The sequence below is a fragment of the Hakea prostrata genome, chromosome 5 (assembly GCF_041222555.1).
Source record: "Hakea prostrata isolate BN-2017 chromosome 5, UWA_Hpros_2, whole genome shotgun sequence".
Classification (NCBI taxonomy): domain Eukaryota; kingdom Viridiplantae; phylum Streptophyta; class Magnoliopsida; order Proteales; family Proteaceae; genus Hakea; species Hakea prostrata.
In genome coordinates, this window is record NC_142604.1 from 2793543 (window position 1) to 2862576 (window position 69034).

General features: G+C 37.9%; 8 protein-coding genes and 1 pseudogene across 12 annotated transcripts in view; 3 read left to right on the forward strand and 6 right to left on the reverse strand.

Annotated features, from left to right (window-relative positions):
• Positions 1-5558: 5558 nt before the first annotated feature.
• On the forward strand, positions 5559-11413 carry LOC149014400 (proteasome subunit alpha type-1-B-like). The gene is made up of 2 exons (XM_089155279.1): positions 5559-6115; positions 10633-11413. Exons 1-2 carry the CDS (start codon positions 5765-5767, stop codon positions 11071-11073), a joined length of 792 nt encoding a protein of 263 aa, XP_089011405.1. The 5' UTR covers positions 5559-5764; the 3' UTR covers positions 11074-11413.
• Positions 11414-11564: 151 nt separating this feature from the next.
• Positions 11565-15984, reverse strand: LOC149014401 (pfkB-like carbohydrate kinase family protein). 2 transcript variants are annotated; one of them, XM_089155277.1, is made up of 8 exons: positions 15703-15984; positions 14749-15012; positions 14541-14616; positions 14316-14350; positions 13788-13895; positions 13589-13686; positions 12978-13089; positions 11565-12654 (listed from the first exon to the last, which is right to left on the reverse strand). In XM_089155277.1, the coding sequence occupies exons 1-8, from the start codon at positions 15868-15870 to the stop codon at positions 12403-12405; spliced, it is 1113 nt and encodes a 370-aa protein (XP_089011403.1). In that variant the 5' UTR covers positions 15871-15984; the 3' UTR covers positions 11565-12402. The 2 variants fall into 2 exon arrangements, with proteins under 2 accessions (XP_089011403.1, XP_089011404.1); XM_089155278.1 differs by lacking the exon at positions 14541-14616 and having other exon boundaries at positions 14316-14354.
• Positions 15985-17943: 1959 nt separating this feature from the next.
• On the reverse strand, positions 17944-25856 carry LOC149014402 (gamma carbonic anhydrase 1, mitochondrial-like). The gene is made up of 5 exons (XM_089155657.1): positions 25565-25856; positions 23158-23301; positions 21513-21638; positions 21270-21421; positions 17944-18542 (listed from the first exon to the last, which is right to left on the reverse strand). Exons 1-5 carry the CDS (start codon positions 25677-25679, stop codon positions 18264-18266), a joined length of 816 nt encoding a protein of 271 aa, XP_089011783.1. The 5' UTR covers positions 25680-25856; the 3' UTR covers positions 17944-18263.
• Positions 25857-27294: 1438 nt separating this feature from the next.
• On the reverse strand, positions 27295-32653 carry LOC149014403 (soluble inorganic pyrophosphatase 1-like). 3 transcript variants are annotated; one of them, XM_089155595.1, is made up of 9 exons: positions 32501-32653; positions 31744-31884; positions 31233-31261; positions 30840-30905; positions 28931-29038; positions 28719-28784; positions 28406-28526; positions 28137-28218; positions 27295-27546 (listed from the first exon to the last, which is right to left on the reverse strand). In XM_089155595.1, exons 2-9 carry the CDS (start codon positions 31868-31870, stop codon positions 27504-27506), a joined length of 642 nt encoding a protein of 213 aa, XP_089011721.1. In that variant the 5' UTR covers positions 31871-31884; positions 32501-32653; the 3' UTR covers positions 27295-27503. The 3 variants fall into 3 exon arrangements, with proteins under 3 accessions (XP_089011721.1, XP_089011720.1, XP_089011722.1); XM_089155594.1 differs by having other exon boundaries at positions 32493-32653; XM_089155596.1 differs by lacking the exon at positions 32501-32653 and adding an exon at positions 32203-32462.
• Positions 32654-35217: 2564 nt separating this feature from the next.
• On the forward strand, positions 35218-38186 carry LOC149014404 (protein RER1B-like). The gene is made up of 3 exons (XM_089156945.1): positions 35218-35573; positions 37738-37918; positions 38009-38186. Exons 1-3 carry the CDS (start codon positions 35218-35220, stop codon positions 38027-38029), a joined length of 558 nt encoding a protein of 185 aa, XP_089013071.1. The 3' UTR covers positions 38030-38186.
• A 6400-nt stretch (positions 38187-44586) lies between these two features.
• On the forward strand, positions 44587-48442 carry CSLC12 (Cellulose-synthase-like C12). Its single transcript, XM_089155804.1, has 5 exons — positions 44587-45888; positions 45991-46299; positions 46461-46751; positions 46863-46976; positions 47128-48442. The coding sequence occupies exons 1-5, from the start codon at positions 45124-45126 to the stop codon at positions 47791-47793; spliced, it is 2145 nt and encodes a 714-aa protein (XP_089011930.1). The 5' UTR covers positions 44587-45123; the 3' UTR covers positions 47794-48442.
• Positions 48443-50500: 2058 nt separating this feature from the next.
• Positions 50501-53483, reverse strand: LOC149014406 (receptor-like protein 44 pseudogene; annotated as a pseudogene).
• Positions 53484-55824: 2341 nt separating this feature from the next.
• Positions 55825-64007, reverse strand: LOC149014407 (uncharacterized). 2 transcript variants are annotated; one of them, XM_089156192.1, is made up of 4 exons: positions 63814-64007; positions 63451-63672; positions 60875-60940; positions 55825-56905 (listed from the first exon to the last, which is right to left on the reverse strand). In XM_089156192.1, the coding sequence occupies exons 1-4, from the start codon at positions 63976-63978 to the stop codon at positions 56750-56752; spliced, it is 609 nt and encodes a 202-aa protein (XP_089012318.1). In that variant the 5' UTR covers positions 63979-64007; the 3' UTR covers positions 55825-56749. The 2 variants fall into 2 exon arrangements, 1 of the variants encoding a protein (XP_089012318.1); XR_016173525.1 differs by lacking the exons at positions 55825-56905; positions 63814-64007 and adding an exon at positions 56913-59319 and having other exon boundaries at positions 60875-63533.
• A 2234-nt stretch (positions 64008-66241) lies between these two features.
• LOC149014408 (AP2-like ethylene-responsive transcription factor ANT) overlaps positions 66242-69034 on the reverse strand; it is a 4477-nt gene continuing 1684 nt past the window's right edge. Inside the window, exons 2-9 of the mRNA XM_089156461.1 lie at positions 68641-69034; positions 68478-68560; positions 68325-68333; positions 68145-68233; positions 67977-68050; positions 67850-67900; positions 67686-67762; positions 66242-67320 (exon numbers count right to left, since the gene is read on the reverse strand). The exon at positions 68641-69034 is cut by the window's right edge and continues 270 nt beyond it. Of these exons, the coding sequence (XP_089012587.1) occupies positions 66683-67320; positions 67686-67762; positions 67850-67900; positions 67977-68050; positions 68145-68233; positions 68325-68333; positions 68478-68560; positions 68641-69034 (1415 nt within the window). The 3' untranslated portion in view covers positions 66242-66682. The remainder of the gene's footprint in view (positions 67321-67685; positions 67763-67849; positions 67901-67976; positions 68051-68144; positions 68234-68324; positions 68334-68477; positions 68561-68640) is intronic.

The window sequence follows — 69034 nt, forward strand, 5'->3', positions numbered from 1 at the left end:
AGACATAATCACCCTTCGTTTTTTATTCTCATCTACCTACCTACCCTGGTGGTACGGTGGGGATAAATCTCTGCCTTTTTATGGGTATGAATCCATCTTTACCAGTAAATAAAAAAAATTTACAGGCGTTTTTTTTTTTTAATTAAAAGAGGGGATGCAGTAGCAGCTACTCAGTGCTCCCTATTACGCAATGTTCGGACTTTTTATCGAGTGTAACCTATGCAAGCATTAGTCCTGTGCACTACCAAGTATTAGCACAAGCACTGAACCCGTTAGCAGAACAGAGGCCTATTATAATCTACAAAAGCCGTATTTCAAGCTAAGTTATTTTAGACCATTGAAAAGAAAATTATTACTGTAACTTTAGTCTTTTGGAGAATAATATATCATGCATTATTTTTTAATACAAAATAATATATCATACGTTATTTTAATATCAATCAATTTCATGGATGTACTCCTGGTACAATGATGGTAACTTTCTATATAAAAACAATAGTTCAAAAGTCGAAAAAAAATTGAATTCAAACATTCGTCCTCCCCTGCCCATCCACTCCTAAATATTCATATTGTTTGATAAGAAATAATCATTTTGAGAATTCATATAAATGAACTCTAATCTATTTAATACATTAATTGGACCACTTATATGTATTGTTTTTGTAAAAAATTAAAGACTTCGTTCATAAACTAAGAAAATACAGACGCACAAAATAAATGAAAAATACAAAAGATAAATGCATGAATACAATGTTAAGTCCGAACCAAGGAACAAAAATTAACCAAATTATCGTACATACAATAAACAAGGTCATTCAAACTAAGGAATGGACAAAGCCCAATAAACCTTTAGAACTAGAGCTGTAACAATCACAGCAACATTTAAGCACCTTATTAAAGACAAAACTCTTGTATTTCCATACATGTGAAGATGGTAGGTAACCTTGTGTTGCACGAGGACCACATTTGTGATTTGATAAAAATAATTTAATTTCTGGTTTTTTTTAAAAAATTTCAGGGATTTGATAGGTTAAATTCCGCTAGAAGAGACAAAAGCTACATGGATTCCATCTCCCCCTTCAATGCACTTACATATTATGGTGTGAATAAGAAAATAATTGAAAGCCTATGAATGGTTATGTACACATTTTCCTGGTATCAATGATTTTCTTGGGTTTAAGTAGGTGACATGGACCACATGAACATTTGTCATATCGTGCCAACCATTAAAACTGTCAACTCTATCACAAACCCGATAGAGATTGATGATACTCTTTTAAAAATGCAAGTGACATTGTTAATGGGCATAGAATAGTATATTCCCTTGTATATCAATTATGGTGAACATTTATAAATACAATATATTTTTTAAAACATGCTCATTGAAATGTCACATAAAAAAAATGTATATAGAAATAAATAAATATCGAATTTAAAATGAAAAGGCCAACCTAACAAGATGAGTTGAACCTAAATTCCGACAGAAACCTTCTATAGTTGGTTAAGTTGGAACTTGACAGCACAATATAATTGATACGTTTATTCAAAGAATCATTGATAAGTTTTTGTACATAGCAAATAAGCATATTTTGTGATCGAATCTAACCTTTTGGTTGAACCAGTATTGAGTCTTAACTAGTTATGTTGAACTTGTCAACAAGAGTAATCAATTAGAGCAGGCGGACAAAGGTGGTCGAAAAGCCATTTCCAATGTCTAAGTCATATTCAACAACATCACATCAAGATTGTGGCTTTAGAAGTCTATGCGAATAACTAGTATGAATGGGAAGAGCAATTGAGCATTACCATTAAACAAGATAAGCAAGGGATATTTATGCTTGATATCATACTATGAGGCGTCGATCTTTTGCTTTCTAAGCAAACCCCTCCCCTCGATTTTTTTTTTTTTTTTTTTGAAATTAACATGGCACCAATTTATAAAGGAAATGATTGTTTTTAATATAAATTTCTCATACTCTTTTTTTTTTCTTTCTTTTCTTCCAATAAATATTATTATTATGTCAAAATGTCTAAACTATAATTAGTATAAGAGATGAACACTTGCACCATTCCCAACACTATCATTGTTGTTAATTATGAGCAAAATTTTTGTACTCAGTGTAATTTTCATCATCAACTTCATCCTCCAACTACATTTCATGATTCATGGTAAAGCATGCAAACATCCTTTTATGTGTATTCGAGTGCATTAAATAAAGCAACCATAGATTTGTAATGCTCTTTGAGGGTTACTGTCATTTTTCTTCAAAATCTTTCTCCTTGCACTACAAGAATTTTATAATGTTTCGAATAATCAACATTTACTTTAGAAAGAAAGCTAGAGGTTTTTCAATTTAAATGATTTTACATGCATTCTATGAAATTCATTCAACTCCTATTATCCTATCTATTATCATATAAAATATAAATAGATACAGAGTCGGGAGGGAAATCATGGCAGCATCTTCTTTTGTTTTTTAAGCTCCTCTTTCCTTTTAAGCCAAAAGAAGGGAAAGAAAAGTGATGAATTAATGGCTTTTATTCCCTTCTAATCCCACAATCATGGTCACATATACCCTACATCTAATCCTTTTTATTTTTATAATAAGATGAATAAAAAATATAAATATGACCCTACTACCTATATGGACATCTCTGAATGTTCAAACTGATAAGGGGTTGGATATTTAGGAAATAGCTTAGATACTCACATTTCATAATTCATATGCATTTTAATTAATTATTATTTGTTTGGTTACAGACTTTGTTTATTCATGTCGGTCCACTTAAAATTCTAGTTGTCTATTCAAATTCTATGATTACTGCCCAATTAACAATTGAATAATCGACTCTCTCGAGGCATGGAGCCCAGTTCTCATGCACCTGAATTTAAAATTTTAAGCTTTTTATTATTATTATTTTCTTTCTTTTTTAATATCCAGAAAGAAAGAAAGAGAAACGAATGCTTAAGAATTACTCTAGTTCCCAACAGTATATGTCGGGTTACCTTTGCTTTGTTGCTTAAATCCATCTGCAGTGTTTGGTTCGAGTGTGATTAATTTCCAGAATCATTCAAGTCCTGCAACCAGTGAACACGAAATTTTATTGCGATTTGGTGGGACATGCTGTTGCTGCATGCATCATATATAAATACTGTTTTGAATCTGATTCAATTAAAACTCTCTTTTCCTTTTAAAAGTTAAAAAATTAGATTCCTAACTCCATATTTATTATCCCATTTAAGGAATAATTTTAAATATATATATACATAGGACAGATACCATTTGAATCGCATAAAGCATTACTAAAGCTAAATTACCCTTTCACTGTGTAAGTGTTTGTTATCATAATCTGATTTGAAAAATGAGTTTCACGACGGCCCCATCAAGATTTGAAGCGATTGTTTGGATATTTCCTTTTCATGTTCTTTTGACTATTCTGTGATGATGTGCGTTGGATTTGTTAACCTAATTTTTTTTTATTTTAAAAAATAATTGTTAACGTAATTATTATAATAATAAAATCAAAAGTTGCCTAACATATATATATATATATAGCTGATTACTATTTTTTATCATTTGATTTGAGTAATTTTCTTTTTAAATGATCTTGTTTTCATAATTGGATGCTTGATATGACCTTAGGGCATTTGATCTTATACCATGGGATGAGTAATTGAAATCCCAATATGATAGGTGAGTGGTTATTTATAACTTAAAGGCTTACATTAAATGATACTTTGCTTCTTGCATTGATTCCTTCACTTGCATTTATTGAAATTTGTACATTCCATGGTCTTAGATTTTCATTCATTTAATTTTTCCTTCATCTACATAAATATTTTTTCCAGAGGAAAAAAAAATGATACAAATTGATTTTCATATAACTTATGCCAACTGAAATATTTTGGCACAAAAATGGCTAGCCAATTGTTTATTTTCACTCCTTCCTCCTTTTTTTTTTGCTAACTAACCAATATTGACTCTTATTGCTCTCTTCAAATCATGTTGTTTTAGTTCAAAGTACAGTCAGCAAGACATCATAATAAAATAAAATTTGATAAATGTACATGATTGAACATTTCCATGCAAAAGTGTAGAAAATAAGCTGAAATGGGAGCACTCGTCCACATCATCCACATCGTCATCAACGTAAAACCTAGATCCACACAAGATCATAATGACATAGCCATTTGATAGCTAAAGCCAATCAATGATAAACTAAATTTGGATATTTTCTTTAAAATTGCAACTTCAGGTCCAAGATGCCCCAAAGAGGCTAGTTCGTCACCATTTTGTGTCGGCCAAAGATGAGAGGTCCCTCAGCCCAATATGTAATATCAAATTATAAATTATTTATTTATTTTTTATTTGGGAGTTCAATGTATGCTAACAATATTGTATGTTTATCTCTCTTTTCCTCAAAACAAGGAGATAAATGTCCTGTTTTCACATAAAGAGAAAAGATGTAGGTTCATGATATTGATCCAGGGGTATTTAGCCTTGCAATTTTATAATGGTTTTGAATGTTTTCAAAAATCTAAGAATCCATTTCAACATAAACTCAATGAGTGAAAACATTTATAGATAAATGGAGAAAGCCCCACATAGCGAGTCACATAAACAAAGAGATAGAGTGATAGAGGTTTTCTTTTTTTTTTGGTCAAAGTGATAGAGGTTTTCGTTTTTGGCAAAAGTGGTGCCCAAGAGAGATCATGAGTCTTTGTTATGTTGCTAAAACTATGCATAATAAATCTAAGGGGTTGGCTCACTTGGCAAACACCAACTTTTCAAAGTATAAATTCCATCATTTGAATCTCCCTGAGACTACCACCACCTCCCTATATATATATATTATATATTTTTTTTTTTGGTAATAAAGCCCTTCATCCATAAGGGGTGGCCGAGCAAAGCTCGAATAACCACTCAATGGAACACAGCCATTCCTTTGGTTCAGTAACCAAGAGGGCTTTCCGTGCTAGAAAATCCGCAATAGTATTGGAATTTCTAGGAATACAAGAGGGAACAAAGCTTAGCAACTTAGAAGCTAGATAGTTGATGTCAGCAACAATGGGTTGGACCTCGCAGTGTGCATGAGCTTTCCCCTTGAGAATATTAACAAGCTGCTGATTGTCAGTTTCCACCTCAAGATGTTCATACCCTTCGCCCATCGCATATATTAACCCAGCTAGAAAGGCATATGCTTCTCCTTCCAAAACCGAATTAGGTACAAAGGGGATAGAAGCAGCACCTCCCTATAGAAAGCTATCAATTCCCAAAACGAAAAATGAAAACCATACACAGAAGGTGCGTGAACTTAGAAGGCCCATTTATTTGGGTGAGGATAAGGCCCATATATTCTTTTAACCCATGATCTGTTATATCTGGTAGGCTGGGCTGGAGCTTGGCCCACTACTACATCAGCTTTCGCCCCACTCTTATTGTTTGGATTTCGATTTCATTATTGAAATTGTTGAATCAAATCTCTGTGGATTAATGTAACCAAACAGGCCCTAAAATGTCCGATCGAACCCATTTCAATTTTATGAAGCCCGGTCCGCATTTCTGCAACTCGAAAGTCACATTCTTCTCATCGAGGAAACCTTGGGGAGAAAGAAAACTATAAAAAAGAGCTTCTGTAATATACATGTAGAGTTCGAAAAGAAAAGGAGCAACAGAACCAGAAAGACGCTCGATTGGATTTTATTGGATTTGAGCAGAAGGTCAAGGTTAAGATTAAGAAGCTCTTCTTCACTACTTACAGGATGTTCAGGAACCAGTACGATACAGACGTCACCACATGGAGTCCGGCGGGGCGGCTCTTCCAGGTGGAGTACGCAATGGAGGCCGTGAAGCAAGGCTCCGCCGCCATTGGTTTGCGATCCAAAACACACGTGGTGATGGCCAGCGTGAACAAGGCAAATTCAGAGCTCTCGTCTCACCAGAAGAAGATCTTCAAGGTCGACGATCACATCGGTGTTGCTATCGCTGGCCTCACCGCCGACGGTAGAGTCCTCTCCAGGTACCTTAGATCCGAGTGCATCAATTACAGCTTCGCTTATGAGTCTCCTCTTCCCGTCGGTAGACTTGTTGTTCAACTCGCCGACAAGGCTCAGGTGCCAAGTTATCCCCATCTTCCTTTTTCTTCTTTTCGTTCTAAAGCTGTTTCAATTTTTCTATTTTCATTGCGTCTGCAGTGTGAGCAAAGAGTTTAGGGTTGGTACTTGAACTGAAAATGTGGGCTTTTTTTAGGTTTCTTTTTTTATTGATGTTATCCGGGATTGGATCAAATTTGCCCCCTCCAAAATATTACTTTCTGGAGGGCTTTTGATTGTTTTTCTTATTTTCCCAGTTAGCTCATGAGATAACTTAATGTTGGTCTTGCACATGCTACGACATTTTCTTATATCTGCTTCTTTTTCTGGTGTTCTGATTTGATTAATTCTTATAGTTTCTGTTGATAATTCTCCCAAGTCCCAATTATATAAAGGCGGTTTCCCCATTAGAAGTCCCTGCAGTTCTCTTGCATTAATGATTTATTGAGTATTTATCCTTTTGTTTGTTCCAGAGACTTCATTAGTAATTACTGACAGGTTACTGTCACATAGCACATTTTATTTGAGGACAAGTTCTCTATCATTGTTGTAAAGTAGTGAGGCCAGAGGGGGTAGCTATATATACAAAATCTTTCCACATTGTTTGGAGTATATGAGTATTTATTTTTTATTAAACAAGCTCCCATTTTCTGCTGCCATCCATGTTTTTTTCTTAGGCAAATTTCCCAGAGATGCTAATGTTTTCTTGATTGGTAGGGGGCCAACTTGAAGCCAAAATCTAGGACCTGAGATGACTTGGTAAGCTCGGGTGGGTCAAAAAAGCACTTTAGGTCAAAGCTAGGGTTTGGATTTGGAAGAACCTAGTGTTTGATGGTTTTGTGTAATGTTTATGTAGGGGAGTTTGTAATGAAGTGTTGGTGTTCCATTGATGGTGGATTATTGCTGAATTTGGAATATAGCAAATCAAGGTTTGGTTTTAGGCAGGAAAGAAGAAGAGGAGGGATTCTGGGGTTTCTGATGGCCAAATGGGAGGCTACTCAAGTTGAGTTCTCCTATGGCACATGGGACAATTTGAACCAGATATGAAGGCAAACTGATGGCTGGTCTGGTCTAGGTGGAATAGGGTTACCTGGGATGGAGCTGAAATGGGATTTTAGGGGTTTGGCTTGTTGGCGGCAACCAGCTTGGGGTCGAATGTCGAAGGGATGGAAAAAGATGTTTGAAGTTGAACCTGATTTGGGGCTGTTTTGATGGTCAAGTTGGCTTTAGAAGATTATAAGAAGAAGAAAGAAGAAGGGAATGATGACGGGTTTGGGATGATTCAACTTACTGTTGGTAGAAGAATAGCAAACTGAAGAGACAAAGATATCCTTGCACTAGCTGCAATTCCAAAAAACTTGAAGGAGTCTCCAGTGAAGATTGAAATTGCCTGCCTGGCGAATAATGGAGAATTCAGACTTCGGTGCTATTTTTTTTTGGGGGGGGGATCTCTAATTCAAAGGCAGAAATGCTGCAAACAAAATCTTCTATTAATCAAATCAATGGATCCACTGAGCAAATACATCTGTAATTACAGCCACTAGCTGACATAACTTTCAAACTGTAACTAAGACTCATAAATAACTAGGATTACTGTTCACATGAACAGTACTTTAGGAGTCCTATTGCATCTCTATGCTATTGTAGGAATGTGAAGTGGAAATTCTCAAGTTCTTTGGTAGCCCAAATTAGACTTCTTGTGCCACCTTAAAACTAAGGGTTCTAGCTATTATTAATTCTTGGCATATGGAAACTTGCTAATTGCTATAGGTTTATAAGCTGCTGTTGGTGAACTATGTTACTGTATGAGCATTTACTGTTAGTTTCAAGAAGGATGTTCCTGCCTTAATTTGCAGTTATTTTAAAAAATCTGGGACCATATATATTTTCATTTGCGTCAATCATACATTGTTTAGCATCCATGTTGATATCCAGATGGTCCCATCATTTTCTTAACACCTTAGCCTTTTCTTCCATTTTGTTGATAATAGTTATTATTGGACCACAGTGATCAAGCTTTGGCCATTGCAAACTGTTTGTTGCTGGTTCAAAACTTGGAAACAACCTCTCATGTGAAGCAGGGATTAAGGCTTCTCTTTTGCTCCTTTGAGACCCTGCTGTAGTAGGAGCCTTGTTTAATGGGCTATAGAATTCTTGCTGCTATGTTGAAACGAACTCAATTTATTTCGGTCAGAAATAAATCCAAAAACTTTACAACATTTGGTCTAAATACAACAACCACTGTGATTGTAGAATTTAGTGTTTTGTTTGAAGTCTAATCTTGAACGTTTCAGTTAGCTCATCCATGTATAGTGTAAATAAATTCAAGCTTAGAGTTTACCCTTGATGTAATTCCACTTGTAATTGAGGGATTGATCACCTTAAACACACATTCACACAGCACACAACACACACACAAGCACACATATACATATACATGTAGGTGCAGGGTTCTTACACTGTTCATCACACTATTGTTCATTTCTGTAATTATGTTGACATACTTCCCCAATTACCTCCAGAAACAATATCTGAATTTTTTTTTTAATTCACTAAAGAACAGTTGGAGATGTTGCATTCTCTACATCTTTTGATTAGTATCCCAAGTGAGTAATTAGTTTCTGCGTAAAATATTAATTTCTTATCTCAAGTGGGGGGCTATTCTCACTCTTGTAATTTTATTGTGTGGCTCGTAAGTTTTATGCCGGCCTGGTGCCCAAAAAAGAAGAAGCAGAAGAAAAAAAAAAACACACACTCCCACATGATAAAAAGCAATACTGTGTCTTTCCCTGTGATGCGGAAGAAGTTCCTTCCAAGTTGCATCCAATTGCAATAGCGCAACATAACTGTTGCATTAAGAACCCATTAGTTATTATGATTTTGAATATCACCATAAAATGCTTATCCTCATCCATCTGGCCTTTTTCTTGCACTCAAATAGTTAAGGATAAGTTATCTCAACTTATTATGTCTTTCAAGTTTCAATGTTCTTGTGCTTGTGCAAAAATGGTTGCAAACAAATAAGGCTTCTCCCTCCTTTTGCAACTTCCTTTTTAATTTATTTGTTTGTTTTATGGATATTGTATGTTGTCTTTGTTGAAGTTCTTGCTGAGATTTATACTCTACAATCAGAATTGATTGCTCAACTATTTTTCGTTTTCTGATTTCTATTCATGTTGAGGTTATACCCACTTCCCAAATTGCTGCTATTTAAAATCTCCCATGTCTTAACTTATTCTCTAGTCAAAGATTGTTTATTGGTTACTGTTTTGACCACTCAGTACATTACTACGATATCCCATCTACCTTATCTCTCATAGTTTTTTCTAATATGTTTAATTTATGGTGTTTGTTTTCTCCCTTTTTCCTTTTTTTTTTTTTGGGGTTGGGGGGGGGGGGGGTTACAAATCTAAATTCTAGTAACAGATTTGTGAGGTTTCTGTTGCTTAGACTTATTTTATTTATTGTGGAAGTCTGAGGCAAGACACCAAGACCAAAACTAACAATTTCAGTCAGTTTATTTGACTCTTACTTTGATGTGTATGCGGAATCATCTGTGCGTTGTTTTTGAACCTTTTTTTTCTTGTCATTTTTCAAATTTTCCTTCTTTGGAATTTGATTTGGTTGTCACTGTTCATTGTATTGTATTGCTAACATTCCAGATAAGAGATACGTCCTCTTGGAACAGCAGGATGCTAAATCTTTGTAGTAGTCCAAGAGGGATTCTGTATATTTTTGTTTTGACTATTATCTAATTTACTTTTCCCTTTTAAAAGAAAAAGCCTCCCCTGTCCTAGTGGACTCTTGGTCAATGCATCATTGCTTCCATGGGAAAAGACTTCACATGGTCCTCCTATCAAAGGGGCTGCTCCTTTCAACTAATGGGAGGTTCAATGATGGTAAACATATCAATTTCTACACCCCATTTCCCTGTTTTCTGCCATTGGGCCTCCCAGTAACTGGATTTGCCATGGATTTGTATAGTATGATCCCAGAGGTTTTTGTTCATCAATGCTCATTACAAAATAGTGATATATGAGACAGGGAGGACATGACAACTTCGCAGCTCTTGCTGACTTTTTATCTACTTCTAGTTCCTAAGGTAGGTTTGTCATCAGCTCACATTTTCAATTTGGTTTATTGATTATGGTGGGCTTAATGACAGCTACTTTACTCCAGTAATGCTTTGTCATTGAACCTTTTTGAGGTATGAAAAGAAGCATCCTATTGAAAATGGAACGTTCCTTCATGAGTTCATGGCTCCCCTGTCAATGATAAACATTCATGGAGTTCTTTGGTGATAAATATTTTTAGAACTTCTTGGCATGAACATTTGGATTGAATGACGTACATCTAGTTTATTGGGTCTTCAAACTCCACTTATCCTTTCCCAAGTGTGGAGTTTGTGGGACGAAAATTACCACTGGTCGACTTAGTTGTATACATAGTTACCTTGACCTTTTTGCCCCCATTCACCACCTGCTCACTAGACCAATAAGAGAAGAGAAAAATAAAGCTTATGCATATTTTTGTTGCAGGTTTGCACACAACGCTCGTGGAAGAGGCCTTATGGTGTGGGTTTGCTTGTTGGTGGTTTGGATGAAAGTGGAGCTCACCTATACTACAACTGTCCAAGTGGAAACTATTTTGAATATCAGGCTTTTGCCATTGGGTCTCGCTCTCAAGCTGCGAAGACTTATTTGGAGCGCAAGTTTGAGACATTCATGAGTTCATCTCGGGAAGATCTGATCAAGGATGCACTATTTGCAATCAAGGAAACATTACAAGGTGAGAAGCTTACGAGCTCTATTTGCACTGTTTCTGTTGTTGGAGTAGGGGAGCCTTTCCATATTATGGATCAGAAGACCATACAAGAGTTGATTGAGTCGTTGGAAGTGAAGGAGGATGTGGCTGTTGGTGACCAGGGTGCAGCAATGCAGGAAGACCAGAGCCCAGAAGCTGCCCCAATGGATATTTGATAATGCAATTTAGTAGAATTGTGGCCTGGCTATTTCCTTTCTCTAGCAAGGGGTAGTCCAAACTCAATGGTTATGAAATGCTATGACGTGTTTGTGGTAGCCAGTACTTTGTTTCATTCCTTGGTACTCTTGGTGTCGAAATCTTGAGCCACCAGCTGTAAAAACATCATTCTGCATTTTTATTTCATCGGTGACAGAAAGGTATATTTTTCGTTGGTTGGATCCTTGTACCATGTCATTTTGCGTTTTGCTCTGTTGTGGCAGTTTCATATCAATCTGGTAAGTTGGTTTGACCATTGAGAAACATTAGCAATGCCATCTTATGTGCATGGTCGTTTGGGTCCAACTTTGCCGATTTTCTTGGATAGAGAGCTGCACATTAAGGGCCTTGTCAAAACTGAACTTCCAGATACCTCTCAATTGTATACTTTAGATGCTACGCATGATCAGATATCAAAGGTATCGATTCTGCTTGAATACGTGAAGGAGAGTGCCCTAGGTTTTGGGATTCATCAGGTTTTCCTTTATTCTGTTGGTTTATAGGTTGTCATCTAGAGTGTCTGTTATGATCATTCTTTAAGCTGCCTCCTCCATAAACTGAATCGGAAAGTTCATGGCTTAAGAAAGCTTTACTCCAACAGCCAGTGCTGTGTGAAACCTCGTTTGAGTATTGTAAATCCTTGAAGCGAGTCAATTAGTTGTGGTTTGAGTTCTTCGTGCACGCCTGTGGGAATAGCCAAGACCTGCATTGGGTCTTCTGTAGACTTACAAGCTTACTTACACAAAGGTGTGGATTCAGGCAGCATTAAATGGTAACCTCGCCTTAAATTTGATGATGCGGATTTAACATTGCGTACGCAGACCTTGGAAGTTAATTTACTATTAACTGAAAAAAAAAGCACCTCGTGAAGTACATTATGAGCTACATCCCTCGTGGCGGATCCTGATTACCGGATACAAATGGATTTTGACGCAAATGCACATCGGTTTTCCAATTACATTCCTGTGTAAAGGGAAACTAGAAATATCCAAATAACTCGCATCCGAATATCCCAGATGTAATCAAAAGCCGAGTGGTACCATGTTAGTCTTCCTCAAAACTCAGTGATGAGATTTAGTGGAAACAAAATATTGCAAGTAAAGATCTCCCAATAGGGAGTGGTCACCTCTATAGCATTCCATCATTCCACCTAACTGTCTGCTTGCAGATTCTGAAGCCTAGATGGTTTCTCTCATGCTGTCAAATGGGCAACATGTCTCACTTTCAGTAAGAACTCAAAACAGAAAGGAGAATCAACCTTCTGATAGAACCAGAACCGCCTCATATAACTAGTGCTTGCACAAATCAGGAAGGGGAAGGCCTTTAAGTTCCATTTGCTTATACATCCATTGCCAGTTATCTGGTGTAACTTCACCCCCAAGTGAACGGATCACAGACCCACCACTGCAGGAACCCACTCGGCAGCAATCCTCAAGAGACAGCCCTTTCTCTAATCCATACATGAACCCACTTGCAAAGAGGTCACCTGCTCCAGTTGCATCAGTTGGTTGAGCTCCCCCTATGGCTGGAACTCTTACAATCTGAAAGTAAGAGACTCTCTTTAAAAAGGTCTTGTCATGCACTTTTCCATAGATGAGAGCAAATAGCACAAGCATGAACCACAAATGTAATATAAAATAAGTGAAAATCCATAGTTTAACTAGGGAAGAAAATTGTGGCTGCCATATGGTGAAGATCCACCAAGCAATCCTAGGGATCATATAAGGGTTATATTATGTTTTCCCAGATAACCTCCCATGTGCATCTGAAAGCCCTGGATCCCATCCACCGTGGCTGAAGGAAAATTCGGTCCAACTAAAGATGTATGTGATAATGGGATGTCAAAAAATTACAACTTGCTGACCTCTTTCCCATGCTTTGCTATGCATCCGTTGGGGCCTAATGTAACCACAGCCCATCGGCAATGTTTGCCCAGGAACTCCAAAGCAGCCTCAGGATCAGCATTTTGCTCACCCCTAAAACCATTAGAAGAACAACCAGATTGGGTAAGTACATACTGATCCAAATCATAAATCAGTCAGAACACGATCCTAAATACTCTGATTAATTTTATATCTCTAAGACCATAACCTCCGTTAAGCTTTCCCACCAACAAGACATCCAGGTGCAAAATGTGTTACTACTTCCCCTTTCTTTTCTGCTTTCTCCTCTAACCATAAGCAGTCTCCTGGTATACTTTAAGTTAAGCCCTTCTCCATGACTTTAGATCTTGGAAACCATAGGTTTTTCAAAGCAAACTTTTGTGTACATGGACTCCAAGCGTTCCAAGTGGAACCTTTGAATCCACGTCCAACATAAGCAGACTCTCCAAGTTAGTCATATAACTCTCGCAATTTTGAGTGACACAAGTAATCAAGAAAGCAAATGCATATTTATTTAATTGTCTCTCTTCAGATGGAAATGATATAATTGGTTTACATCTGTATAAATTAAAGCATAAGGAGGTTTGATCACCTTAGCAGCTCTGTTGCTTCATCCTCATTGGCAAAACACAAGTCAACATCCCCAGATTCAAGTAATTCAAGAAGGGGTGACTTGAAGTTTCGTACCATCTGCTCAAATTATAAATTTTCAACAGAGATCAGATAAGACACACATACCATGGTTTGAGGATTAAAGTTTTCCTAAGGAGTGTACAACATACAAATTATACCTCAAAACTGGCCAAATCCAGGGAGACAGATAGACCCTCTTGTTTAGCAATCCTAATTGCCAGACGAATAACTTCCAGATTGGAAATCGCATATCTCACAACCAACCACTGTTAAATAAATACAATTATATAAATAATTAAATAAATAAAATTTCAAAAGAACCTCCAAATCATTTGGGTTATTCTAATTTCTACCATCTATAAATGTACCATCTGAAGATCTATTGACATCTGCCCGTTGTTCATGTATTAGAATTCACTATACAAATTAAATGACAAGCAGCATAAATAGCAGGCATCCCATGGACATACAGACATCTATTACCATCCAAAAGAATCAATGGTTGGGTGGATCTCATTGGTAACAACCACAAACTTGGCAGGTCCAAGCCGTGTGAAATCCTACATGGCTATACTCATAAATGATAGCCAGGCCAGATTACCCTGACAAATATTTTGATAAATTTTAGTTATGTTATCATAGGTAAGAAATAGATTGGGTCGACTGTATACTAAGAAATGCATTACCTTGGAACCTGCAAAATCCTCTCTGGTTAATTCATCTGCCTGAAACATAAAACGAATGATAAGAAAATGTATCCTTAAAGGATCAGCAACTGTCTGTTTTCTACTTATTGCTGAATTATCTTTTTGTATGTTAGTTAATTATAGTACTTTTTATTTATTTAAAACCGGTCATAAATAAAAATTATTCAAGAATCTGAGAATTAAATGAAGCAAGAGAACCATCACTTGCCTGAAGCCTAACAGCATTTGAGAGACAGGGTCGCATAGTCCGATTGCCTATTGCATCAACCAAGCAAACACACTGGTGTGTGTGTGTGTGATAAATTAGCATAGGGTTAACCGTTACTAACACCAAGTGTAATGAATAAAGCAGGACGCGCCACGTGCACGAACAGGGGGTGGGGTTTTGTAAGAATTAACACGTACAACTGACCTGCCCTGTAGGTCCATTCTTCAATCTTAATCTTGAAAGGTCAACTCCATTAGAACTCATATTATGGAGAAACAAGCGGCCTTGCTCATCATCTGCAACGCCCCCAATTATCCCAGATGTGATATGGAAGCCTGCAGTTAGACCTCGGATGGTATTAGCCACGCTACCACCAGCTATTGTCTTCAATGGAGATGGATCATCAGGGGTCGGAAGAATGTGGATTTTCAGCTCACTTAATATATGCTCCAGCTCTTCAATAGCAACCTAATCAAGATCAAAACAAGGCTTCAGCTCCATATTTTAACCAATGTTTTTACTTACTCATAATGGTGCAACCACAGACCCCACTTTAAAATGGCAATCATGATGATATGTAGAGTGTAGACCTGCTAATTTTTGCCATCTCCCGACCTTGGGTCGAAGCATAAGAAGGGCGACCAATCAAACAAGGACAGCATAAAATGTGTATAATTCAGCATCAACGACCGATCATATGATCAGTGGATGATGAATTAGTAAAATAGCTTCAGGTACTCAGATGTATCCGGTGAGGACAATAAATTATGACCTAAAAAGAGACCTCACAATGCTGAAAGCCTGAAACTCAACATCCCAAAAAATTACCTAACGTGGGAGCTGAGGAAATGATAGTAGCATAAATTATTGTCGAAAAAACTGGCTAGGGCAGTGACCAAATTATGCAGCAGAAATACTAGAAATTTCAGAAAATTAGGGCGGAAAGAAGGGAAGGCAAGACCAGAGGCGAGACTGCAAGAGACATAAATTCCAGACTCCAGAGTGGAGTATCAGCAGGCGTAGAGATGACAAACAAATAGAATGAGAGTGACGTCAACAACAACAACAATGAAAACTATGAAGGGAAGAAGACAAAAGGGCGGCGAAGCTATGAAGCAAATCATTCTGGTAGAGATTAGAGAAAAGGCGTGTACATACCGGCTGAGAGCCACCTCTCTCACCGGAAATCTGGTCGAGTAAAGACCAATCAACCCTAGCGACATGATCAACAAGAGCAGATGATTGAAGTCCAAGAATGAGGGGCGCCTTCAAAATGTCCTTCTTCAGCAGCAGATGAACCTCCTCCTGTACTTCTTCTGCCCCCATGAATTACTATTATGTTATGTTACCTCCAATCTCCCAATTCCCAATTCCCAACTCCCAACTCCCACTGCACTTATTGTTAGTTCCCTTCCCAGACCAAACACGATTTATTTATAGACGGATGGAGAAGAATCATGGAGCCAAGCTTCGCATTCCACCATATCAGTTCCCAATTCCCATTTCTGTCAATTCTCATACTAACGTTTTGCTTGCCAAATTTGCCCTTCCTTTCTTTACATATTTACACCCCAACCTTTCCCCTAAGTCTTAACCTACCCTTGATAATGTATGTTGATATTATTTTCTTAATCTTTTTATTATCACAAAAGAAAAGGTTTAATTTTCCACCTCTGATTCGTACATCATTTCCACCAAACAAAATGCTGAGGTTGTTTTGATTCTTATGACTCTCATCAGTAGTATCCGTGGAGGACTCCAGCAATCATCATTTGACTGAATTATTTTATAATCATGTTCTCATATGCTTATTAGTTGTTAATCATGTTTAAATTCCAAATAATAATAAAAAAAATAGTAAAATCAATTTATACATAATTAATTAATCCACAACTTTGTCTGTAACGAGTAAACGGTTCACATCACCTATGATCGGCAGTTCAACCGTAGATAGGTCAAATGGTTCGACCACTTCCAATTCAAGAATATTTGACCCAAACGTCTGGTAGATATAAAAGGAGAGTCATTCTCAAACTCTTCAAAATCGAAAGATAAAGAAGCCATCCTAATAAAATAGAGATATATAACTTAGAGTTCCAACTATATAGGCAACTATTTAGGCACAATCTAAAGAGTATTCTACTAAAGCATCAACATTAATACTAGGGTTCGAGCCTAGTACTTGAGAGAAAAATACTCTGGCGTCCAAGAGCTGAAGATAAGTATTTTAAAGTAAGAAGTTCAGGTTTTTGGAGTATTATAAATTTTTTTTGCTTTTGAGATTTGATTCTTTGTTGACTAGTTCGTCCGATATGCCAAGCTAGTCCAGATGAATCTCAAATCCTAAAAAAATTAAATAATTTCACTAACCCTCTTGTCTAGAAAAATTGAGAACATATCCAAGAATATTTATACAGGAACTCCAACAATTATTTGTTTTTGCATGGTAGTGAAAGAAAATTGAGGCTGTAAGCTATACTCGGAAGTATTGGATCCAGTGGAAGTGTTTTTTTTTTTCTTCTCTTTTTCAGGGGAGAAGTTAGATATGTTTTCTTGGATGGGCGGCAGATATACAAAACATATTTAGCGAGGTAGGGCTACCACCAATTTAGTGGAATCAGACAACATTATTGGCAATCATAGGAGACAACGGAATCAGCTTTGATTAGTGAGTGACACAACCAGATAAACTAATCCGTAAAGCCAAAAAAGAGCTACAGGGAGGAATAACAGGGCACTGGTGGATCTCTACTTTTTTTAGATTTCTTTGAACGAGCCGAAAGCAGCATCGGCCGAAATGTTTGTTTCTTTCTTGTTGGCCATTGCTGAAGATTCGCAACACCCCACTCTCTCTCTCTCTCTCTGGAATAGGAGAGTGTCTCTCTTTTATTTTCTTCATATCCATCAAGACCTCGTTTCAGATCTCCTCTCCAATCAACCTGAAAATTTTGATGAAACATATTATTGGCTCTGGACCATTGAAACGTACAGGTGCCATGTACTAAGGATTAAGATGAAATAAACATGCTAACCCAACAAAAAAGAGTGTCCTGGGCAAGCTAAAAACAAACCATGACACAAATGAAAAGCGATCACACCTCGTGACTCTCACGAGAAGGACTCAACTCCCACGCTTAGCAAGGTATAGATAAAACTGTTCCAAGCTTTGAATTGTGAATTTTCCCTTCTTTTTTTTTTTCTTCTTTCTATAGGATCAAAAGTCTTGGAACTGTGAATAAGAGCTAAAGAATAACCATCGGACGGATAACCCAATATGCACAGTTATGCCATAATGAATAGGGGTGTAATAACATCAATTTCCGAAGAGTCTGCTTCTCTCCTGATACTAAAAGTATTGGTTTCTACTTTCTATTCTAACAGAGAAAAAAGAGAGTAAAAGAGAGTATCCGTTTCTAGAGCATTAATTATTCCAAATTCGCAAACGCTCATATAAATTGAAGTACCAAGTCAAGAAGATCTCCTGAAAAAAAAAAGTATCTTGGTACAGAGTGCAGAAACATCTATTTCCAGCTATAGCATTAGTTCTCTGGAAGAACTCCTGATGAACCACAGAGAACAAGTAAAAGAGAAAGACACCGTGATTGATCCAAAAACATGGCCGGTTCCAAGAATTATTCAAGAAACAAAAGACATTTTCCATAAAGACAAATATCCCTTCATATAAAAGTTAAGATATCACTCTTATGCTGAATCTCACTTTATGAAGACTTGGGAGCTTTATCTGGCAAGATGTTATCAGGAAGGATAAGCTGTGGAGGCACCTCACGAACAACTCCAAGCATGGAATCATACTCCTCATCTCTACGAGCAAATTTCTTGCGTAGCACCTTCTCAACCTCAATCTCATCAAAACTCTTAGCATTCTCAGCGGCATGGACCTGTGCTAAATTTGAATAATTGGTGGCTGACTCAGAGATGAACTTGATCTCTTCCTCTGTGAGCTTCCTAAGGAACTTTGCTGGATTACCACCCCATACCTGTGGAATACAAATCACAGCAGATTGGAGTTCATCATTCCAGTTAATTAAAGCAGCATGACAATAGTGATAAGAACTCAATCAAGGAAACAGTGATTGCCACAAAAGGAATCCCTTCCAAGAATGTCTCGAGTCTCCTAAGGAGGCGCATTAACTGAGTATATGAAAAGAAGGAATCAGTCATGAGCCTATGATTGCACTCGAAGGAATTCTTCCGAGAATGTCTCCGATGACAAAACAAACCAAAATACAACACCAAGATTACTTGGTTATTCACATTCAGATACAAAATAAAATTTGACATGCATTACACACAAAGCAGATGGCAATATTCACCCAATAGGGCCAACTTGCCCAAAAACATGGACCTTTTCCCAACTCTTCTTTAACAATGCCCTCTTCCAAAAACCTGCTGCACACTGCCCAAGGCAAAAAAAAGTGCGGGGGAAGAAAAACCCAAAACACCCAATGAGGAAAAAGGGTAACAGCAACAGGCATGCATGCTTGCCTGCCATATTTTTAGGAAAGAAGGGTTACATCATCAGTATACAGGTTCTATAAAGGCTGTAGCACATGATTGGATGTAAATGTCACATATGTGCATTACTCACATGAAGAAAAACCAATAGCGTAGAAGAAACTAGTTAGATTTAGTTAGCAGCTTAAAGTGAAGCTGAGAATATCTTTGAATAATTCTTTAAAAAAAAAATCAAATAATTGTAGCAAAGAATATAATTAATATAATCAGCAAGGTAGCATGTTGGACTGTTAGTCAAAAATCTTGATATTTGCAGGAGGTTATTCATTTTCCAATTAGTTTACTGTTATCTATTCTAAACTTCACATCAACTCGCTCTACCTTATCCCAACTAAATTAGGGCAGCTGCATAGATCTTATTCATCCAATCAACACTATTAAAGCTATACAAGATTCCAATCCTAACTCATAAGCTCTACATGTCTTTCTTCACTACTACTCTTGTGGTAAATTTAGACCTATCTCTAGCTATTTTAGTTCCCTCAATTTGAAATAAATGACATCCCCATATTAAAGCATCCAAAGCTTCTGTACTTCCATGTCAGTTCAGCCAAGTTTCTTGAAACTTATCATGAATGAGAGCAACACCCAGGTCAGCTCTAATTTATTATTAGGGGCAGCCCTTGGCACAAGCTGTAGCCTGAGGTCAAGGTATCGAAACAGCCTCTCAGCAAAAATTGCTGGGTAAGGCTGCATAGGAAAATTGTCCACCTAGACTCTGCTTGTGTGGAAGCCTTAGGCACCGAGTTCACCCTTTTCTAGTTTCACCGATCATCCACTCCAACATCCTCATTTCAGCCACGTCAAGTTTGTAATTTTTTTTGTTTCTTTACTGGCCAACATTCAGCTCCATGCACCATTGCTGGTCATATACCTGTTCCACAAAATATCAGAATTTGGAAGGGGCACACTGATCAGACAACACTATGGATGCATCCTTCATTTCATCCTCCCTATTCTAATTATTTATGTAACAGCATCACACCTATTTCTACTCCTTTATTCAAGATGAACCTAAACATCAAAAGTCATCAATTTGTGGAAACTCCCTCTTCATCAATTTTCACCCATCAATCCTCAATCATATTGTTACTAAGGTATGTCACATACCATCATTTTGTCTACTTATCATAAAACCTTCTGATCCAGGCCCAAATAGGGTATACCCAGAGTATGAGGCTCCTGCCAGTTGCCACTGTGGGGTTTGTGAAGCACAATGTATGCAGCTATACCCACCACTTTGTAGTAAGATTTGAATCCATGAACTTGGTCACAATGGAGCAACCTTACTGAAACACCAAGATTGATTTCTATAAATCCAACTTTCCATTTTTCCCAGCATTTTTTTTTAACACTCACCAAAACAATATCATCTGCAAAAAGAAAGTACCATTAGGTCTGATTCTGGACATCTTGACTCAACTTCGATAAGCGCAATTAAGAAATACAGGCTTAGAAATGAACCTTCATGCAATCTAATGTTATGGGAATCCACTGTCCCCTCAGATTCACAGTTCTTAATGCTGACCACTATGTCAGAACACATATCTTTAATCATGTCCACCCATTTAATTGAAGCATTTTTCTTCTCTATAACTTGCCAAATCAGCTTAGTAGATACTCTATCATAAGCTTTTTTTCTAAATGAATAAAAGAGCATACGGCAATCAATCTTATATGCTGAATTTCTCCATTAGTTTCCTAATAAAATAAATAGCTTCGATGAATGGTCTCCAAGGCATAAATCAAATTGGTAGTCTGAATTACTTGATTCTTCGTTTCTTAAGTGAACTTCAAGTACTTGCTCCAATAACTGCATAGAATGGCTCATGAGTTAAATTTTTATATAATTATCAGTTTATCACAGCTTAGAATACCGCCTTATATTGTTTTCTGTTTCTTTTTCTTTTAATATTTTAAAAACCATTTTACAATCCAACCAGATGGAGCCCCAGTAGAACTTGAAAACTCAGTCTTCAGCTAGTGCCAGTCCAAGTCCAAAATGCAGTATTAAAAATAGAAAAAGAAAAGAGAGTTATTGTTTAAGGAAGAAAACATGATAAGAATATTTTGACCACTAAGACACTAACTTGTTAAAATCTTCAAAGATCCAAAGCAATCATATAAGATGAATTCTGGGAAGGTAAGTAACAATAAGATTCTAAGCAGAGAAGTTCTTGCAGACAGACCTCCCCACATGGGATCCTTGTATTTTGTCTTACAAGGGCTCCACCAGCAACCATGGCATTTTTCTCAACAATCACCCCATCAAGCAGGGTTGCACCCATACCAACAAAAGCCTCATCCTCAACAGTACAGCCATGTAACACAGCACTGTGACCTGCCAATTCAAGCTTCAAATCATTACATGAAACCCGATCAACTGGACACATACATAACATATTACCAAAGGCATATAGAGAAATACACACCCACAGTAACATTGTCTCCAATAATTGTTGGTAAGACCTTCCCACTGAGATTAGATTTTGCTACATGCACAAGCGAGTTGTCTTGTATATTAGTTCCAGATCCAACACTGATGCTGTTAACATCACCTACACAAAGAGGCAAATTTCCTTACAAGAATAAGCAACTGCCATGAAGATAACTGTATGAACAAATAACAGCCCAAATCCACTGGAAATAATCCAAATGTGGATAAAACTATGAACAGCATAACATCCGCTGAAAAAAAAGGCTAAAACCAAAAGAGAACAAAAAACAGAATAGCTACAAAATTGGCAATAGAATTTAGGATGTTAATGGGCACACCTTGACAACTATGCTAAAATCTGAATTTGCATCCAGCTATTTGGATATCTATCCATCCAAGATAATCAGTTATGATTTTTTAAGGTTCATCAAGCTATCAGACATGAAGTCAGATACCCATATATCAACTCCACTTATATTTGTCTTTACTAATAACACCCACAATAGTATTTATGTTTTGCAGTTAAGAATTGTGCATAAATTTTGCACCCATAAAAAAAGTGATGACGTACTAGTTTTGCATGATATTGGGGCAGATTAAAATACTATCAAGTATCCATCCTATGAGAAACAAAAGTTGCAAATGCAAGTTGTATTGGAAAAACTATGATTCTTTTACTGATAGGGTGACGACCAGTGACAGTATTCTATTTTAGAAAGTCTAAATAGATGAGGAGTTCCTTAACCAGTTTTCTTGTTCAATTATTGGTTTATTTGTCTAAAGGGGTAAGCACTCACACGAATTGCTGACTTGTAATAGAAACCAGTTATTTCACAATTTAATCAGTAGTTTTTAAGCAGGAGTGAACTTCACCTTCTACCTTCTAATTTGTGAGGTGTTGGTCCCTACAAACTGAGCTAAACCCTTCCGGTTGGAACAAATTTGTTGGGTGTGTTGAATCCATGAGATTGAGCCTTACAATGATATTTTAGTAATGGAGTAAGAATCATGAGTACCATTTCCTTTCTCGTTACTGAATTCCAAAGGCAGAAGCCTGGTGACTTGGTATGCTATTGCTGATTTGGATTTCTAGCCCTCCTCCCTCCCCCTCCTTCTCTTGCATTAGTTCTGATGTTTGTATGTTTCTCCGCATCAACTACATGTTGTCACTTTGAGTCAACTTTCAGGATTTTCTCTTTCAAATTCCCTTAGGCCCATTACTAAAGTTAATGATAGAAGTTTTCATTCCCTTCTCTGCATCACTCAGATTACAACCATCCATCCGTTCCATATGCCAATTAACCCTGGCAAGGAGGAGAAATGAGCTCTTTCATGGCAAATCTGCAGTCTTATGTTGCTCCAATGTAAACATATTGTAAAAATTGTGAAGTCAACAAGCATGGGTACAAACAGACAACTAAATTCTAAGTCTTCTAACACCAATTGATGGAAATATGAACACCACTTTAAATAGTGTTAGTTTCCTAACCAACCGAAAACAACTTCTATATCATCAAATAGCCTTTTAGTTTGTTCAGATTCTTGAGGGTGTAAAGACAGACCAAATGAACTAAATTAGCGACATGACATTGGAAAAAGTTCAGAAACAGATTAAAACAAATGAGATCCTAATGTCTTACCTCTCAAGACACATCCGTACCAAATTGAGGATCCTCTTCCCACTTGTACATCCCCAATGATAGATGCACTTGGGGCCACAAATGCATCTTTATCAACAGCAGGAGCTTTATCAAATACATTCATTAATGTCCGATGCCTTGATACTGTGACAACCAGGAGAAGAGAGATTGTTAGCTCATAACAATGAGCACATTTATCAAAAAGAATATGAGCCACATAAAGAGTTACAGAACATGCAAAAAGATATACCATATTGTGCTTGAAGAAACACCAGGCAACCATTCTCACACATATAAACGGATAAAAACAACTGAGACTATTGGTTTTGTGAGTCCGTGACCACTACAAAGCTAAGCATTTCAAATTAATGTTTGAACTTAAAAAGCAGAATCAATGCACTGATTATGGAGCTGAACTTATTTTTCCTCTTTTTAAATGGAGCTCTCATGTCACTGACATATGAAGGCTATCAACTGGTTTTAAATCCAAAGCAAGTATGAAATGTTGAATCATGAGCAAGAACATGATATAAAAAACGATATTGATTAGCTTTTCTGCATATGATGCATATCCATGTCTAAACACGTCTGTAGACAATGATGAATCTAAAGTCCCAAAAATATTGTGGAGCCCTTATTTATATATCTAGAGATTCCCATGCCCCAACAGTGTCTCAAATCTGCTGGACTATAAATAGACTAAAAATATTCGTTGAAATTATTGTAAAATGGCTGCTAAATACGTAAGACCTGACACAAACCTGGCCCAGTCTTCTTTTCAAAGTCATACTTAAACCAGGCCAGACCGCATGTACCAGCCCAAGTCACCAGCTTGGGATGCTACTCAATGAATCACCAAAACAGTTGATACATGTTCTTTTGCGCTAACAGGTTCTTGACCCTTCATTTCCTCTGATCTGATCTGATGATTTAGAATTTTTCAGACTTGCTGATTCTCAAGCCCATGACTTCCAGCTTGGGCAATGGCCTTCTCTCTTTTTTTGCCAACTTAAGGACTCATCTAGATGTACCCACTAGAGGATGTGATAAAATAAAAGTAGTTGGAACTTACCACATCTTGGATTTAGGTTTTCTCATAGAGTCAATCTTCATTCTTAGCCTGTGACTGCATCTTGGAATCGGACCCAGATAATTTATGTAAGACTAATCTCTTATTCCTTGGGTATTATTTTATTATTCTATCTTTTCCAGGATCCATATGGTCAATCCTGTTCAGTTGTGAAAAGGCTGAATTGGGAGTTGTTATTGGCTATAGCAAGAGATCTATTTCAGATCAGGTAATTGCAATATTGTCTGATTGCCCAAAATCAATATAAAACTGAGCAACCTCAACAAGTCATACAATTAAACCATTGAACTACACACATAAACAATCCCCTATAAGTAGAGAGTATAGCAATTTATGAAGAAACCATGATGTCACTACTATATTCCATCTCTGCATGCCACTGAAATACTTGCCAGAAGGCTTTAGAAAAAAAAGGAAATTAAACCAACGAGAGTTGACACTCCCAATTCATCGATTAATAAAAAGCCAACAGTCTTTTTCAATAACTTCTAAATTCAGCATTTGTAAGCTCAGAAGCAAGGCACTCAATTAAGCAAATACAGAAGGGATGCACTTACAAAGCAAGTTCAAAATATATGCATTTCTATTAACAATCAAGCATGTAACAAAGATCATTTAGATGGGATGAACAACAATTTCCATGAAGAATATCACCACTTAGAAGTGGAAGGAGCGGCTGGAAGTAACTAGTAAGGATCCCAAAAGCTGCCCAATTATAACATGTTAAATAATGCATACTAGTCAGTTATGAATAAAGCAAAACTTAAAACTTAAATACGTACAAAGATAAACAGAAACATACACATATCCACATAGGCATTTGATACAAAAGTTAGCTGGTGTTTAGCAGCGAAATGGTATTTAAATAACATTTTCAGAGTGAACTTCCGTTTAGTCATCAAACTATCTACGTCGGTTGAGAAAAATTTTAAGAACAAATACATTTCCTGGACAGGCGTGAAATAACTAGAACCCATCCACCCAGTCGAGAATAACAAGATGTCAATATCAGGGTGAATAAAAAAGCCCTAAGCCATCCAAAAATCGAACCACCCTAAAACAACATGAGTTTATAACAAGATCAGAATTGGACAATACTAGAAGCACAAGCACAATTTACTAGGCTAAATTCAAGAAAGCCGTTAACCCTGCCATTGATTTATCAAAATAGAAGAGAAAACTATGAATTTGAAGCATCATAAAAACTACTATATGCTATATGCTGTACAACTAAACATGTGAGAAATGAACCCTAAACGCGAGAAACCAAAACAAACCGAAGGAGATGAATGGGACGATAGAGAATGGGAAGCTCACGTTGCTCTTGGAAATAGTAGTTGCCTTGGAGGCGGCAACCAAGACGATCTACAGCTTGGCCAGTCTCGCGAATCCAGAAGCCGACAGTGTAGATCGCTTTCCCAAGTGTTCCCATCTTCGATTCCTTCTGTGCAGGTGATCTGATCGCTCTATCCTTCCTTACACTATCCTGTCCTGTCTGGACTCAAGGTAAGGTTTCCCAGACAAAATGAGACGGGAAATTCAGCTGTGACTCAAAGAAAGGCTCAGAGCGAACGAGGTAGCAAACCAAGAGAAAGAAAGGTCAAGGGCAGGCGAGAGGGGCAAACTCGGTAGAAAACACGAAATTTTATAAACTATAATCCTAGCATTTTATCGTAATTACGGAAAGACCGCATCAAAATTAAAATTCACTGCTTAACTGGGCTATTGCTGTATTTTACAAGCAATACATCTAATTATCTAAACAATATTTTCGTCTCTTGGAATAGCATAATAAAAACAAATAAAATAAAAAGAATATTTCATGCATACGAGGACAAAAAAAACCCTTTCAATTGATCAATTTTTTTCCCTTCAAGAATCGTTAAAAGACGATTTTTGAGAATGGCATGACAATTCAGAGCTACGGTTTTTACTGTCCGAAATTAGGTACTTCTTAAAAAGGAATATTGTTCAATTTCTTTCCTTGTGAGCTGCCTTAGATGCAAGAGGTAGTTTTGCATAATGAATACTCTCGATAAGCCAATGGCCACTACGAGAGCAAGGCAAGTACATAAATCTATTAATAGGGAAGCAAATTTTCTTGCTAGTGGTGTTCTCATGCTCTTGTTCTAGATCTCTCGTGTGTGGTTGGTTCCTTCACCAGAATGTACTCTAAACTCGGTGGAACAATTTCCTCCTTGTTCAGATATTAAGTTTATATTCTGAAAAGGGTTCTAAATACACTTATACAGGTGTGATTCAAACACTCCTGTATAATTCAGTGATTTCAATCATTATGTTTTGAACATTTTAAGATACTGACAAACCTCACAAAGCCACACGATCACCACTGATTAAGAGGTTAAAACGAACAAGGTACACAGTTGGATTATTTCAGTTGGAATATTTATTTAATTGATGATTGACAAGAGACTGATATCTGTCATATAACGGCTGCATTCAATAGAACAAGAGGAATCTGGGTCGGGGAAGAACTGAAGAAGCTCCCTTGCTCCTCTTCACCACAAAATTGCGTTAAACTCATGCAAGACCCACTAGAAATTTCACATCTAATCTTTCGTTATTACTTCAATGTAAAGTCCTACACCAATTTTATAGTGAAAAAGCGTCAGCAATCCCTTGATGGGAATGTGATCCTGACTCAAAATCAAAAAGGATGAGAAGCCTCTGTCGAGTCTTTATTCAGGTCAGCACGGATTGAGTCCTCAAAAACAAGTTGGAATTGAGCTATTCTGGTGAAGTACCCACAACGGACGATTTGGTAGAGCTTGAGCTATTCTGGTGAGGTGCTCATACCAGTCCACTTGATAAGCTTTCTTTCAATCGATTTTTTTTTTTTTTTGTGAGAGAGTGTGAGCTCCCACGCCTACAAATTCACCAACTGCTCAGACAAGCATTCCAAGTTCAAAGCTGTGAGCTTCTGCGCTTGTGTTTTAGTTTCTGTATTCTATATGATAAAATGCTCAAAATAGTGTCCTACAATTGTGATGGGTGGATTTGCATTTGAAGCCCAAATTCCATGATCATGACAATGAAAAACCAAGACAATTATAAGTTGTTTTGACCCTAAGATCCGAACTGAATTTCAATATAACTTAACGAAACATACAACACAAGATCAAACAAACGTCTTTATAAACATAGGCCTGTTGCAAGAACTCCATTACTGAAACACAGATGTAATGAGCTGCCAAATTTTTTTATTTTTTACTGAAGATCAAACGGAGAAAAGACCTCACTGCCTCAAGCTTTCAACTATGTAGGATGCATAGAGATCCCTGCACCAAAAACATCCCCCATAAGCAAATAAATGCCAAGAATACGTTTTAAAACATTCATGGTTGAAAGCTCCACACAAACTGAGTTTCAAGTTATCAATAATGTTGAGGTGACTCAAGTGAAACCATACTAAGTACATCTATGACATACATATAATGCCTATCAAAATTATGCACACGATGCTTGAATGAAGCTAATAAACATAATTTAACAGGGTACACTATACTTGAGTACGGCAATCTATGAAGAACCAAGAAAATAGGCAATCAACCACAGGTAAAAAGAGAGGGGGGGGGTGGTGTGCTGACCTTTGACCATCAGGATGATCTTACACAAAGGAGGGGGAGAGTTCAGACTATACTAATGATATAGCAAATTATTTAATGCAGTATTTTTTTTCAGATAAAATAAAGTTAATAACAAACCAAACCATACCAAATCCTCTATATTACACAAAGGAAAGGGGGGGGTTCAGACTATATTAATGATATAGCAAATTATTTAATGCAGTCTTTTTTTCAGATAAAATAAAGTTAAAAACAAACCATACCAAATCCTCTATATTTCTTAAAATATTTCGAAAACTCACATGGAGTACTTGATTGCTTTAACCGCCTCTTCAGCAGGAAGGAAGTCATTCACTGCAACAGTTTTATTCTCGTTCTTCTTGTCTTCATTGTACATAACAAGTGAAGGTCATACAAAGCAATGAAGATTTGTTGGGTGGTGGGGGGGGGGGATATAACACACAACATTAGATGGTGTAAATAATCTCATGGCGTAGATAGCCCAGGAGACCTGGTTAACCATAACTAGCAAACAAGTAAAGAACAAAAATTGGATGAATGGGGTGGATACAGTCCTCAAAGAAGCGGCGGATCTCTGCCAGTCGATGTGGAGCAAGCTCTTTGATATCCCGATAGTGACGAAACTCAGGGTCATCTGCACATACTGCTATAATCTTATCATCGGATTCACCCTGCAAGGATACAATTGTGTGTATCAGTATGAAGCCTTTTTAACAAATATATAATCTATGTCCAAAACAGGGGAAAATTATCGTTAGCATAATTTTGACGGATCTACAAATACATTAAGGCAACAACAACTTCCCAGTGAAAATCGAACACTAGGGAAATAACTCAGTTATAGGGTGATGGGAGCATTTTACCTGATCAATCATAGGCATCAGCCCAATAGCCCGGGCACGGAGAAAACAACCAGGAAGAACGGGTTCCTGTGGAGGAAGAAAACCATCAAGTGCATATAGAACAATGTCCTAAAAACCAACACTCCCCCCCCCCCCGGCGGGCGGGCAGGAGAGTAAGATTGAAAAACACTAGTTCTCTGCCTTAGGGAAAAGATGGGAACCAACTTAAGTACCTGCATTATTACCAAGACATCCATGGGATCGCTGTCTTCACAGATGGTTCTTGGGATGAATCCATAGTTGTGCGGATACACAACAGATGAGTAAAGAACACGATCAACCTAATGTCAATACCACCATTCATTAGTTATCTTTGCATATTGACATTTATCATGGTCCTAATTGTTAGCACAGCATGTAATACTTCAGCAAAGAAAACAGTAACATGGACAGAAATTTATAATAATTTAAAAAAAAAAAAGGTACGAAAAACAGTTCTTGTTTTGTAGAGTCCAAACTAATGATTGTTAAGCTAATACATGCGGTGTTTGTGCCAGGCAATTATTGTATCTATAGTGAAAAGAATTATAAAATGTAAGGGGTATACCCCCCACCACCAATATTTTGGATTGTAAAATATAGGGAATGTCCAACCAGTAATTTTGAGCCATGCTGCAGATTGTGAAAAATTCTCAACATTGGATAGGTAAACCTCCCCCCCTTGATATACCCATGTGTCAAATTTGGCATTCAACATGACCATTAAACCTTGTATTAGACCATCCCCATGTCCTGCTTAGCACCACATGGCGTTTAAACATTTGTGTCAAATTTGTTTTCAGATAGCTACATTGTGTCATTTTATTTTACCACGTTTACATATTTCTTTACCACAAGTGAATTAAGCCGCAACAGACTTAATTGAGAATATGGGGAATGTCTAACCAGTAATTTTGAGCCATGTTGCAGACTTAGTTGATATGTTATTCCTCCAACTGGGCATGCCTCTTTTTGAAAGGTTCACAATCTTCCAAAATCAGCTACATGTTACCAGTTCATAATTTAATAATTCCACCAAACAGCAAAATTTTGGAACTGCACACTAAGTTTATGATGTGTCTGATCTGAGTTGTAAGAACTTTCCCCATCCAATGGCCCAAAAAGAGTCTTATACATATTCTTGAGAAACACTGTAACAGACATGATACTTTGAATTGAACAATCTGGGAGTTGTTTGGTCACAGTCAGTGATCACAGATTTCTCTCCCTAGCATGGGCATAGAAAGTAGAAGCAACACGGTCTAAAGAGAGTTATTATCGTTTATAAATCAATGATTATGGTGTTTAACATACTGATTTAACTTCAACGGTTAACAATTATTAAGGGGAAAATGTGTATTATAATTATATACAACCTCAATTGAGATGTATGCATGCCAACATGTCAGGACCCTGAAATTAGGGGTCTATAAAGGGCCAATTCCAGCAGTATTAGTTAAGTTTTGAACAAGCTTACTTTGTATATATCAAAAGACAGCTGGTGGTAGAGCCCAACATATTTAAATCTGGACTACCTCATGGGTGTATGCATTGACATCTATTTGATACCCAACCTAACAAACAGAATTTCGTATCTCTTGTATCTCCAAAAGTACTGTGAATGTGGAATTCAATAAAGACCTTGACATTGACAAACTAAACCTGAAACAACAAGCTACATATGATTCCCTTTGTCGACACTTTTCAGGGTGGTAACTAAAATGAGAAGTGTTCACAATAGCAAGTTGGCTCTTTGCCTATTCTCATAAGTTAATGCAAGCCTTTTCCAGTCCTTTTAATTATTTGAATTGCAATAACATTATATAATCGTATTTAGGTTGTTCTATCTTAAAATTTTGAATAGTTGATTCAACAAGAACATCATACACAATAATTGATCTTAGTTTTTTAGACAACAGAGAAATTATGTGGTTCAATAATGCTTTATTGTTTTTACTAAAGACCTCCATCCGCAACCAGCAACCCATTCATTAACTACTTTTCCAAAACAAGTCTAACATATTTCAAATTGAAAAGTATGGATGGAAATTTATACGAACACCAAAGTAAGGACAAAAAAGTAATTGAGTAAAAAGAGCATACTTTTATAAGGCCACTTTTCTTGTCAAGCTCATACTTAACTTTGCTACCCTTGCTAATCTCAACTACCTGTTGCAGAACTTTGTTAGTGTCAACAAAATCCAAAATTTATGGGACACATACTTCTAACCAAGAGCCAGACAACCACTTCCCCCTTTTTTTCTTCAATTATACAATGACATGCCAAATGAAATGAAGCCAGCTATCCCCAGTTCTCACTTTCTCTTCATAATAATGAGAATCTTACAAACTGGAGCTACCAAACTCGGTTAACTCTTCTGAGTTCATCATGCAATATCCCATCAACCGTATCAATTCAAAATGGATTGAATGGAATTCATTTCCCAAATGCACCAATAAGAAGGCTCAACAAAATAAGAGGGAGAGAAAGCATACACAGTTGAAAACAGCTGGTGCGCCAGGTCCTGCATAGAAATAATGCAACATCGATACTTAAAAAATTGGAAACTTGGAAGTAAAATGAAGAAAGTTCACAAAAACACTACAAATCTGCCTTCTTGAATACAAGCACTTTCGAAAGCAAAACTATAGTACCAGGCAGAGATCCACTAGTAGTAAACTCGATAAAATGAGTAATTTTCTTGCTTACTACAGAATGGGGAAGTAGAAAAAGCTAGGAAAGACATCATAATACATTTGAACAGAAAAAACTGAATGAATATATTAAATTTAATGGACATGAGCCAGATCATCTGGATGGCCCAAGGTACATAGCCAGATAAAGGTCAGGAGAATCCCTGTTGCACCTCATGAATCACGATGATACTTCATGTCTTATGCAGAATCACAGAAAAGGAAAAGAAAAGAAAAGAAAAAAAAGAAACGTTTTCCAGTTGACATGGTAAAATAATAGAATAAAAAAACATGGGGCTCATATAATCCATACCAATCTCAAGGTCATGCCACGGATGAGCAGCAATAGATCTTCGGGACATGGAAGAAAGAATCCTCTCATTAAGCGCAGGAGTAACATTTGAATTCTTTTCGTTCCCTTCTTCATGATTGTTAGCCATATTTACCTTCAAACCTAACAATCATTAAATAAATGAACCCAACCCATTAATCTTCAAGCCTAACACCATGAGAAATAATCGGAACTCAAGGACATATTTGAACTCCCCCAGGAGTAGGACCGGGGGTGAAGGAATTGAAAAATAAATTGCAATCGAAAAAAACATATCATATTAATCAGCGAGGAATAGGGAGACATTCAAAAAATGAAAACAGACACCAGATAATAGTCCACCCAGAGAACAGTAATAACAACGTATAAGTAAAGACGACGTGTTTAAGAAAGATTAAGAAACAAGATGAGTAGTCGAGGGAAAATGATTCAGAACATCACCGTGTCTGCAAAGTAATTTTCACAAGTAGAGGAAAATAAGGGAATCGATTGATCAATATTGATCTGCTAAAACTACGATATGTATTTCAAGTTTTGCAGCTGATGTAAGCAGATGCTCTTCTTCTTTATCTATTCTTTTGAAGAATCAAACAACTTTTCTACTTGTAAGTGATTTTCAAATAAGGGTGAAGTGCCAAGAAGAGTGAGCTGCCGAGTTTTCTTCTCCACCTTGAAAAAGGAAAAGAAAAACAAAAAAGAGAAAAGGAAGGATGGGAGCGGAGCGAGCTTACAGTCTTACAGAGTTACAGACAGCCACAGGGATCCAGGGGTGCCGATGATTGATGCCGAGATGAACTAACTCTACTGCTGCGAGCGACCCGGCGACGATCAGGTTTTATTGGAGACCACCACTCCCTAAATTGTAAATTTGTAATCTCGAATGCACCGTTCATCTGTCAGTCTTGGGTTTGACTCTTTGTGTAGAAATCACTAGCGTTGATCAGAGATTCAGAATAACCCACTTGGGAGGGTTTGACTCTTTGTGTGCAAAATCACTAGCGTTGATCAGAATAACCCACTTGGGAGGCTGGGACCACGTGCACACGCAAAAGTAAAGTAAATTCACGAATCACGACCGGTTTTAATTGGAAAAAAGAAAATTCATTGACCGGTCTAGATGTCGGATTTTATTTGCGACAACTGACGGCTTAGATTTAGTTACGTGATCAATATTTGAATTAATGGCTGGGATTCAAACATGTGGATTTATGTATAAATATTAGTTTTTCTTTTTACATTTTAAAAAATTAAATTTTATTAATTTATAAAACTATTCCCTCCTTCACTCGATTCCCAAAAACCCTCTTTCTTTTCTCATTTTCTTATGATCGACGGCCCCGTGAGTTCGAACCTCCTAGCTCCACCTACCAGACAGATCGCGATTTTTTATCGGTTCAACTCCTCTTTCCCTCTTTCTTCTGTTCTCAGAATGGGACTCAACTCCTCTTTCTTCTGTTCTCAGAATGGGAATGTAGTCGGAGAGACTGTGAAGGATTGACAAAAGAGAAGAGATTGAAGGGATAGGTAACAGAGGAAAAAAGAGAAATCAACATGAGGAGAGAAAGAGGGATGAGGATCAAGCAGAGGAGACGTCCAGATCGAAAGCCCATCTCTTCAGAAAAAACATGATTTTCTTGAAAATCTTCAGCATCTTTTTCTCCACTTAGTCTTGTTGGTCGCGAAGAACCCTTCTGACTTCTGTTTCGCTTTCTCCCATTAAAAACCTAGCCGACCAAAACTTGAACAAGTAAAGAAAGGATAGGTGTTTCTTTCACTGCTTTTTTCCCCCTGTTTCAACTAAGAAGAAAAAGAGTGACAAAGCTTATCTTCGAGTAGCTTGAAAAGTAATCAAGCACCGCCATTTCCATGCTTCCCAGATCACGGCTTTGTGATAAATTGATAATGGTGTGAGAAGAAAACGAGAGGGAGGGTAAATTTAATTCTTTAAAATGTAAAAAAATAAAAAACTAATACGTACACATAAATCCCAACCGCCCATTCAAATATTGATGACTAGGCTAAATCTAAGCCGTCGGCAAGGCAGCTGCTTTCAAATAAAATTTCCTAGATCTCCGCCTGATTACTTGTTAGATTTCCTTCTGGTTCGAGGGTTCAAACCCACTTGCAGTTTATTTAAAAAAGAAAAAAAACGGAGAAAAAAAAAAAAAAAGAAGAAGAAGGAAAAAGGTTTATTCTTCAGAATAATCCAATTTCAAGAAACGTTCTACAAGTTAACAGAAGAAAAAAAAAGTAGGCAAATTTCAAGAAACGGAGATGAACTCAAGAAAGATCTTTGGTAAGTAGCGGGGTCTCTCCGTTATACTTTTTCTATGCAGCAATTGAGAGTCTGAACTCAGCTTCATTTTGTAGCAATAGGTATTCTCAAAGCGAACTCAGTTCCTTATCCATCGAGTCCCATTTCTGTACGCCAAAAAAAATTTCGTTCTTTCTCTGGATAGCAAAATTGTTCTTGGAATTGAATGTGTTGTTTGAAAATTTTGGATATTTTTTTTGTATTTGGGTTATTATTAGGAATACATTTAAAAAATTACCACCCCTTCATCTCAAATATATGTGATTAGAATTACTTTCAAAAAGTTTCACTGTTAGAAGTTATACAGGTGATCAAACACCAGTTATTATATATAAGTAGAACTATATAATTGATATGACACTAGACAATCCAAAAAAGTGTTTGATGCTGATTGTACAAATTCCTAGTCAATATTTGATGTAATCTAAAATATTAGAGTCCTAGCACTATAATCACAATATTCTTATAATTATATAGGAAACGTCTTCAAGAACACTACGAAGAACTCTGTTTTTATATAAAACTATGAAATAATTCATTGTAAATTATGATAATTATTATTTTTCGTGTTCTTCATGCGTACACTCGTTGATCAGAAAAGAAAAAAAAAACGTACACTCAGTCTCTCTCTCTCACGTCTCTCTGTTATTCTTGCTCTCTCTTCTTCCCTCTTGGTATGGCATTTTAACTTATTGATTCTCTTTGGAACAGGAGCTGTTAGGGTTAGCTAGTTTAGTTGAATTCGATATTGTTACCTGCATTTTCTTGGAGTTTTTCTAGGGTCCTTCGGGTATTTGCGTTAACCCAAGATCTGCCACTCAAGATTTGGTATTGCTTTACGAGGAGCACGTAAAAAATACTTTGAGCTCTTTCATGCTACTTTGATATCGTTGGATAAATCTGCTCTTTGAACTTAAGTTCAATGGTTGGAAGTGATGATTCTTTCCCAACTGCTTGACTCTGATGAACTTACGATCAATGGCTGTGGTTCATATTGTTATTGTTTTCGGTGAATCATTTTTAGATTTCCCTGAGTAAAATCTTTTTGGCTGAACCATTTAAACCGATTTTTTTTAAAAAAATTTCTGATTCAATTTTCCAGTCTTCTTCTGTTAGGTCGAGGCGGGTAACGCCTGATTTTCATGGAGGGAATTCGGGGCGGTGCTGCCTCTGCCACGGCATCGATAGCCAAATGGAGAAGTGACTTCTCGAGGGCTTTTCAGTACTATTTGGATAGATCTACTCCTCATCCAGTCAAAAGGTGGCTGGGAACTCTCTGTGTCGCTGCCATTTATGCTTTGCGTGTTTACCATGTTGAAGGGTTTTACGTAGTATCCTACTGTCTGGGGATGTATTTTTTGATTCTCTTGATTGGGTTTCTGTCGCCAAAGTTTGTTCAAAAAGGGAAGCTGGGGGCTTCGGATGGGGCTTCATTGCCAACAAAAGCTTCAGATGAATTCAAGCCATTTATTCGCCGACTTCCTGAGTTTAAGTTCTGGTAAATGAAGATACTTCTTCGGACTCTTTTCAGTTTGATAGTCGTTTCTAATATTTATTAAGCTGTTCTAGTGATTACAATCTTTTTATATCATATGATATTATTGTATATAGAGCTTTCTTGATCTTTATCTACTTGCTTCACTTGATTGGGAATTGAGATGTGGATTTTTAGTATAAAAAATTGTTTTCATGTTTACTCTTATATTTCCCATGTGGTTCTAATATTTATTAAGCTGTTCTGGTGTTCCAATCTGTTTTACCGTGATCGCATATAGAACTCTCTTGATCTTTATTATCTCCCTGCTTCACTTATTGGAGAGTTGAGATATGGATTTTCAGTTTGGAAGATTGTTTTTAATTCTTCTGCTAGTGTTTTATGATTTCTCTTGGTGTATGTAACATAGGTAGGGGACCAACTACAAGCCAACTCCAGGATCTGCTATGAATAATTAAATTCGGCTAGGTCAAAACCAGAGTTAGGGTTTTGTTGGCCCTAGAGCCTAATAATTGAATTATACCTAGTGATTGTAGGGGAATATAACAATGAGGGTCTGATGATGTTTTCATCGTGAAGATTGCTGAAGCTTAAGAGAGGCAATTAGGGTTTGGTTTCCCGGATTTGGAAAGAGAATAATGGTAGATTTCAGGGTTTAGGATGAGAGTCTTGGATGGGGGTTTGAATCAAGTACTCCTAGGATTACGAGGGTGATTGTATCCAATTATGGTGTATTTCTGATAGCTGCATAGGTCTGTGCAGATTTTTAGGTTGTGATGAATTTCAGAGCTGGGGGAAAAGTAGGGCTTATGATTTAGAGGGATTGGGGGAGTGGTAATTCTGCTTATTGTTTGCTGAAGATACTCATCTTAAATGGAAGTTGGAATGGTTAAAGAAGTTTTTGAACTTGTAGAGAATATCCAGCAATTTAAAGGAGACTGAAGAGATCAAATAGATGGTATTGGGGGCTGTTTAACAAATTTGATGACAGGGGAAGGGGGATATTAGAATGGCTGTTTCAAGGATTCAGCAATGCTCAAAAAATAATCTTATTCAACATATCGTGAGCTCAATTGAGCAATTAGAGTTATTATATTTATAGCTAACTCAAATTAAGACCAAAACTAGAACTAGGGCTTGAACTTAAACTAGGATCCAGTGTCAAGTCCTGATTAGGATTACAACTTCAAATAAGGCTACAAAGTAAAAAATCGATAATGCTTAGCTACTCCCACGTTTTACTGCTGGTATATAGAAGAATCATTACACCCATGGCTGGTTTTAGACAGCCCAACTACATCACTATGAGGACTAGGTCATCTATCTTCGGTATCATACAGCATTCTTATGGTTGCATCAAGAAGTTCCATGTCAAATGTGTTTGGCAAATCCCATTGGAGAGAACATCTATTTAATGGAATAAACCGGGTACACAAAAGGGGTTGGAAAAGTGTACCTTTTCCTGTAATTTATCAAAATGTGACTTGGCTTTTTTATATGCATGTATATATATGGTGCAAATTAAGTTCTGCTACTGTGCTCCCTCTTCCATCGTTGAACTAGTAAGTTGAAGGTTTGTGAATTACACCCGAGTTGGTAACTCGTATACAGAAAGGTCTAAAATCTTTGGGCAGGCCAAAAATGACCTTGGGAAGGCAGTGAGGAAAGACATGCATAACCCAACCCTGCTGTATTAGAGCTGGATTTGGAGGTAGCATTGCTTCGTGATATACTAAGAGAAACTCTCATGAGGTTGTATGGCCATGTTTAATGAAATTCCCTTGGATGCCTCAGTTTGGAGTTCTGATTCAATTCAAATGGAAAGATCTAAAAGAGCTAGAGGCAGGCTTAAAATAAGCTGCAGGAAGGTATGAGGAAAGACATGGACAGTGTAGGCCTAATCTCATGTATGCTTTCACATAACCATAAAATTGATTGAAAAGCAAGAATCCATGTTGGCAATCCCATTTAGTTGGGATTAGTGCGAGGAGTAGGCCTATTAATATTATGTATGCTTTCAAATGGGAAATGCACATTGCTTCTTTTGAATATTGATGATGGCAAGGCATCTAATTTTTCACCTAATGTCTATTGGCATACATGTGTCTTCTAGTGATGAATGGTACAGCACAGACTTGAGATTAACCTTCTCTCTTATGGTTCATAGGTATTCTATGGCAAAAGCTTTCTTTATAGCCTTTGGGATGACTTTCTTCTCGATGCTTGATGTCGACGTCTATTGGCCGACTTTGGTGTTATTTTGGGTGATTATATTTGTCCACACGATGGGGCAACGAATCCAACACATGATGAGATATAAATATATTCCGTTTAGCATTGGCAAACAGGTGAGTCTCCAGTATCTAAAATGGGCGTTGCTGTTGTACATTGAATACAGTTCCATATTTGTCATCTAATTTATGTCCTAATTTTGACAGAGGTACAATGGAAAGAAGTAAATCCCCTATGGGCAGTGGTTTACCCAGGATTGAAAGAAGTTGAATTCAACACATGGAACTGGCAACAATGAGAAGGAAGATGCGTGAATTGTGTTGGAATTCTTGATTCTGGGTTATCCGTATGGGAATTAGAACATATATTTTAGGTCATTTTGTATGCTTAGGAGGTCGAGTTCATTCATGCGTTCTCCTGTGCGCGCATACATGATAAATATTCTTTGTTTCATTTTTTTTTTTTTTTATTTTTGTAAGCAATATTCTTTGTTTCATGTTGCCTCATTCAAGTGGCAGGCAAAATAATTTGCTCGACATGAAAGTATCTCACTTTTGGATTAGTCTTTTGACTCGTAAATTGGAAAGAGCAGAAAGTTTTATTATTATTTTTTCTTCTGAAGTAGGAAATGCGTCATATTATCGATTCCTATCTTCTAATTCAAACAGCAATTAGACTCCTTAACTTGTATTCAAAATCAAATATGATACGTTTCCAATTTTCTTCTTTTTTCAATTTCAATAATCCTGGCGAGATGCGGCCGAAGTTTCCAGCCAACCATAATGGCGGGGGGTGAAGGGTTATTTCGGGTTTCCAGTTTTCTTCCGCAGCATGAGTTGCTGTGAGGATTTCAATATATCCAGTGGCGCAGGTGTTAAAGCGGTAAAAACTCAACTTCCCTAGGGGAGTTTCCCAGCCAACCATAATGGTGGTGGGTGAAGAGTTATTTCAGGGTGTGGAGTTAAAGTTCCTGGAAAAGTAAATCGCAGCATGAGTTGCTGTGAGAACCTCATTTCAAAAAAATATATAATAATAAAAAAAATATACGACGTGTAAATCTTTGCAAGTCTTGGAATAGTAGATAGAAAATGAAACTTTTTGATGAAACGAGCGGCCAGGCCAGTTACAAGGATAAGAAGACACACAGAAGCTGCTTTTCTCCTGCGCTCTGTGGTTTAATTATTATTATAAATAATAAATTAAGTAGAATAAATAAAAATAAAAATAAAAAGACGTAAAACTAAAGTCTTAAGAAGACTCTGAAAAGCATCTCAGGTAGATCTGTTTTTTTCTCTCTGGTAGGCCTTCATGTGAATAAAAAGTATATCATATATTATTGGTCGATTGAATTAAGGAGGGCACTGAACTCGAACATGATTGGTGCTAAAATTTTAAATGTTAACAATAAACTACCAAAATAAAACTAGTTTTCAATTTCTTTTTTAAAATACAATGGCCGGATATTTGGCCGGGGATGGGGGAGTTTACATCTTTTGATGCTCGCAACAACTACTCTATCATATATTATTATCGATGAACTTTATTTTAATATTTATGAATAAGTGTGGCAGCTGTGTCTACACCACACGAAGACTAGAACTCCACTCATCTCTCTCACAGTCGCAGAATTTAGCTTATTCTTGCTTAAAAACAACAATGGAAACTTGAAATTAAGAGAGTACCCCAGCTGTAAAGATATCCTCAAAAACGTTTCGACAAGTAGCATAAAATTAGAACGTAGCCGGAAATAATAATATGGCAAATCACAAGGAATGGGAACCAATTGGGGTTGACATATGAAGCAATGCCTAAAAGTTGCTACTGTTGGGCATCGTTTAAATAGAGAAGCGACTTTGTAACTCCAAATTTCAATCCATAACTTTTTTAGGTTATGAATTACAATAAACAATCATCATTTAGAGACCCTAAATGCACCATGATGGAACCCTATCCATCTCCTTCCTTTTAATCCAAGCAATGCATATATTTGGTAAACGTGTTTTTGCATGAAATTTTTTATGTATATAAAATTGATTCTAAATCAGTCAAACATATAAGGTAAGAATTACAGACGTTTAAGCAAGTTGAAGTAGTCTTTAGAAATGAATAAGAGCGGAGTTTGTTGAGGATATTTGGGAATTTTCTTTTAGATTTCGGTAGGTTTGCTCATGTGGTTCAGGAATCCCCACGCTGATTTTCTAGCAACTTTTTTGCATTATCTGGAGGGAACAGAATTAGACTGTAACAATTTTCCTAATGCTCTCGGCGACTTTGTGTAGGAAAATGCTAATGAAAAATGATACCAATGTTTGTAATCTTTATAATTTTTTTGTACATTATTTATATTAATAAAAAAATTATTTTATATAAAAAATGAATAAGATCTATTAAAGTACTAACTCTAAAAGATTGTACAAAGATCGTACAAGATGGGAAAAATGATTGAGAATAAAATAAAGTCTAACAATAAAAACCGGCTGGGCATAATAAAATTAATATTTAAAAAATTCAAAAGAAAACAATTGACGAGGCAAGCATCTTTTGTGGACATAAGGAAAGTTGGCAAATTATGCACATGGAGAACAAGTATTAGTTGGCAAATTATATAAAAGGAGAAGAAATATTTCAGCCCACATGGTTTGAAAAGTCAATATTTCCTCCGAGTACTGTTTAATCTACCTCAAATCTCGATGGATTTCAAACCAACTAACCAACCTATATCCAAGTCGTTATTCTTTTTCTTTATACATACATGATTTATAAGAGTTAAGAGGATTTTTGGGAATTTAATCATCCGATGCTATATGAGTGTTAATGATGGATTATCTAACCGAACTAACCATAGTTCAATCCAATGAGCTGGACGGGTTCAAGTAATGAACGGTTTGACCGTGATGTGAATAAAAATTAAAATTCCAAAACGAACGGTGTTTCACCCGCAATTAACTTCTCAAATCCGTTAAGATAAAAATCTCAACTCGGAGCTCCATTTGCTGGAGTCCGGATTAAACTCTTCAATAGGAGCGTGAGCGGGACTCTATTATCATCATACAGGTAAAAATCTAGATAAAGGAGATGAAGGGCCGAGGAAGGTAGAAGGTGAGATTTCATTCCTTGGCTTTGGGCTTATCTTATTCCAATTGATCTCTCACTAACTTGTTCGTTGGAGGCGTAACTCGACCTACTCGTTGGAGCAGGTTTGTGTAGGACAGCGTATTAAGATGATTGAGAAGAATTTTTTGCAACTAACAATGGGAATGAGCTGGAATCTAGCTCACAAGAGCAAGGGGAAAGGGAAAGGGAAAGGGAAAGGGTGTTAGAAACGGTTACCGGGTTGGGCCTACCTGGTGGAGCGGTGGCGGAGAGTGGAAACAGCTTGAGTCCAGAGTCCAGAGTCCAGAGTCCACACGGTAGTAGTAGTAGTAGTAGGCAGCAGCAATATTAGGTGATCCGGTGGGTTGTGGCTGGCGGTAGGGTCTGGGTCCATCCGTGGACTCCTTGGTGTGGGAAGAAAGATTTACGGCGCAAATGGTGCAGATCAGATCATCAATCACATGTATGATGTAATCATCTAATTAAATAACTAACATTAACATGCATGCATGCATTCCCAGTTGGTAATGTTATTACTTATTCTATGGTTCCTTGTTTTCAGAATTTAAGAATAATAAACCGAAATGTTGGGTCTGATCTGATGATGGATGCCTATTCTATGCCTTGCTCGAGAGTCGAGTCATCGTTTTCCACTTTTCCCCCCTCCGCGGCTGTTGCTTGCTGCTAATTGCCAGCTTGCGAGCATTGCTGAAATCTGTTTCGTTTTCTTGTTTTGGAATTTGGGTAGAGATAGATCATAGATGTCTATTTTCTTGGTTTTATTTTAGGACTTAGCTTGTTGGGGTCTCCCATTGATGTCATTTATCCTCCATTTGATGTTACATATATACTTTCTACCTAAAAACTATTGACGTTACAGGGAGAGGGAGTCCATCACTGTGATGAGATTTTTTTTTTCTTTTTCCTTTTTCTTTTAGTAGAAGACGTGGATGTTGTTCACGAACTACAAATACACAGCCACAGGTGGTGGTACTGTTAGTTGAAGGAGAGGTACATCTTGTGACTAAAATCGACAATTTCCTTCATAAAATCACGATGATAATAATATTATGGGATATTCATTTTTTTCTTCTTCTTCTTTTGTCTTATTATTCAATTCTCTTTTTTCGCATTCTTCTATTTATACCAAACTTCTGCCACGTGTTATGCTTACAAGACGTTATAATTTTTAATCTCAAAATTAATGTTTCAGTTTTTATTGATTGGACATCCCCATGAATTTCTGAAATTTAAAAGTCAAACCTCAATTTGTTTTGATATGAAACTAATTTAAATTTCTCATTTAACAAATATAGACTTTATTTTTTTCATGAAAATGTAATCACTAAAATTGGTCTACTTAAGCATAGAATAATCACTAAAATTTCTCATTAAGAGTTCTTGGTTGTTAAGAGGTCAGTGCATGCATAGAGGGATATGATTCATATCGGTTTGAATAACTATTAAATGGTATAAGAGAAACTTCCAATACGAACCTCATTGTTTATTATAAAATTAGAGGTGTATGTATTAGAAAATTTGCTTGAAAATTGAGACATACGTGCTTTGTATTTTTTATTATTGGCTTATACATTAGGATTATTATTTGCAATGCGATTGAGTGACGAAGAAAGCTAATAAAGTATTTTTCTTGTACATTGTGTGTGGTGCTTTAGATTAATTTAGCATTGACCTTTGGATTAGTTGTGAAGTCAAAGATCGACCTTACTTCAACCAAGTGATCGATCAATTGCATGTATGTCAAGTTTGTAGTTAGTATGATCAATTTTAGAAATAAAACATATTCTAATATTACTATTAATTCATAAAGCTATGCTCGTTGGTGTTGTTTGTATTTTTAATATTCCTAGCTACAATTGTATGCATCCATTTCATCCAAGGCAATTTGAAATTCTACTGTGAAATTCTTTTGCAAATTGGGAATGACTAACGATTAATCAAGAAGGGCTCTTGGTTGTAAAACCCATTAGTATTTTTCTCCTATTTCCTCCTTCTCATTCTCTATACTGTTTTTAGGGGTTTCTTAAGGTTCAGGTTGGACTCTCTCTCATCTAATTGTACTCTTTCATACATGAAAACATGACATTGTCTGTGACAACATGAATGAAAGACTGTTGCTAGATCAAATATGAAGCCATAGAGATTGGATTCCGTTGCAACAGTATTGAAGGATGATTTTGCTTTAGTGTTACCTACAGTTTGGATGAATTCTAGTGGTTGGAATTGAATCTTGACCACTCGTTTTGATTTTTCTTTTTTAATTATACCACTGAAACCCAAAGAAAAAAAAAACAAAAAAAAAAAAAAGGTGGTTCAATCTCAACCATCAGAATTCATCCATAGAGAGCTCAATTGCACAGCACGGAAGCAAAACGTATTGAAGGACCTTACCCTTCTACCTAGTAAAGAAAACAAAAAAAAAATAGAACCTTATCCACTAATAATATTATATAGTTAAGTAAAGAAGGGAAGAAAAGAATAAAAGAAAGGCAGACGGCTATGTTTTATTTTATATCCGATATATTATATATTAATTAAATTTAGAGACCTGGAACTGGAAGTAGCAAGTTCTGTCACCGTCGTCCTCGTCCTCCGAAGCAGTATGCACTATGCACGACCCAGACGGCAGAGTAAGTAAGACCCCCTACCAAGTACCAGACTACCAGGCACCAACCACAACACAACAGATGGCCAACTCTCCTTTTTTGACTCAACAAACCCCTTATTATTTATTGACTCATTATTGTATAATAGAGCCGAACCGGACACCACGTTAAAGTTCAAAAACGTACCTGCAAAAGATATAATTACATGAATTAATTAATAAGCTGATATATTAAACTAAACGCACATTGGATTCTATGATCTTCATAATATTGACGTACGATAGTGATACAACTGGCGTGGTTAAAGTGTATTAACGCCTTAAGAAAACATTTTTCGGTTTCTTTATTGTTATTTTGTTGGTAAATTTCTGTTTTATTACTATTACTGTTCCCTATTTTCTTTTGTAAATCATACGCGTTTAGTTTAAATCGATCGCATAACCCTTAACCCTTGGGAGTAACTGTGTAAACTAAACGCGTTTAGGGTTTAGAAAGTACACACACTGTGTAACTGTTACCACTGTGGCCTGTGGGTTTGATACAAATTTTTTTTTTCTTTTTCAGAAAAGTAAAGCAAAAGCTCACTTTACCTTTTGTTCCTTGTGTCTCAATTCACACGTGGGAAATTTTCCTTATTTTATTCCCGTAGGAAGGACGAAGGAAGATGGAAAGAAGGATCGCAACCAACAGGCTGTTACTTGACCAAATAATCATATTGAGTTACAACTTAAATCTTTTCTCCGATTCGTTCAGATCTGACGTTGATTTAGCTGATTAATCTCAAAGGCCAAGTGAGTAGTACGAGAAAGAAAGAGGATTCATTTTTTATTGTATCACCAACAACAGGTATGAATGAAGGAAATGTATGATTCTTTTCCCTTCCATCCACACTTTAAGAACGCAATTAATTGATTCAAAGCCAATTGACAAATCTTCATTAGGACTTGGGAGGAGGAAGAATCCCTGGAAACCAACCATATCGATTTGGACCTACAACGTGCTGTTCCGTTCTGGACTCAATGAATGAATTAACAAATTCCGCTTTTCCTTTCTATTCGAATAGAAAATCTTGAAGACGTGTTGAGCTGTTCTTTTCTTTCTCTGTCAGTCTCTGTGTGCTCTTCTCTCTCTCTCTCTCTCTCTCTCGCACTCTCTCGCACTCTCTGTTGCAAGCTGGAACCGAATAAGAGAATTTTGGAGTCATCCACCCAAGTCTTATTGGGACCCTTCCCCTTATAAAGTTCAGCGTAACCTCCAAATGCCCCTCATCAGACGCTTTGCTCCACCATCTCTTCCTCACATCCACCACGCGTCTCTTGATTCAAACCTCTCTCTCCCCCCATCCTCACTCTTCTTGTTTTTGGTAAATTCCACGCTCACCTCACTCTCTGGGTTCTGCATTTCTTCTGTTTTGTTTGCTTTTGAAGGTAGATTGTCATGTGGCTTCGGACATCTCCGGGAGTTAATCAGTCCCTCGAACAAGGGGCTCCTCTTTGAGAGATCGTTACTGTGATTTCTGATTTGTAATTTGTGTGTGAGTTGGGTTTCTCGTATCACATTGCACAGGGGAAAATATTTAAAGTAAAGGGAAGAAGGGGTAAATGGCTCCGTCGTTTGGTTTCTGGGCGAAAAAGAACCACCGTGGAACGCCGGTGGTCGTGAAGATGGAGAACCCTAATTGGTCCATGGTTGAGGTAGAAGGTCCATTGGAAGGAGACTTCATCATTGAAGAAGGAGGAGGAGGAGGAAGAGGCGGGAACGATAAAGTTAGAGGGAAGAACGCGAAACAACTCACTCTGGTTCTTCTACTCAGAGCTCACAGGGCTGCTGGTTGTCTCACCTCAATCGCTTCCGCAATGTTGGGTATCGCCGCCGCTATAAGGCGTCGGTTGGCTTCGGGAAAGACGGATTCCGACATTGGGAGCGAGATCGAGAACGAGAATCCTAGAGTTAAGAGGCGAATCTATGCTTTTATCAAGGCTTTCTTGTGGTTCTCCCTATTATTGTTGAGTTTTGAGATTGCAGCTTACTTTAAAGGTTGGCATTTTGGGGCTTCTGATTTGCATCTGCAACGCCTATTGTCGACGCCGTTCGGGATTTTCGATTGGTTATATTCGAAATGGGTGATGGTCAGGGTGGAGTACCTCGCTCCCCCACTCCAATCCCTCACCAGTGTCTGTATTGTCCTCTTCCTTATTCAGAGCCTTGACCGCTTAGTGCTGTGCTTGGGCTTCTTCTGGATCCGATTGAAGAAGATCAAACCAGTCCCTAAACAAATGGTTGGTGATATCGAATCCACCGACGGCAATGCACAGGATTACTTCCCCATGGTTCTTGTTCAGATTCCCATGTGCAACGAGAAGGAGGTAATTTTCTAGACTCCTTTTCCCACTTTATCGATTGATTGATTGTTTGTTTGTTTGTTCAAGTGGAATTTTGGTCTGATTTATCAATTGCTTATATTTTAGGTTTACCAACAATCAATCGGTGCCGTCTGCAACTTGGATTGGCCGAGGTCGAACCTGCTTATTCAAGTGCTGGACGACTCTGATGATCCCACAACCCAATTGTTGATCAACGAAGAGGTTCAGAAATGGCAGCAGGAGGGTGTCCCTATCGTCTACAGGCATCGGGTCATCAGAGATGGTTACAAAGCAGGAAACCTCAAGTCGGCAATGAATTGCAGCTACGTCAAGGACTACGAGTTCGTTACCATATTTGATGCTGATTTCCAGCCCACCCCTGACTTCCTCAAGAGGACAGTTCCTCATTTCAGGGTATGCACCGTTTCTTTCTTTAAGTGTTTGATTGTGTGTTTCATTGAAACTAGAACGGAAAATAAAATTGCTATCTTTCTGTCGGTTGCCTTGTTCATGGGTACCCCATAAATTTTAGTTAGTAATTGATTATTAAAAGCTTTCACGGTTTTCGCGTGCAGGGTAACGAAGAACTGGCACTGGTTCAGGCCAGGTGGTCGTTCGTAAACAGGGACGAAAACCTGCTTACGAGGTTGCAGAACGTAAACTTGGCTTTCCATTTCGAGGTGGAGCAGCAGGTGAATGGGGTTTTTCTTAATTTCTTCGGCTTCAATGGGACTGCTGGTGTGTGGAGGATAAAGGCTCTGGAGGAGTCAGGTGGATGGATGGAAAGGACCACCGTTGAGGACATGGACATTGCCGTCCGGGCTCATCTCCATGGCTGGAAATTCATCTATCTCAATGACGTTGAGGTATATATATATATATATGCTACCTGATGCTAAACATGGCAATGAACGTAATGATTCTTCGGCTCTGGTTCATCTATTAATAGCCTTTGTTTTTTGTTCTCCATTGTTCAGTGTCAGTGTGAATTACCAGAATCTTATGAGGCTTACCGGAAACAGCAACATCGGTGGCATTCAGGGCCCATGCAATTGTTTCGCCTCTGCTTACCGGACATTATCCGATCAAAGGTGACTTAATGAGTAAAAAATTGCAGCTTTCTTCCTTTTTTTCTTTTTGGGGTCGATTGTTGTCATAAATTCTTAATTAGGTCAACTTACGTTCATGAGTTTGGATTGCTCACGGTTGTTCTGTTTTGTGGTTTCCAATTTGGGATTGCAGATCAGCATGTGGAAGAAAGCCAACCTCATCTTCCTCTTCTTCCTCCTCAGGAAACTGATTCTACCCTTCTATTCTTTCACCCTCTTCTGCATAATCCTCCCGATGACGATGTTCGTACCAGAAGCAGAGCTCCCGGCTTGGGTGGTTTGCTACATCCCAGCAACAATGTCTTTCCTCAATATTATGCCGGCTCCGAAATCCTTCCCCTTCATCGTACCGTACCTTCTGTTCGAGAACACCATGTCAGTAACCAAGTTCAACGCCATGGTGTCTGGACTCTTCCAACTTGGGAGTGCTTACGAGTGGGTGGTCACCAAGAAGTCTGGGCGTTCCTCCGAGGGCGATCTTGCGTCTCTGGTTGAGAAGGAGCCCAAGAAGCAACAGCTACTACACAAAGGTGGTGCTTCAGTGCCTAATCTGGATGCAATGGGAAAGGGGGACGAAACTCTAGGCAGACAAGAGCAGCAAGAAGAAAAGAATGATACGAAGAAAAAGAAGAAGAAGCACAACAGGATATATACAAAGGAGTTGGCTCTGGCGTTCCTTCTGCTGACCGCCTCTGCAAGAAGCTTGCTTTCGGCGCAGGGTATACATTTCTACTTTTTGCTATTCCAGGGAATATCTTTTCTCTTGGTGGGTCTCGACCTGATTGGCGAACAAGTCTGAGCAACTTACTCGGGGATATACCGGACCTTGGTAACTGGTGCCGAGGGACGTGGGCAGCAGCAGCAGGCCGTGGAGTTGGAGTGACAGAGAGAGAGATAAGAGGCTACTTAGAAGATTTTAATGGAGCTGAGTCTCGGAGAGAGGACTGAAAGTGGCTGTTGTTAGGAAGTTCGTTCTTGGTCCCTCGTCTCTGCTCCGAGAAATTTACATAGGCAAGGAAGGCAGAAGAAAAGCGCAACAGAAGAGAGAATTATGGATGGAGTACAGATACCAACTGTAAGGCTGTAGAATGTTGATAAGATAGAACTCATGATAAAACGGCAAGGAAAAAGCCAGTGGGATGTGTGGTTGTTCTGGAAGAATTTGATACGTTTGATTCTTTTTTGTATTTTGCGGGATTGGCTACCCATTCTTTTGTAAGAATTTTTTTGTTTTTTAGTTTAGTTATTCAAAGTATAAAACAGGGGATTCTTAACAAAACAGCAAATTTGAAGATTTTCTTGAGTGGTCTTGATAATGAGGCCCTCTTTTGTTATGTTGACATTATTAATCCCTAACAGGATCAATGTGAAGAATGCTAGGGGTTAACTTGGTAAGGAACTCAGCTAGTACTAAATAACTTGATTGTGGTCATCTCCATTTGAGTCAATATTCATTCAATATATATATCATGACATGTATGGACTTGAAAAGCAGAAGAAAAATGAGCTAGTTTAAGAGATATAGGGGGTGTGTTCTTTCGTATTGGTCTTTGTTCTAGCCATTAGATATTTTGACTCTTAGGTCAGTACAAAAGATTGACTCTTAGGTCAGTACCAGAACTGATTATAAATAGTTATAAGGGTTTTTCCTTTTAGTATACTCATTTATGCAGTTGGTGGGGGGGGGTTTCCGGAGTAAAGAAAGAAAATGAGGTGAAGGAGGGATTTCCTTCGCCCACCTCTATAGTTGCTAATAATAGGGTAATGAGGGTATATTAGTAATTTTATTCTTTTTAATGTAATACTGTAATACACCAATATTTGATCATTCCACATGTAATTTAAGCAACTAAATGGACCTATCTTGTTTTTAACCTTGAATAAAAGGACCAGGTCAAAAATTATACAAAAAAAAAAAAAAAAAAAAAGGGTCTGGCTTTATAATTGAACGATGCTTTTGCTTCTTTTTCCTCCCCTAAGCAGATTTCGATGTATTCTTAAAAATTGTTTCAGTTTAATGCATAAGACAGTCAAGCGAAATTTCAGTCGAGATTTTGATCTTGACAGATGAATATTGATCCGACAGATTGTCGAGAGCGCAAGACTGAAGCAAGTTTCATGTATTCTATGTGAGCCAAATTTTGCGTGTGAATTTAGCTGGCCAAATTGTCAAGCCTGAGGCTTGGCTGGAGCGAGCGGGCCTGGGTTGAGGTCTCAAGATGAGCTTGGCCCAACCCAAGATATAGGTCATCATTTTAGAGTAAATAATGGGTCATCATTTGAATCAAATATATAATTTTTTTGGCGTAGAAATTGAATCAAATATATAATTGGATAGCAAAATATAGCTATAAACCAAGATTCTAAAAAAAATTCTGACGAAAAATTGCATGTTAACAACCTTCTCAAGACTTTTACTATTGTAGCATCACCAACAAGGGTATTATTAAGGGAACAATTACTGTTGGTTGGGACTTGAGATGTTTCTGTATTGCTTCTGATGCCAACAGTGTTCTAAAGGTTCTAACTACTCAAATTCTCAAACAATTAAATATATATTATTAATATCTTAAATATAAAAAAATATATATATTTTTCTCTCGTAAAAGTAAATTTTCCATCATTAACGAATGACTAACCCCTCTTAGTAAAGAGATAAAAATTCAATTCTTCCTACTGATATATAAAGTCTCCTCTTGTAAGCTATGTGAAACATCCTTCAAAAAAAAGAAAAACAAAGTATTTCTGTGGCAAACCATAGTAATCATAATGTAATTGGACCTTTGGAGTCTATTAAGTAAGAATGAGCCGCTGCCCATGTCTTAGGCTCTTTTTGGTATCAATTATCATTGTCAATTATGAGAAATTTTCATTATTTTAAATTGTTTGGCATCTATTCTGAATTTTAGTTTTATTTAAAATAATAGAAAAACCTCCAAAATCCATATGACTTTTGTCCATTATGGATTATGATGATTTCATTATCTTCATTTGTGTGTTTCTTAAGTTCTATAGTAAGATGAGGGTAAATAGTCAATCACTTCTTTTATAACACCATCTTTTTCCTTCTTTTCTCCTTGTTTACTATCATTTTTAACAATCTTTTATCTTGACACCAAACTTATTTTCCATTTCTTTTATTTTCGATAAATTCACCAAACCATTTTTCATTATTGACCAAAATGAATTCTTGTACTTTTTATTTTATGGCATAATGAGATGGTTGATACCAAAGAGCCTTAGTATCTTCGTAATCCTTTATGGTCAAAAAAGGTAACCTAATAAATATTAAAGATAACAGATAAAATTTAGTTTTTTATTTTGTGAGTCACAAAGTTCCTTCTAGGGTCTTCTTGTTTGGTATCTCTCCACACATGATCAGTTTGTTGATTTACTCACTAAGGGGCTCTATGCGTCTCGATTTCAACAGTTTCAATCCAAAACTCAAGCTCAGCAACTGGTTTTGATTTTCTTTTCATTTTGAGAAACTAATCGAAAGACTGATCAATACTGGGGAAATTTAAACTTGAGATACATAGAAAAAGGCTAATCCACAAAATTGATGTTATCATCATTACTTCTCTATCGGTTCCATGCCCACCACAATGATGATGCTCTCAAAGTCTAAGATGAAATAATTCCTCATCTCAACAAAGCTTAAGGAATACTGTGATCAACAACACACAAAAAGAAAAAGAAGGCATTTTGTTGGCAAATTAATTGCTGAGCGCATGGGTTGATATAGATCGAGTTGGTCAAAAAGGTTTTCCAACTCTGCTTTCCAAGTGAAAACCAGGAACACTATCATCATTCATCCAAAGCACAAAAAAAGGATAGAATTCTCAATTCTATATCTTCTCCCAGTTCAATCCCAGTTCCCACAGCTAAAAAGCTCTTCTTTCTTCCTTCCTTCCTTCCTTCCTTCCTTCCTTCCTTCCTTCCTTCCTTCAGTCCTACGGTAGCCTTCGGATAGCGTGATAATCAATCCGATAGATTTCCTTTGTGACTGGTACTCTCTATTTTATCATGAAAATCAAAATCTTTTTTTTTTTTTTTTGGAAATAAAAATAAAGTCAGCTCAAGAATTAAAAAAAGAAGAAAAAAAAAAAAGACTAAGAATCAACAATTTACGATCCGATTCCTCATCTTTTAAACAATGAATCTGGCTTAGTTGCATGACATCATGAGCAGTAGGAATCAGGAAAGGATAACAATCTCTCCTCAGTTCATGTGAACTCTCCCTGCTGCAGCTGCGTCCAGTAATGCAGAAGTTTTTATAATAACGGGGAACAAGGCGCCGATTCAATTACTTATTAATTCAGTACGATACAAAATTCGTCCACGAGTCGCCATCTTTGCCCTTCAATTATCGGAAAACACGGGGATCGCCTCAGAGCTCCGGTTATCTTCCCCATGGATCCGTGAAGTGAAAATTATGAAGGGCTACTCCTTTGGGTTGCTGCCAATTTCATTCTCACAAGAAAAGAAAAGTGAGAAAGAACTCGTCTTCCAGTCTCCAATTTCAATTCTGTAACAGTACTGTAGTATGCGTAATCATAAGAAATTTTTACAAATCCATAGGCTGTAGTAAACAACTGCAACGGAAACAGCTCCAGAATGAAATGGCATCATCCTTCGGGTTCATTAGTTAAAATTTCCAAAACAGAAAAGAGGATTATCAGTAATGAAACTTCTAACTGCTCCCATTAACGGAATTAGTTTACAATGTTCACAATTACTAAGGTAACAAGGCCAAAAGAAATTACATATATACTGCCCATATTTGTGTGGTTGACTCTTCCCACAGAATCCCATCACAGAGAGAGAGAGAGACAGGAACAAGAAAAAGAAAGAAAAAAAAAAATACACTTTCCCGTAGAAGGAACGAGAAAAATGCCTTGGCAACAACCAAACAAGACCAAGATACCACTAAAATCGAAAGAAAGAAGAAGAAGAACCCAGATAACCTATATACTGCTTTGCCCAACTTACATCGATTCTATCAAACTCTGAAGCCTGGGACTTGTTTAACAGTTCATTAAGTGCCAAAAATGAGGGTAGACCATAGAGATCATACCTGAAACGAACGAAATGATCACATCTTCGCTACGAATAATGTAGACTCTCATTTTCAGTAGTCGGGCATAAGCTGAGTGATCTTCCCCTCTTCTGCGGCCATTCCTTGCTCCGTAACCCGTAACCATATACAGACGGCGGTGAAACTAAACACTAAACTCAGAAGCCCACTTCCCAAACCGATCCCAACGATGGCCATCACCGACAAATTCCTAGTCTTCAATGGGGGCAAAGGGTAGCCATAGAGGTCCTTGTTCCCCACAAAGGAACTGGCATTGAATCTGGGCAAGTTCCCAGTACGGTTTCCAAGGGAGGCCGGTATCGGACCAGAGAGGCGATTGTAAGAGACATCGAAAGCAGAGAGCCTTACAAGAAGCCCCAACTGTTGAGGAACGGGACCTGTGAGTTGATTGTCGTGAAGATCTATGACGTTGAGGTAGGCGCAATAGGCGAGCTGTGGGGGTATGGTCCCAGTGAGAGCGTTGGATGAGAAGTTAAGAACGGCGAGGTTGACTAGCAATTGAAGATCAGGAGGGATTGGGCCGGAAAGGGAGTTGGAGGAGAGGTCGAGTGCCTGGAGATTGGTGCAGTTGGAGAGGTAAGGGGAGATGGAACCCCTGAGGGAGAGGTTTGAGAGGGAGAGCTTGTAGATGCGTCCGTTGTTGCAGGTAGCTCCCAGGAGGTAGGAGGTGAAGCCGTTACAAGCGTTGGCAAAGTTGGTCTTAGTCCAGTTCCTGAGGTTGTTGTTGGGGTCTTGCAGAGAAGCTTTCAGATTGGAAAGACAGGCTTCGTCTTCTGGATCCGATGAGGACGGTGGTAAACTGGCGCAATTTAGCAACAACATCAGGAGGAACGGAATCCAACTTCCCATCCTGTAATTTTAACTAGTATTTTTTTTTTCTTTCTTTTTTTTTAACTGATGATGTCTTCTCTCTTATCAGAGACTCGTCAGAGAGAAATAAAAGAAAAGATGTATGTGTTGCTCTCTGCTTCCATCTACTATTTGTTTATCTTTATTGGTTCGCCGTCCTATGCGACGAATCCTCCCTCGCCTGATGAGTGGTTCAGCTTCTTCGTTGTCCTCTCTCGCTCTGTGCCTCTTCCTCCCCCTCCTGCTGTTGCTGCTGCTGCTGCTTTCTCTGCTACTCTGAGCAGGCGCACGTCAGTTAGTAGCAGAGGGTCGCAGGGGCAGAGATGTGGGGCTGAGTGAAGGGAAGACTGTTTTAGGAGTTTGATTTGTAAAGTGAGAGGAAATTAAACAGGCAAAAGAGTGTGGAAACTGGCCAGGCACTAAGATGTTAATATGTATTTGGCACCCCACACGATGGAAAATGCAAAGCAAGAGAGTCTTTTATTACACACGCACAGAAGCGCACTTGAAGTAAGTGAAAATAGACCATACCATAATCGCACAAGTATGAATTATGATTTGTGGTGTGAGCTCCCTAGAAATTGGTACCAACAGTGGCACTGGGGACTGATAATAATGATAATAATAATAATGATCGGATTAGTCTCATAGTGATATGGGTTTGGCTTTTGGTCTTTGGTCTTTGGTCTTCTTCTTCCCCCTCGTGACCTAATCTGCAGCCATTGCCACTCCTTATTCGTTCCCTGCCATTATGATTATGGGCTCATCTGTTGTGTAGGAATTAGGTGCTTCTGCAGTTGGGTCTCGTCTTGACTCTCCAGTTCTAAGTTCAAACTTCTAATGGTGGGATTTGATTTTATTCCTTTTTAAACATTGATCTGATGAAAGTAGGTTTAGTTATAATAAAATTTAACGACTAAAACGGGTCTAGCCACATAGTTCTCTTGAGAATCGGCTAACACAATTTGTTTATGTCATCTAACTTACCAAATTCAATTCTTTATCTCATCTACTTGGTTGCATTTGAATTAGAGATAAGCTTTCCTTTACGGCAACTCTTCTATATACATATATACATGGTAACCAAAATTTTATATATAGAATGTTGGAACACATGGTTCTCTCTCGATCCAAGTTTCTAGTCCAACTATAATTAGAAAATGAATAAATAAAAAATTTCATACACAACGGTGCATGGTATAGACTTCCACCAATATCAAATTACCAACCCTTCATTCCCTATCACTTAAATTTTTTTTTCCTCCCCTCAAATTGTTCTTTGGTTCGTTCATGTCTCGGAGATTTTAAATTACTTTAAGTTAGGCAAGGGATTTCATACTTAATAGTACCTTCTTCATTGGATAGAAATACTTGATTTTCGTGTGCTGCTAATCCAATGGTCAAGTATAGATATTTTTTTTGGTCAAAGGTCAAGTATAGATCGATTGCATATAAAATCCGTCTTAGTTTTTATATATATATATATATATATATATATATATAATATATATATATTTTTTTTTTAAGCTGAGTATGAATAACACGACCATCAAGATCAAAAAGAAGTTTTTGTAGCAAAGATCCACCACCCCATCCATTGTTTAAGGTGTTGCTATCATATCCCAATGCATCTTATCTTCTTATTTCTTTTTTTCTTTTTTTTTGGGGGAAGGGGAGGAGGAAGGGAATTTAATATTGAATTTGATCTTTCAATGCTTTACAACACCCCCCAGTAAAAAAAAATCAATTCACTACTAAACTTACATACATAGCAGGAATGACAGTCTAAGAGTGTCTTAAAAGAATAAGGATGTTAGTGAGTCTAAAGAAAAGTGAACTAACCAATTTCTTTTTTTCCTTTTTTGTTTTTGGTCTGTAGAAAATTGTACCATTTAACTTTGACAACCTAGCTGCTGCATATAGAAACTTTCAATCAACCAATAACAATAAACCATATTGATAGAATGTACTAGTCAAAAGATAGATGGGATCCATATCAATATCTTATCATATTAATCCAAGTTATTGAGGTGAGTACCAACAACAACAGAAAAACAAATGACATTCACTGTATCTCAACATGCACCACACACGACCATTCAAGCTGCCAGGGGATCTAGGGACAGCTTTGGTTATCTCTTTAATACTGTCTTGTTTTTTTTGGTAACCCATTAATACTGTCTTGACGGGTTTGTTTATTGTTATCTTTTCTAAAAAGGTTGAAATCGTAGTTTTTGTTCACTTACCCAATGACAAATGATGAGAGGATTGGTTTCAAGCCTTATTGAAATTAAATTCTAACCACGACCCTTTAACCATATTTACATAATAGTACGATATCAGATCTACAACAGATTAACGGTGCCTAGAATAGATATGATTGTAGGGTCCATGGGATTTGGGTTCGTTAAGAAACAAGAACCCAACAGAGACACGGAGGCAGAAAATCATAAATCCACCTGAACCAATGAAGTGATATTAATTTTATAGAAAGGGGAAACGTATCCCTCATCTCATGTCCTCAATCACGTCCTTGGTAACTTCATTGAAGGCTTTGAAAATCTTCTTCTCGCTCTCTTGAAGTCCAGTTGGGTTGGGTTGGGTGGGTTTATACTCGACAATGGCTTTTTAAGCTTTGTCTCATCTGGGTTCTCGATTAGATTTATCACTAAAGGGCACACAGAGGGACATGAATTAATGAATAACTTTAGCAAGCATGTTTATGATATCCTTAAGAACAAGAAGAAAGGTAACCAAAGTGGAAGAAGAATAAACCAGGTTTGCTTTTCCTGCTAAACAGATCAAAAGCGTATCTTATACTCTCTCTTTTTTGGTAGCGTAGCCTATACTTATTACAGGAGATTTTTTGTTTTGTTTTTTTTTTTTTTTTTTCTAATCATAACAGCAAGAAATTTATTAAGCAACAAATGCAGAGAGGAGAAGCTCTTTCCTAAAATGGGAGAGTTCAAAACAGGCCAGTGGATGGATGGAGCATGAGCCCCCCTCGGCTAAGAAATTCACTTCAGTGTTTTCTTCTTTTTTAGGTAAACCAGATTCCTATTGAAAACGAAGGCAAGGTCCTTGCACAAGACATCTGGTTACAAAGATTCAGAAGATTGCAAAACTGTTCTACTTGCCATGGACGGCTTTTCGGGGTAGGGCATCCGCGACATAATTCACGTCCCTACAAATGACTGTTTCAACAAAGGAAAAATCTTCCATAATAAGCCGAATTTCCTGAATTACCTCCTCAACATCCATCAGTGGTGGAATGGTAGGGTCATCAAGCATGTCTACCAAGCTGAAGCAATCACTCTCAATGCACTCTGTAAAACCCTTCTGCGCTGCACAGAGGAGTCCTCCTTTAATTGCCAAGATTTCGCCTAAAATCACCGATGAGAAACTTACCAGATCTGATACGGCAAATATGCCTACCAGAGTATCAGGTGATTCAAATTCACTTCACCGTTAGAAGAACGAGAGACAGCCAAAATTTTCAAGTTTCATGTTATACATCATTCGGGGCCTTAATGCTTAAGTTGAAACTACCAATGAAATACATTCCATTTTTCTCTACTTTTATGGTTAGGATTAAGTCTCAACTGACCGTTTCGGGCTTCCTGTGAATAATTACCCCAGTTTTCTGTATCTCCAACAATCATCAAGATACAAATGATTTGTTGGTTCATTGCTCCTTCTCGTTACACCTCCGGTAAAGATGTTACCTTCGACATCAGAAAGACTGCTATTCTGGGTCATCCTCCACGCATAATTCTTGTTCTTGGATGCTACAAAGCAATGAAACAAACTAAGTCACAGGTTGTGCACCAGTCCATGTGTGGGACTGGTCATCAGTATTGATAGTGTTATAGTTGCGGTTTTCCTGTAAATGGGATACACCAGACCAAACCCCACGGACAAGCAAGATGCTTAAGAAAACCAAACTTCCAATTGTGCAGACCACCTGATGAAAGACAACAAAAGGATTATAAACGAACATGCGCTTCACCAAAGAAATGGGAAAGATGCATCTCAATCAAATGCAATAACATTTCTTTCAATTTACAATCTGAAGAAAGAAAACTTATGACAAAGATGCAACCATCTAATTTATGACAGAACTGACCCACTGAACAACCATGAACGACAAAGATTCCAGAGATAATATCAATTGAAGCACTCAGGTGTCTAGCATGTAGAAATAATGGATGCAGCGCTTGAAATACATGCTAAGCTCACATCTTGAGCCTCAAGTCAAGCATGGGTTCTAAAACCAGCTGATATAGTTTTACAAGTCTGTGCAGATCTCTCTGCTGTACATTGCAGTGCAGCAGCAGAATGTGACGCCTGGAAAATGCCAAATTGATGGCTGAGATTAAGCTGATCAACTCTTTAAGTTTGAAAACTATAGAGTTAAACTAGTTTTAACCTATACCTACCCAGGTAACAAAACAGGATTCATCCAAACCTAAATCTCCCAATTTCTCTGTGGTTTTTGTTTAAACTTTCTCCCTCCCTAGACCTAATGCTGTCTTAACCAACAAATCGAGACATACGCTGGATTACTCATAAAAGCTCAGTGGAAATTATGAAACAACCAAATAGAATCAGAGAAGAAGAAGATGATAATGAAAAAAGAAATAAGATAGAAAGCAGTGAGGCATCAGTTCAGAGGATTGATGAAAAGAACCCTCTTTACCATTTAGAGTTGGGATGTCTTTGCTTTTAATGGCAATTGTTCAGAGGATTGATGGGGGGAAATTAAGTACAACCTTCATCTCCTATAAATATGGTAAACATTTGAAACAAATAACAATTACATTATGAATTATTCATCACATTACACTTCTTTCAATTAAAAAAAATCATCTTCACCGCCAGAGCAGGTTAACGCTTTGAAGGCCTGATACGAATGCCCCAAGCCAAGCTCTTGAAGAAGCAGAAACTAATTAGAGATTGTCCTCAGCGTTTAATGCTCTTGCTTCAGGCTCGAGCAGTATTTCAGAAGAGAGAACCTACAAAATGACTTCAGTTTCATCTGTGCAGAATCCTATTTTGTGGGAGTGGGGCTCTAGATCGTTCAAGGGAAGTTCTGTATCAGCGGCCGTCTTTTGGTATGGATTAACTTTGGATTTCCCCTGCCCGTACCTATACTTCCTAACTCAGTTTCCCAATGCTAAAACAGCTCTTCTCCAAACCCTGGACGCCCATTGCTGCAGTTGCTTTCAGTGAATCGACTCTGGATTTCCCATCATTGTACCTATTCTCCTCAATCCAGGTTCCTAACTCTTCTCCAACCCCTGAACAACTGCAGTTGCTCCCAGTGAAGCCATCACAGCAGTAACCTCGTGGAGTTTAAGGTTCCTTATTTAAGAGTTAAATCCTTTCAGTAAGCTTGTATTTGCCAGCAAACCATGGGGATAATCCTTTCAGTAATTAGTAAGGGCAGAAAAGCTACAGTTAAGAGAGGAAAGATGAAGTCAGATCAGGTTTTAACCTCTCTGGGGTAACAAAACCCCATGAAAAGGGAAGCTACTATCTATCAGAGGAAGAAGAATTGGGGGCAGGTGCTATATCAATCCAGAACTTGAAGTGAATGAGGGTATCAAAGCATGGACGATTATATTGCTGCTCCCTGCAATTAATCACACTTTCATAATTAATGATATGGCCTACACAGAGTCACTATATAAACTGCTACCTACATCCCCCTTTATTGCAATAATTAAATTGGAGTTGAGTTGAATTGTATCCACAGTGTAACTGCATAAATTCATTTTCTCACTTCAATTTTACCTCTTGGCTGTTGTCCTTTCACAGGGATTGCTTTTGAGGCCTCCTTTAGCTCCACAAACACTTAAGCACTGCACTCACTTCCATGCGGTGATTTCCTCATTGAAAGAAGTTTTCCAAAAACCCTTTGTTTTGGCACCATTCTATTCCCGTCTGAGAATAGAAGTTAAACTCCTCCAACTTAATGACTACAATAAAGAGCACTCAGATAACATTTTATATAGTTCATCTGTGTACGACAAATCAAGGATCATCAAATATAGAAGTGAGTTTATCATTCTATTAATCATAGGGTAGAGCAGTATAAGTTGTTGTAACAAGGTATAGCTAAGAGCTTTATATCAAGAATAGAGGAAGTAGCCAGTCTAGTTGGTAATGAAGAAAGTGGATTAAGGAGAGCAGATTATCTCAGGCTTGAGCCTCTTACCCATTGGCTCTTAGCTGTTGAAATGAGTCTTTCTCAAACCAAACACTTGCAAACAATCAATAGAATGTAATGAAGAACTCTTCATTATGGTACGACTGATGGAGCCTATTTACAGCTTGTTCCAGGCTTTACAAAAAAGAACATCTCAAAAATAGAAACTACAAAACAAAAGGTAAGCAACTAAATTAGAAACATCCTATTAATCTAGCTACCAAAACATCAAAATGCAGACTGAAATCCAGAATTACTTGAGATTCTACTGTAATGTATTAAAATATACTTTCTAAAACTGACAATGGAAACTAAACTATCACAGCACTATAATTGGATCTTTATCCACTTGATAGGCCCACAAGATTGTCTATAAAGCACCCCACGTAAGGCATATGAAGCTGTGACACTGTTTTGAACAGTGTTCGTAAACAGTATTTTGGACATATTCTCTTTCATATTTTGACCAACATCACTACTATCCTACCCCCATTTCCTTTCTATCCTCTTATATATTATTTTTGTATGTATAACATAAATGGGGGAAAAGCAATAGAAGTTTCAGTCAAATACAATTAGTTCATCCTTACTGTGTTGAGCCTAGATGCAGTCGATCTCTTACTGGTTTCCCTAGTTCAATGTCATCTATTGCATTATTTGCCAGCTGTGGCTAACATGTATTTTCTATTGTCTTCTTCCCAACAATTTCTCTTCTTCTGTCTGTTCAGTCCTCTATTATGTTTTAATTCTGGAGCAGCTCATTGGAAACAAGCATCACCTTCCCTAAATTCTCATCCAATTCTGTTATCTGCAACTCTGTCTTTTATTATCTTCCCTAAATTCATAACTCTCTGCTCGAATATATATTCTTTAATATATGGTACGTCATATCTTCTATTCACAGAAAACTATCCAAAGTTGACTCCAAGATTGATCCATGTAACAAACCTTGGGAAATTCTCTATTCCCTTTGCCTCAAGGTTTCTCCATTGGATATTTTGAACAGATTTCAAACCTATGTGGTCTTCAAGGTATCAAGTTTCTCTTCATGAAATCCTAATAAGTTTCATATAACCTTGAAGTTTCCGCTTTAGTTAATTCTTGATTCCTTCCATTTGCCCTATTCAAATTATAATTTGGAATGAAGATCCCAATACAACAGGCTTAAATTGGGTCACTTAATCCCTCCCACTTGCATCATGGAACCTCCCACCCCCCCCCCCCCCCCCCCCCACAAAAAAAAAAAAAAAAAAAAAGAAAAAGAAAGGTCTTTATGGCAATAGAAACGAATCTAGCTTGGAAGAATGCTACTGGTCCCTCTTTCCCTATTTTCTCTTACATTGCATCTTGGGATGATGATGTAGAGTGTATAATAAGGTCATTCCCTTTTTACTCTATTATATTTATGGATATCAAACCTTTACCCTCCTCTGAACCCCCAAACCAATGATCCCTAACCCCAAGAAATAATAAGATAAAAGCAAATCATATGTGTACGAGCTATTTGGTGGGATTGCACTCATTTTCAACAATAAGACTCCTCCAAACAGCACTAAGATTCTGACCTTCAATCAGCAAGGCCAACAGAATATAAACAATGTAATATAACAAACTGTGCATGCATGCAAAAGGAAGTGTTCCAAGGGCCTTATGCAGCTAATGTAGCAATAAGAGAAGTCTTTCTTGTGAAAATGCGTGTAATTCCTGATAACAATATGTTACCTCAAGGAATGCCTTCAAAATCCACAAGAATGCCAATATTATAACCCCATTGACAGAAAATCCCACCTGTATTGAGCAAACATTGCATGGTCAGACTCATGAAGAGAAGCATATTACACACGGCATCGTGTTGGGTATTTATGTAACAAGGTAAGTAGAATAGTTAGAGGAAGAAGAAGCATCCCAATGTACAAGGTTCCCATTACTGCAGGGTCTGGGAAGTACAGTAGAATAGCTCTTGTAACCAGAAAACTAAAAAAGGAAATGTAACAGGGAGTATTCAGATGATTTCTTGGGTTTACAGCAGCAAAGCTGACAAGGAATATGGCAAACTGACTCTTTACTTGGGTTATTCAAGAAGGATGTGCCAATTTACCAAGGACCTCCACCCAAATTGTCAAAATGATTTACAAGTATTGCTATACCATTTGTCATCCCCCCCCCCCCCCTTCTCTTCTCCAGCTCAAAGCGAAAGGGGGAAAATGTTATACTAGTGGTTGAAGCAAATACATGGACAGGTGCCCTGGGCACCCAAAAAACTTCTTTTCCCCCCAAGTGACATGCACCGGAACATGAAAAAACCTTAATCTGCTTGAGACCAGTCCTCGATCACCAAAAACCAGTTGAAAGCTGCAGAATTGCATGAAACAACATGAGAGTTTTCCAAAAGTAGCTCCAGAAATAATCAAAGCCAAGTATTCCCAAATAATTTCATAGTCATCTCTGGCTCTACACCCTCAAACACATTGTGTATCCTTTCCTCAGAGGAAAACCAATCTAGCATGTGAGGAATGAGATGAAGAAGATTGTGATGCTGATGTTGAGCTTAAAGAGTAGATGTCTCCAACAAACTAAAAAGACTCGGAACAAGCCCAAAAAGACCAAAAAGATTCTTTATAAAAAGATTTACCGAGCTTAGACATAAGAAGAGTAGAAAAAGTGTGTCCTTGAAGTCTCCTTATAAAATAAATAATTTTGTTCGGAAGGATGAATAAATATATTAAAACATCCCACAGGGAAAGAAAACACAAGTGAGGGAGGGGGAGGGGGGAGAGGGAAGGGGCCCAATCTAAGAAGACCCAAAGAGTTACAAAAGAGAAGTATTTATGTCCTAGGTAAGAACAATGTGCCTGTCCCTTGGGTTATCTACAAGGGTTTGGGATGTAAAAGGGAGATCTTGGACCTTACATCCTTGCAAATGGCTTTCAAAATCTGATCTCAGGATCTAGATTTGTGAGTCCATATACGAATATTTCGCTCCATCCGAATTTGGGAGATGCAAGCACCAATCAAGAGCTTCCCAGTAGTGTCAACAATTGCCGATCCCTCAAAAGAGGAGTCTAATCAGCTAGTCACGGCAGCTAAGGGTTGACAGCATCTGGATCAGGTCCAGCTCGAGGAGAAGGCCAGGGTCCAGATGCACTTGGAAAATAAAGAAGAGGTGGGGCATGGTTTCGGCTTCAAGGCAAAAGGGGCAGGAAATTAAATCTATTGGCTACTGGATAAGAGCATCATTACCATAAAAACGCACGCATACATACAACATCAACTAGCATAATACACAAGTATATAAATAGGGCTTGAGTTTCTTTGACTATCTATCAAAATAAGCTTGTCTCAACCCAGCCTAATCCCTAAATATCTGCCAAACAGGCAGATTACTTGGATGCCAATTTGTGGACAATGCATGCAAATCCTCCTTAACTCAGTAAGTAAAGCAAAAAAGACTCCCAATATGACACAAATATTATATCATTTTTGTTCAATGCTTTCAAAAGTAAGTTAAAATCATACTGGCAAGATAACTATTAGGCCAATAACTCTTACAAACTGCTAGTTAGCATTGTCCTATCAATTCAGTGATTGGAATTTTTACACCAAGCCTCCATTGATTTTAAAAAATACAGACACGCCGAAAATCCCTTACATGGTGTGCCATATAGCCGAGATGATTCATGTAAATTGTCACGGAAATAATACGATGGGTGATATATGTATCCAGACAATAAAGAGTTTTAGACCAATCTTCCACTAAACTTAAATTGAAGCTGAACAGAAATAATCAGATCACACAAATGCCCAAAAAAATCAATGTGTTTAATAACGCTTAGAATTAACCATACCCATATAAAACATGGAGTAAATTAAAGAAAAATAAATCATAAATATGTTGTATACCCAGTGAATCCCCAAATCCTACTCCGTGGTAGCATACATAGGTTACTGTTTTCATTGAGTGAGCTTCCTAAAATTAGTCCCGCCGAATTCAGGTAGAAAAATACAAATACAAATCACACAAATTGTCTGGCTTATCATGTCTCCTGGTCATGAGAATTTCCTCAAGGGTTGGCAATGTTTTCTGCCCCAACTCCCAACTTGTTTAAAAAGCTTCTACCCGAAAAATTCATTTCAATTGCAAGTTTAAAATATTATACATGACAGAATCAAGTTATTGATAGCACAACCGAAATTAAGAGAGATTGAAATGCTTGTGATCAACAATCAATAATAGAATAGTAGCAATTATAACAGAAGGAGGAAGCAGGGAAAGAAGTTCAAGTCAGTGGAAGGCTAACCAAATTAGTAGGAATAGAGAGAGGGAGGACAGATCGGATGGCTTTCCTGGCTCGCCTGGAGATCTTGCGGAACATACTATGGACGAATCGAACAAGTAAATCCAAGCTGCGGTCTTTGTCAGCATCGTCGTCATCGTCATCCGAATTGTCATCGACATAATAGTTGGCAACGATGGTACTGGTACCCCAATGGCGCGGCTTGCCGATCACATTACTAGCTTCCTAGGTCATCAAAATTCAAAAAGTCTTTCAATTTGACCTTTCCAACGTCTACCGCAGATTAAAACCACAAGAAGATGCATTATCTTCCTTATGCACACATAAACACACGCATAAAGTGAAGTGGGCGAAGGAGAGGAGTACCTGTGAATAATTGGAAAATTTAGCAGAAGTTCGAATACGATAACGGAGTGGAGGAATCACAAAACGAAGAGAGGGATGGGGATTATATTCATAGCTGATACAAGGATTCAAGCGAGGGAAGCAAGAGATGAAAGAGGGCGATGACAACGTATGCGACGAGGCCATAAGGTGCGACTTCCAAGTTCCAATTAATATTGCCCGTGATCGGGAGTCAATGAAGAAGAGGGTTTTAAATATAAGGATCATGTAAATTTTCATTGCCATGATTCATTCATGGTTGCAATGGCATTAAAAGTTTATAACCCCCATGGCCCCATGGCCCCATAGCATAAAAAAAGGTTGCAATGGGAAATCAATCACTAGCTGAATCTTGTTGGGCTCGGCCCAACCCAGGCTTGCCCTGCACCACTCTGATTGGGCTGGGCTGAGGTTGGTTGGCCCATAATTGACATTGTCTTGGGCCTGATTATTGTCCAGTTATTCATAATGAGAAATCAAGTTATTTACTTTCTAATGTTTGGTTAATTTTATCACAATTCAAAAATGAAGGGGGAGTGGAACACTGTACTGGAGACCCATTACTGGCTTAGAATCACCTTGGTCTGCAATTTCCAATTCTAATTTCTAACCCCGCCTCAGGATTAAAAAGATTGCAGGTGAGAGAACTTGGAGAAGGGAAGAGATGTATGTAACCATTTTTCAAACTCTCCTCTGAGCACGCTTTGCGCTAACTCCACCGTTTTAAAATAATAGAAAGGTGGACTCTGGTGTCTATGTGACACTGACGACCCAGGGCTAGGGCTGGGGCCGGCCTAGGGGTACGTGGGCGACAGAACCAGCATTGATTACGGGGAGGAGTTAAAGAGTTAGATTGATGGATCGAGTTGATCTGGTGATATATAGCTGTAAAATGGTCAAAGATCCGTCAGGTCAACGAAATCACATAGAAAGAGGAAGATACGATATCTCCCAATGGAAGTCCTAACAATTAATTCGCTGGAGAGGGGACTGAGAAGGCCAGGCCATCTAATCTAATCTAATCTGAAATATCTCTAACTTATTATGTGATAATTGATATGAACCCCACCAAGCCAAGCCAAGCCAAGCCAACCCATGCCCAGCCAGCCCAACAACTCTGCTACCACCCTCACGAGAGACTGGAGAGCAGAGAGCAGAGAGCAGCGAGCACAGAGAGGATGGGATCGCGGGATTAGATTTGTGACGTTGACATGTCTCCCCTCTTTCTCGTGGCGCCTCCCGTACCCAGGCTGTAAAATTGGCATGAATATTCCAGTGTGAGTGTGGGGTGGGGTGGGGTGGGGTCACTTCTTCCAAAACTTGAACTTGTTTTCCTGCTTCTTCCTTCTCTACACACACACTTACACTCTGATCCAGTCGGATCAGGGCGTCTCTACTCTACTCGTTTTTTCTAAACTCTCGCGCGTGTAGTTGATCACAACTTCACCGAAGCAATCTTTTCCTTGATTGTTGCAACTTGCAAACCCTTTTTGACCTTCTCATTCCTTCCCCCTGTGTGTGTGCTGTCTGCTGTGAACCTTTCATTTTTCAATTAATATTGGCGTGATCTTGTAGCTACTGGTTTGCTTACCTTTATTCCTTGTCTAATCAAAGTTTATAGAATTTCTTTCTTTTATTTTGGATTGTTTGGATGTGAACATGGGTTCTTCTGTTCTTCATATCTTTTAAGCTGTAGTGCAACTCCATGATTATTGAATGGCCCACGCACCAGTTGCTGCCTCCATATACTTCTTCAGGCTCCATGCGCAACCAAATTCACGATCTTGTCAACCCCAAATAAATCTTTGAGCGTTGTTTCACTCTAGAGTCTATATTTGGCGCTGCCCTTGTCAATCTCCTCTATCTTCTGCTTTACAGCCTACAAATTTATTTGACTTCTGTGCTATTCAAGCTTTTTCATCTTCTCCTTTACAAAGGTATAAACCATGGTACTTCCAAGGACTTGATGTTCTGTATATATTCTATTCTTTACAAGAAGGATTGGATTTGAAGGGCATTATTAATTTACATTAGCAGCTCAGAGATAGACTAATTAGTTGGGTAGTATAGGATATGGGAACCCATGAAACTTTGGTAGGAGAATTTCATTGCATCTTCGGTAACAAAGGTTATTATCCTCCTATGAACTCAAGATAGCTTTTATCAATGAACCCATATATGGACTGTACCTTACCAAAATGCCAACTGAGACATGATAAACCCCTACCAGTAGTACTAAGACGAATCAGCCGAACCGATGCGATTTCCTTCAACCATGGTCGATCTCTAGACTATGGTCCAGAAGTGGTTGGCTTTTTCTTTTTTTTTAGTTTTGGTAATGGCTTTAAAGGCTTTTAAACATAAAAGGAGAAGTGAAAGTAGATCGACTAAAACCATTAAAGCAAAAAGCTTATTAATGAATTGAATACTTGACCATTCATTTGAGGGAATCTATCTAAAACCCCTTTTGCATGATGAGAGGGAATGTCTGCTACCTTTTTTTTGGGGAAAAAGGAGTGGAGATTTGAACATAGATAGGTCATCCTCCACCCTCATATTACCGAAATCATTCCACAGAACAGTGAGAACACAATCATTACTTGCTGGGTTTAACCAACTATGGAAAATCTTTCATCCCAACATTGGTCGAGAAGGAACCCCCGAGTAATTATAGTTTTCAAGCTTTCGCTAGACAAATTCATGTCCCACCTTAGACCTTCTTTTGATTGAAAATTTCATCCACCTACAGGCTACAGCCAGAAAAAATCCCTACACGTCTTCGTTGCTCCAGCTTTCTTTTCCATGCTTCCGTCGATGACAGTGTAATTTTTATCAAACCAGCGAATGCTCCTTAGGTATCTGACCACGCTGCGAAGACGGGCATATGGGCCATTGCGATTGCTGGCCTCAGCTGGGTTGATGGAATCCAAGTATTCATGGTGGTGGCAGGGCTAATGAGCTTCGCTTCAACCGCGGATTTGGCAAAAACCATAGGAAGCCCACTTCTATCCGGGCTGCCTTCTCTGGAACTGCTTAAGCTGCTTACCAGAGAAGATGCATTGGAAAAGTAGGTTCCTTGCTTGACCGAGTCATCCACTCCATGATCAACTCCAATCAGATCATGTAGAGCTCCAGAGAATGACGGGTTCCGGTAATTCATGGATTTCTGTTCAATTGAATCAACACAAGGGCTATTGTTTGGTTGGTCTGAGGACTGATACATTACAACCTTCCAATCTGATGAGCCCCCACTTTTCTCTTCCAGGCTACCAACCTCTGCAATGTTGTTCTGAGCCGAGGCTGGGTGATCAATAAACTCTTTCGGTTCTGCGTCTTTGTTTCGCTTGGCAAGCTCTCCAGCAAGCAATGTATTGCTCGCTGTGATTCGTTCAACGTCATATCTGGTGATATCAAAGTTGGTGACTGCATTCACTCCTCGGAACTTGATTGCTGCGATGTCATATGCCTCAGCAGCTTCTTCTTGGGTGCCTAAAATCCGATAGTCAGGTTAGAAAATGCGTTTAGCGAGAACGAAACTACCTTTAATTTAAAGCCTTACTCAAAGAAAAGCCTCAGCTTAGCTAAAAATCAGCATTTGTACTATTACCCTAAAGTGGGTAACCAACAGCCTTATTGATAAAGCAACACCGACGACCAAAAAGACAGTCTTGTGGAGATGTCGGAGCTTATGGTTTGGAAAAGAGAATTTAAAAGAAACCCTTTTAACGCGTGCTTCAAGAGCATTTTCTGCTCCTGGGTCAGCTTTGGATAATTGAAAGAATTACAAGCCAAAACTAAAAAGAATCAAGTCAAGGAACAACTTAGATTCAGAAATTTCAACTTTCAAAACTCACTAAATGTTCCAAGATAAAGGTCTTTGTTTCCTGCAACCCTGCCAATCCGAGCTTGCCACCTTCCATGCTGATGATGTCTGAAAAAAGAAGCAGAATACTCGAACCAAATGAACTTCATCAACCCAGAAACACGCAATGGATTTTAGAGAAACGAAAAAAAAAACCTTGTTACTCCGCGGTACATGGAAGCCCCCCTCGAAAAACCGCTGCTTTTCCTGAACGTTTTGAAAATGAAATTCAAAATATGAACAAGGAAAAATGGAAAGGCAAGCAAGCTAAAACGAATGTTACCTTCTTAAGTGAGCGACGTATTCTTGCCTGCTCATGTTCTTCATTTCTTCAAGTTGATCCTGATAATTTTCGAGCTACAAAAGCAATGGAAGATAACCGGTTTAATCATCGAAACAATACATGAACTAATTACCTCAGATTTCCTGCACGACAGAAACTGAACCATACTGGGAAATTAATGTGGGTCGAAGGACCCCAATACTTAAGCGCCGCTAGATCATAAGCTCTGGCTGCTTTCTCTTCCATATCATAACCCCCTGCATAAACCCATGGTTCAAAAGTTTCGAACTCAGACAAAGAATTAACTCCAATAATTAAAACTTTTCCCACATCATGAGAGAGGCTTACCCAGATAAACTGAAGAGCATCATTTGATAGCAATGGGATCCCCATCAACAAACGAAAATTTATATCATTAATATGGCCAAGACTAGAAATTCAAAGAATAGCAGAGCGGAAAAAAAAGGGTTTTTTTTCTTCTTTTCTTTCGATCTTACAAACCTTGCCTTCCTTTCCTGGTCTGCCCTTCCTTCTTGCTACTATTATCCCATAGATGGGCTTCATATCTACCTGTCCATCTATGCCTGAAAAAGATACCCACGTAAACAAGGTTTAAGCGCGAAGACGAACTAAACGATTACCCAAGAAAACGAGTTTGGCTGACCTTGTAACGCCTCTATACTGAGAAGTTCGCTGTCCAAACGTGTCGATGGACTTCCGATGAACAGGTTGCTTCTGTCCCATCTTTCCCGAACCTCTCTTCTTTGTTTCCATGACCACTGATTCTGTTCCGGGTGGAGAAATCTGTTGTGGGGCTGTCACACAGCTAGACTGAGAACCAGGGCTCATGGACAAGCTCAGAGGCTGCAAATCACCATAGCCCATCGGACCAACAGTCGAACTTCCTGCTCCATCTTCACTAATGCAGCCGGTCATTTTACGTTCCAATGTCTGGTTGGCTGAATATTGTCTGGCAACCCAACTTTTCAGACCTGGTATTGCATCCTCTGCCATTGGAGGGAGCTGAAGTCTGCAATCTGCAAGGCGTGCTTCCTTCG

Excerpts from the sequence above, each read along its gene's own strand:
- LOC149014400 (XM_089155279.1), top strand. The coding sequence starts at position 5,765 with ATGTTCAGGAACCAGTACGATACAGACGTCACCACATGGAGTCCGGCG. Across the intron at positions 6,116-10,632 it reads AACTCGCCGACAAGGCTCAG|GTTTGCACACAACGCTCGTG; the intron begins GTGCCAAGTTAT and ends TTTTTGTTGCAG.
- LOC149014401 (XM_089155277.1), bottom strand. The coding sequence starts at position 15,870 with ATGGGGGCAGAAGAAGTACAGGAGGAGGTTCATCTGCTGCTGAAGAAG. Across the intron at positions 14,617-14,748 it reads AGAATGGACCTACAGGGCAG|TGTGTTTGCTTGGTTGATGC; the intron begins GTCAGTTGTACG and ends CACACACACCAG. Across the intron at positions 13,687-13,787 it reads TGGATTTGGCCAGTTTTGAG|ATGGTACGAAACTTCAAGTC; the intron begins GTATAATTTGTA and ends TAATTTGAGCAG.
- LOC149014402 (XM_089155657.1), bottom strand. The coding sequence starts at position 25,679 with ATGGGAACACTTGGGAAAGCGATCTACACTGTCGGCTTCTGGATTCGC. Across the intron at positions 21,422-21,512 it reads TGGAGACAATGTTACTGTGG|GTCACAGTGCTGTGTTACAT; the intron begins GTGTGTATTTCT and ends TTGAATTGGCAG. Across the intron at positions 18,543-21,269 it reads CAAGGATCCCATGTGGGGAG|GTATGGGGTGGTAATCCAGC; the intron begins GTCTGTCTGCAA and ends TGTATTCCACAG.
- LOC149014403 (XM_089155595.1), bottom strand. The coding sequence starts at position 31,870 with ATGGCTAACAATCATGAAGAAGGGAACGAAAAGAATTCAAATGTTACT. Across the intron at positions 31,262-31,743 it reads GTGGCATGACCTTGAGATTG|GACCTGGCGCACCAGCTGTT; the intron begins GTATGGATTATA and ends ATTTCTATGCAG. Across the intron at positions 29,039-30,839 it reads AGAAAAGTGGCCTTATAAAA|GTTGATCGTGTTCTTTACTC; the intron begins GTATGCTCTTTT and ends TATTGACATTAG.
- LOC149014404 (XM_089156945.1), top strand. The coding sequence starts at position 35,218 with ATGGAGGGAATTCGGGGCGGTGCTGCCTCTGCCACGGCATCGATAGCC. Across the intron at positions 35,574-37,737 it reads CTTCCTGAGTTTAAGTTCTG|GTATTCTATGGCAAAAGCTT; the intron begins GTAAATGAAGAT and ends TATGGTTCATAG. Across the intron at positions 37,919-38,008 it reads CGTTTAGCATTGGCAAACAG|AGGTACAATGGAAAGAAGTA; the intron begins GTGAGTCTCCAG and ends TAATTTTGACAG.
- CSLC12 (XM_089155804.1), top strand. The coding sequence starts at position 45,124 with ATGGCTCCGTCGTTTGGTTTCTGGGCGAAAAAGAACCACCGTGGAACG. Across the intron at positions 46,300-46,460 it reads GGACAGTTCCTCATTTCAGG|GGTAACGAAGAACTGGCACT; the intron begins GTATGCACCGTT and ends TTTCGCGTGCAG. Across the intron at positions 46,977-47,127 it reads CGGACATTATCCGATCAAAG|ATCAGCATGTGGAAGAAAGC; the intron begins GTGACTTAATGA and ends TTGGGATTGCAG.
- LOC149014407 (XM_089156192.1), bottom strand. The coding sequence starts at position 63,978 with ATGGCCTCGTCGCATACGTTGTCATCGCCCTCTTTCATCTCTTGCTTC. Across the intron at positions 63,673-63,813 it reads AATTTTCCAATTATTCACAG|GAAGCTAGTAATGTGATCGG; the intron begins GTACTCCTCTCC and ends TTGATGACCTAG. Across the intron at positions 60,941-63,450 it reads TCTCTATTCCTACTAATTTG|GTGGGATTTTCTGTCAATGG; the intron begins GTTAGCCTTCCA and ends TGCTCAATACAG.